Raw genomic sequence first — 66,724 nt, forward strand, 5'->3', positions numbered from 1 at the left:
CAACTGAAAAACAAATTAGCACAAAATCTTGTGGTTAGTCATCTGTCTTCTTTTATTCTGTCTTCAACCTGTTCCATTGAAAGAGGCTATCATGCTATTTTGTACTGATTAGATCAACCATAAAGTGCGTAAACTGCAGAACAATTAGAACAATTGGCCCTTCAGCCCAACAAGCCCACACTGACCATCTGAAGAGCAACCCACCCAGACCCATTCGCCTACATTATTTTCCTTTATTTACTCCTGACTAACGCACCTAACCTACACATCCCTGAACACTATGGGCAATTTAAACACAGCCAAATCACCTAGTCTGCACATCTTTGTATTGTGGGAGGAAACCGGAGCAAACCCACGCAGACACAGGGAGAATGTACATACGCCACACTGACAGTCACCTGAGGGTGGAATTGAAGCCAGGTCCTTGGCACTGTGAGGCGGCAGTGCTAACCGCTGAACCACTGCATCACCTCATTTTTAGTCAATTAATTATCTGTAAGAATAATATGATGGTAATGGTAGGGGATTTTAACTTTCTGAGCATAGACTGGGACTGCCGTAGTGTTAAGGGATGGGATGGAGAAGAATTTGTTAAGTGTGTACAGAAAATGTTTTTGTTCAGAACGTGGCTATACCTACTAGCAAAGGAGCAAAACTTCACCTATTCCTGGGAAATAAGGCAGGACAAGTGACTGAGGTATCAGTCGGGGAGTACTTTGGGATCAATGATCATAAGTCTATTAGTTTTAAATAGTTTTAAAATTAGTTTTAAAATTGTTTTTGTGATGAGAAAGAAAATGGGGGATGTGGAGGCAGCAATTTGTAGAAGCTGTCAAATAATGAGATTGTGATCTATGATGGTGTCACAGTGACATCAGCTAAAGTCCAAAAAGAACTGAAAATGTGTTGCTGGTTAAAGCGCAGCAGGTCAGGCAGCATCCAAGGAACAGGAAATTCAACGTTTCGGGCATAAACCCTTCTTCAGGAATGAGGAAAGTGTGTCCAGCAGGCTAAGATAAAAGGTAGGGAGGAGGGACTTGGGGGAGGGGCGATGGAGATGTGATAGGTGGAAGGAGGTCAAGGTGAGGGTGATAGGCCAGAGTGGGGTGGGGGCGGAGAGGTCAGGAAGAAGATTGCAGGTTAGGAGGGCGGTGCTGAGTTCGAGGGAATCGACTGAGACAAGGTGGGGGGAGGGGAAATGAGGAAACTGGAGAAATCTGAGTTCATCCCTTGTGGTTGGAGGGTTCCCAGGCGGAAGATGAGGCGCTCTTCCTCCAACCGTCATGTTGTTATATTCTGGCGATGGAGGAGCCACCTGCATGTCCTTGGTGGAGTGGGAGGGGGAGTTAAAGTGTTGAGCCACGGGGTGGTTGGGTTGGTTGGTCCGGGCGTCCCAGAGGTGTTCCCTGAAGCATTCCGCAAGTAGGCGGCCCGTCTCCCCAATATAGAGGAGGCCACATCGGGTGCAGCGGATGCAATAGATGATGTGTGTGGAGGTGCAAGTGAATTTGTGGCGGATATGGAAGGATCCCTTGGGGCCTTGGAGAGAAGTAAGGGAGGAGGTGTGGGCGCAAGTTTTGCATTTCCTGCTGTTGCAGGGGAAGGTGCCGGGAGTGGAGGTTGGGTTGGTGGGGGGTGTGGACCTGCCGAGGGAGTCACGGAGGGAGTAGTCTTTTCGGAACGCTGATAGGGGAGGGGAGGGAAATATATCCCTGGTGGTGGGGTCCGTTTGGAGGTGGCGGAAATGACGGCGGATGATACGCTGTATACGGAGGTTGGTGGGGTGGTAGGTGAGCACCAGTGGGGTTCTGTCCTGGTGGCGGTTGGAGGGGCGGGGCTCAAGGGCAGAGGAGCGTGAAGTGGAGGAGATGTGGTGGAAGGCATCGTCAATCACGTCTGGGGGGAATCTGCGGTCTTGAAGAAGGAGGCTATCTGCAGACCTCACTTTTTACTCGAAAGTCCAAAAAGAGACAAGATCAGTCTGTACAAGAGAGAGATATGCCAGCCTTATGGCATAGCATTAGAGAGTTTGTTAGTTCAATTAGCAGAGTGACACCAAAAGCATGGACTCAATTCCCACATTGCACTGGAGAGGATGCAAGCCTGAATTAGAGCGTTTTAGCTATGAGAAATGATTGGCTAGACTGTGGGGTTGTTTTCCTTTGAACATAGGAAACTGAGAGGGTCATGATTGAGGTGTATAACATTATGAAGGGCATAGACTGGGTGGGGAGTAACTTTTCCCCTCAGTGGAGGGATCAATGACCAGTGAGCACTTTTTAAAATCATTTGTGGGATGAGAGTGCCACTGGCTAGGCTAGCATTTATTGCCCATCCCAGGGAGTGTTAAGAGTCCACATTGTAGTTGTCTGGACTCACATGTAGACAAGACCAGGTAAGGATGGGAGTTTCTTTCCCTGAAGGACTTTAGTGAACCAGATGGGGTTTTCCAAATAATCAACAATGGTTATCATTAGACTTTTAATTACAGATTTTTTTTAACTGAATTCAAGTTCCATCATCTGCTATGGCATGGTTTGAGCCAGGTGTCCAGAATGTTACCTGTGTCCCTGAATTAACAGTCTAGCGATAATATCACTAGATCATCGCCTCCCCATTACATTTAAGGGAAGGGGCTAGAGGCTTAGTGGGGATGTGAAGACATTTTTTCTCCCAGAGGGTGGTACGATTACGGAAGTTACTGCCTGTAAGAGTGGTAGAGGCAGAAACTCTCATAATATTTAGTAAATATTTCAATGTGCATTTGTAATACAAAGATATAAGCGAAATGTTGGGAAATGCAATAGTTAGATGGCTGTTTCTGACTGGTACAGACTTGATGGACTAAATCGTCTTTTTCTATACTGTGGACCTCTATGATTCTATAAATATCACTGACAGGTCTATAAATTCTCCAGGGCCAGTAACTAAAGTAGGCACCAGGATGGCCATTTCCTTCCCTAAAGGACATTAGTGAACCAGATGGGCTTTTCCAAACAATCGAAAATGGACTTGTGGTTGTCATTAGACTCTTAATTACAGACCTCTTTTTGCTGAATTCAAGTTCCACCATCCCCCATGGCATGATTTGAACCCGTGTCACCAGAATATTAAGTGTATCCCTGGGTAACAGTCTAGCAATAATATCTAATAGAGCTAATGTAACCAACTGGAGGCTTAATGAGAGATGCGAGGAAATATGTTCACTCAGAGGGTGGTACGAATCCGGAAGTCATTGCTTGTAAGAATGGTTGAGGCAGAAACGTCCTAGTAACGTTGAGGAAGTATTTAAATATGCATTAGTGATACAAGGCTATGGGCCAAGTGCTGGATAGTATAATAGTTAGGTGGCTATTTCTGACTGGTGCAAACTTGATGGGCTTAATGGTCTTTTTATGTATTGTAGACCTCTATGATACAATAAATATCACTGAAGGGTCTATAAATTCTCCAGGGTGGATAACTAAAGTAAGCACTGGGACATATAGGCGATAAGATAACAAAGTTTCACATAAAGATTGCAAAGGGCGTGAGACAAAGTCAAAACATACTAGGGCATGTAAAGAAATTAAATGTAAACAAAGAAAGGTAGATTAGAAAAAAGAAATTGATAAAATGATTGGACAGCAGTGAGTCATTTAAAAGGCACAGTTCTGCAGAAATATATTCTGCTTTAATAAAGAGCAAGCTATCTACCAATGAAACACCTCAGATAGGGAAAGCAATGAGAAATAATAAAACAAATAAAAAAGCCACAAACTAATCAAAATGTCAACGTCAAAGAGGGTGACAAAACAGAGTAACAATATCCATGAAAAGATTCAATTTAATAGTTAGAAAAATAAAGAGAAAGTTCAAAATTAAATCATCAGAAATCATAAGCAGAATTAAAGAAGAACTTTACAAATACTGAAGTAAAAAATTCAGATTCAGGATAGAATCAGGTCTCTATGGAATGCGCTTAGAGTCATATACAGCCCAGACACAGGATTGTTGATCCAACTTGTCTGTGCCGACCAGATATCCTAAAGTTATCTAGTCCCATTTGCCAGCATTTGGCCCATATTGCCTCTAAAGCTTCCTATTTCTACACCTATTCTGAATCCTTTTAAATATTGTAATTGTACCAACATCCATCACTTCCTCTGGCAGTTTTTTCCACATATGCACCACCCTCTACATGACAAAGTTACCCCTTAGGTCCCTTTTAAATCTTTCCCATCTCACTTTAAACCTATGCCCTCTAGTTTTGGACTCCCCCACCCCAAGAAAAAGACCTTGTGTATTCACCCTATGCATATCACTCTTGATTTTATAAACCTTTATAAGATCACCCCTCAGCCTCTGATGCTCCAGGGAAAACAACACCAGCCTGTTCAGCCTCTCTCAATAGCACAAACCCTCCCACCCTGGCACCTGCTTGCAAATCTTTTCTGAATCCTTTCAAGTTTCACAACATCCTTCCTCTAGCAGAAGGACCAGAATTGCAGCAGTATTCCAAACATGGCCTAACCAATGTCCTGTACAGCTGCAACATGACCTCCCAACTCCGATACTCAATGCATTGACCAATAAAGGAATGCATGCCAGACTTGTTCTTCACTATCCTAGCCACCTCTGACTCCACTTTCAAGGAGCTATGAACCTGCACTCCAAGGTCTCTTTGTTCAGCAACACTCCCCAGGACCTCACCATTCCATGTATATCTCCTGCCCTGGTTTGCCTTCCAAAATGCAGCACCTCACATTTATCTGCCATTCCTTGGCTTATTGGCCCATCTAATCAAGATCCTATTGTACTCTGAGGTAACCCCCTTCACTGACAACTACACCTCCAATTTTGGTGTCATCTGCAAACTTACTAACCATACCTCTTATGCTCACATCCAAATCATTTATATAAATGATGAAAAGTAGTGGACCCAGCACTGATCCTTGTGGCATTCTACTAGTCCACAGATATGACATCCACAGCCCTTCCCTCATCAGTCAACTTTGTCACTTGCTCAAAGAATTCTATTAAATTGGCATGACATGACCTTCCCTGCATGAAACCATGTTGTCTATCACTGATAAGCTCATTTTCCTCCAGATGTAAATAGATCCTATCCCTCAGTATATTCTCCAACAGCTTCCCTACCACTGATGTCAGGCTTACCGCTCTATAGAGTCATAGAGATGTACAGCGTGGAAACAGACCCTTTGATCCAACTCATCCATGCCGACCAAATATCACAACCTAATCTAATCCAATTTGGCAGCATTTGGCCCATACCCCTCTAACCCCTTTCTATACAGATCCAGATGCCTTTTAAATGCTGCAATTGTACCAGCCTCCACCACTTCCTCTGGCAGCTCATTCCATACACACACTACCCTCTGCATGAAAAAGTTGCCCCTTAGGTCTCTTTTATATCTTTCTCCTCACACTCTAAACCTATGCCCTCTTGTTCTGAACTCCCCCACTTCAGGGAAAAGACTTTGTCTATTTATCCTATCCATTCCCTGATGATTTTATAAACTTCTATAAGGTCACCCCTCAGCCTCCAACACTCCAGGGAAAACAGCCCCAGCCTATTCAGCCTCTCCCTATAGCTCAAATCCTCCAACCCTGGTAACATCCTTGTAAATCTTTTCTGAACCCTTTCAAGTTTCTCAACATCCTTCCAATAGGAAGACCAGGATTGCATGCAAAATTCCAAAAGTGACCTAACCAATATCCTGTACAGCCACAACATGACCTCCCAACTCCCATAATTAGTGCTCTGACCAATAAAGGAATGCACACCAAACGCCTTCTTCACTATCCTATCTACCTGCAACTCTATTCTATAATTACCTGGCTTATCCCTGCTACCCTTCTTAAACAAGGGGACAACATTAACAATTCTCCAGTCCTCCGGGACCTCACCCCTGTGTTCGAGGATGCTCAAAGATATCTGTTAAACCCCAGCTATTTCCTCTCTCACTCCTCTCAGTAACTTGGGATAGATCCCATCCGGATGGGGGAATGTCCACCTTAATGCCTTTTAAAGTACCCAACACTTCCTCCCTCTTTATGCTGGCTAGACCTAGAGTAATCAAACTTCTATCCCTAACCTCCATAGCTATCAATGATATAAATATCTCAGCAAGGGGCCCAGCAATCACTTCCCTAGCTTCCCACAGAATTCTCAATTACACCTGATCAGGTCCTGGGGATTTATCCACCTTTATACATTTTAAGATATGCAGCACCTTTAGATTAGATTACTTACAGTGTGGAAACAGGCCCTTCGGCCCAACAAGTCCACACCGACCCGCCGAAGCGCAACCCACCCATACCCCTACATTTACCCCTTACCTAACACTACGGGCAATTTAGCATGGCCAATTCACCTGACCCGCACATCTTTGGACTGTGGGAGGAAACCGGAGCACCCGGTGGAAACCCACGCAGACACGGGGAGAACGTGCAAACTCCACACAGTCTGTCGCCTGAGGCGGGAATTGAACCCGGGTCTCAGGCGCTGTGAGGCAGCAGTGCTCACCACTGTGCCACCGTGCCGCCCATAACTATAATTCAGCAAACATTGGTCCAAGGGCAGAAATGTTAAGGCAGATCGAATGGCAGGTTTAAATAGGCCACCTCCTCCTCTGTAAGCTGTCACTATTTAGTCCCCCACATTCTCTACCTTCCATATCCTTCTCCATAGTAAACACTGAGGCAAAATACTTGTTTATTATCTCCCCCCTTCCTGAGCTTATACAAAAGTGGCCTTGCTGATCTTTAAGGTGCCTTATTGTCTCCCTAGTTACTCTTTTGTCCTTAATATATTTGTAGAATCTCTTTGGATTCTCCTTTACCCTATTTGTCAAAGCTATCTCAAGTCCTCTTGATTTCCCTCTAATGAATACTCCCACTGCCTTACACTCTTCTAGGGATCCACTCGATGCCTGTACTTGACAAATGCTTCCTTCTTTTTTTTTAACCAAGACCTCAATTTTTCTACGCATCCAGGATTCCCTACACTTGACTAACTTTGCCCTTTACCCTAACAGAAATGTACTGTCTCTGGACTCTTGAAACCACCAAGGTAGTCAGTACATTAGTGAAGGCCATTTAAGAGTTCTTGATCCTAAATTCAAATCACTATATGGTCTCTTTCTTCACTATCTCTGTGGGTCTGCCAGCCCTTCAGATGCCTCAGAACTTTGTACTCCTCCAGCTCAGGGATCTTATTCCTCCTTAGCTTCCTTCAACCTGCAATTATAGTCAACACCTTCAGTTTCCTGGACCTCAGCCTCTGGTGTTGCACTCCCTCATCAGCCTCGTCTCCTTCTCCCTATTTACAGTCCTATTTAAACCTGCCATTCGATCTGCCTTAACATTTCTGCCCTTGGACCAATGTTTGCTGAATTATAGTTATGGTATGCCTAGGTATTAGTGATTTTTGAGAAGATTTGTAGCTCAGATTGATGATAAATCTGTAAGTTAACTCGCTGAGCTGGAAGGTTTGCTTTCAGATGTTTCGTCACTATGACTAGGTAACATCATCAGTGAGAGTCTCTGGTGAAGCGTTGATGGTACTTCAAGATAAGTTAGATAAACTCACACAAAAATACATTTCACACAACATTGATGCTTGGATATAAAAAAAATCTTTCAGACTGTCCACTTACCAATATAGAAAAAGCAGTCCTAGCCAGAAGGTTAAACTACAATTACAAAGATGCGGATAAAAAAGGATTATCTCACAGCATTTGAACCCACATTAAAAAATAACAGTCTGACAGAGGAAACATAGCAGACCATAAGACAAGCTACTGCACTTACATTAGGCCGAAAAAAGGAAGGAAACACACTTAATGCTCAAGAAAATAAAGCCTTAGAAAGACTTAAAAAAGACAAAAACATTGTAATAATTCCTGCAGACAAGGGACACATGACCATTATTTTAAACAAATAAAAAGGCAAATGCTCCACTTTCAGATACTGACACATGCCAGCAGGTGGCGATAGACCTGACCCTGCAACTACTGAACAGAATCGCACCTTTTCTAACAGCACTTAAAAAATCAGGAGAATTAAATAGGACAGACTTCCAAAATATGAAACCAGATGGATCCAACACACCATGTTGCTACAGATTAACAAAAATACAGAAACCTGGGGCACCTTTCAGACCCATAGTCTCACAACCTGGTACACCAACATACAGATTAGCCAAGGAACTCTACCAAGAACTAAAACACCTAACTGAAGATTCACGCCACTCCATTAACTCCACCCAAGAATTCCTGAACACCACCAAAGACGCCAAGATAGAAGAGGATGAAATAATGGTCTCCTTTGATGCTACAGCCCATTTCACATCAATTAACATCGACCTGACCAAAGAAACACTGGCATCACTACTAGGAAAACCAGGATCACAAACACCAGACAGCACCAACTTTACCAGCAAAGGCAACATCCTCAAGCTAATGGATCTGTGCCTCACCACTCATTTCACATTCAATAACAAAACCTACAAACAAGTCAATGTAACACCCATGGGATCACTAACATCAGAGCCCATAGCGGAAGCAGTAATGCAGAGACTTGAGCAAGTTGCCTTCCCATTTATCCAATCCAAACTTCAGGTCCACACTTCGGGTCACAAAATGTAACAAATTAGAGGAAACATACAACACCATCAACAATATCCTGACAGGCATAAAATTCACAAAAGAGGAGGATGACAGCAGACTCCCATTCCTAGATGTGACAGTTGAACGTACAGTTAACGGAGAGCTTCAAACCAGCGTCTACAGAAAAACAACAAACACAGACCAAATAATTAACTTCAGAAGCAATCATCCCAAGCCCCCCCAAATGGAGCCACATCAAGACATTATTTCAACGAGCTACATCACACTGCAGTACCCAAGAACTAAAAGCAGAAAAACAATACAACGCTTTCAAGAAAAACGGGTACCGAATAAACATAATTTGCCAATTCCTCAGAAACAAACCCAAACAAGCAGACACAACCAAAAACTATAGCCACATTACTTTACATCAAAGACATATCAGAAATTTGACTTCCAGACTACTCAGACCCCTTGGCATCATGGTAGCCCACAAACCTACCAACACACTTAAACAGCGACTAATGAACCTAAAGGATCCATTAGGTACTACCAGCAAAACTAATACCTTTTACAAGATATCATGCAAGAACCCCAAAAAAACACTACATCGGACAAACAAGCAGGAAACTTGCCACTAGTATACATAAACACCAACTAGTCACAAAAGACACGCCCCACGATCACTAGTTTCCATACATACAGGCAAAGAAGGACACCATTTTGACTGGATCAACAAGCACATCTTAGAACAGTGAAACAAGACACGCACAGGAATTCTCAGAGGCATAGCATTCTAACTGGAACTCCATCAATAAGCACATTAGACCCCATCCACCTTCCCTTGAACAAAAGAACTGGAAATGATATCACCTTAAGAAACCAAGAGCTATAAATAGAGATGTGGGACATACCACCAGCGCTTCACTTGAGATTCTCACTGATGATGTTATGTAGTGATGGTGATGAAATGTCTGAAAACAAACCTTCCAGCTCATTGAGCTAACTTACATAGTTATGCCTTGGTATGTTTTGTTACATTTGGTGCCACATAAAGGCAAATTGCTGTTGCCATGTACACCTTCCCATTAACCATGACAGAAACATTAGCCAATATTTATTTTCTTAATGGTCTGGTGGTTATCATGTGCCATTTGTGTGAATTCAATCATAGAATACCTATAGTGTGGAAACAGGCCATTTGGCCCATCATGTACACACCAACTCCCTGACGAACATCCCATCCAGATTCAGCCCCCGACTATCCCTGTAACCCTGCATTTCCCACATCTAAACCACACATCCCTGAACCCTATGCACAATCTAGCATGCTAATCCACTTAACCTGCACATTTTAGCATTCAGACAAAATCCAACATAGACAGGGGAGAATGTGCAAACCCCACTCAAGGCTGGATTTGAACCCAGGTCCCTAATGCTGTGAGGTAGCAGTGCTGACCACTAAGCCACCATACTGTTGTCTTAGAGTTGGCTGTCTTAGAGTTGGCTGTCTGAGAAGCCATGTCCCTACATTAGAATAGTGGTAACAATGCACAAGTATTTAATAAGTTTCATAGGTCTTTGAAATGTGCTAATATTGTCAAAGACACTCTGTGAATATAAAATATTTTGTTTTCAACGAGCTTTATTAAAACAGGTTTCAGGTGGTACAGCAAAGTGCAGTAACATTCCCAACTTCCATCGCAGAGTGCTGTTTGAAATATGTACTTTACAGTTCTTCACAGACATAAGCAAGTGCAAAATGTGAAAAGCTTCTTTTGCCATCAACAAATTCTTAAAGAGAGAGAAAAGAGAATGTTCTGAAGAAAAGTCACACTGGACGTGAAATGTTAACTCTGTTTCTCTTGTAACAGATGATGTGTTGGGTTCTGATTTCAGCATGTGCAGTATTTTGCCTTCATTCAAGGATAGAAACAGGACGCAGCCTTGGGTTAGCAGGGAGATAACTGGAAGGAGAAGGGGTAAATCATCAAGGAATATAGCTGACTGATGCAAATCATTACATCTTTATTTGATCATCTAAAGCTTTGAGAACACTCAGAGCAGCAAAGATGGAACAAAACATATCTTCATTTCTGTCCTTCATTTCACATGAGATTGAAGCGTTTTCTCTCTTCAGGTGAAACCCAAATTCTTCCAGGATCCCCTGAGTTATTTCAAACTCGCTCTCTGTGAACTGAAGGGCCAGGCTCTCGAGAGTCTCCTCAGCTGGATCGATTTGCATTTCAGGTGTGGAACATTTGAAATTTCTTTCCTCAATCTTTTCCACCTGAAAAACAAATCAGAACAAAATCTTTTAGTTTATCTTCTTTTATTCTGTCTTCAAAAAGACTGTCACAGTATTTTGATCATATCAATCATACAGTATATAAACTGCAGAGCAATTAACTAAAGACAAGGAATGGGTAACACAGCATATAACTTTTGTTCTCCTTAGAAGCTTAAAGGTTAACAATGGGACGTTCCAATGATCTGTGCAATTAATCATATCCTTGTGAAATGCCATCCCTGCTGTGATAGTTTGCTCCTTCCCTGTTGTGCACTGTTGCAAGATAATTATATTGCTTTTGCCAGTAGCTTTTGAGTGTCTCCCTTAAAAGCAGATTCTTCATAATTTGGATGTTATTGAGCTTTAAAGGGTGCAAAGAAGATATACAAGGATGTCACCAAGGCTGGAAAGTTTGAGTTATAAAGGAGAAGCTGGATTGACTGAGACTTTATTCCCTGGAGCTTGGAGGCTGACATTATAGAGGTTTATCAAATCTTGAGGGGCACAGATAAAGGGAATAGCCAAGGACTTTTCCCCACGGCAGGCGAGTCCAAAACTAGAGGGCTTTGGTTTAATTTGAGAGGGAAAAGTTTTAAAGGGACTTGAGGGGCAACGTCTTCACTCAGAGGGTGTTGTGAAAATGGAACGAGCTGCCAAAGGAAGTGGTAGAGGCAGGTACAATTTCAACATTTAAAAGACATTTGGACAGGTACATAGATAAGCAAGTTAAAAATCACACAACACCAGGTTATAGTCCAACAGGTTTAATTGGAAGCACTAGCTTTCGGAGCGACGCTCCTTCATCGGGTGGTAGTGGAGGGCTCAATCCTAACACACAGAATTTATAGCAAAAATTTACAGTGTGATGTAACTGAAATTATACATTGAAAAATTGATTGTCTGTTAGGCCTTTTATCTGTTAGAATACCATGACAGTTTCACTTCTTTCATGTGTAAATGTGCTTCCAATTAAACCTGTTGGACTATAACCTGGTGTTGTGTGATTTTTAACTTTGTACACCCCAGTCCAACACCAGCATCTCCAAATCATAGGTAAGAAAGGTCTAGAAGGATATGGGCCAATCACAGTCAAATAGGACTACTTCAGGAATCCTGATCGGTATGAACAAGTTGGGCCAAAGGGTCAGTTTCCGTACTGTGTGACTCAATGACTCTAATTCTCCGTGGAAGTTGTGACTGAATCTATATCACAAAATGTCTAAACGCATGCACACATGTGCACGCTCCTGCATTTACCATCCGGGAGGTCCAGCAATTCAGAACAAGAATTCTGATTGATTGAATTTCATTGTCTCTTGCTTGGGACACACACAAACCAAGTCTGAATGGTGTATCACAGTTTTGCTGAGATGTGGGCAGTTGCAGCCTTTGCACAGGACCTTATACTGGAGTAGAGTGGTGCTGGAAAAGCATCCGAGGAGCCGGAAAATTCAGGACCTTATACTCAGAGTTGGGTGTTTCAGTTCCGTGAAGAATGGAGAATAACATGGTAAAGCAACAAGCATTGCTCAGACAAAACAAAAAGTGGGTCTGGAAATCAGAAACAAAAACAGGAATTCCTGGGAAAACTCAGCATGTTAGGTAGCATCTGTGGAGAGAAAGTAAAATTGACATTTTGGATACAGTTCCCCTTCTTCAGAACTGACTGTAGCTAGGAAAAGGTTCATATATCATAAAAATGGAGTGGGATGGGTTGTGGGGTAGCGGAAGGTGTACATGATATTTGGAAATGGAGCCCAGAGAGAGAGAAAAATGCAGCAGAGAAAGACATGTCTAAAGGTCAGCCTGGGAGAATGAATAGCTGCTAATGAGGACCATTAGGGCTGATGATGGGTTGTTGGTGGGAACAGTTCATGTGATGACAGGACCCGGACTGTGGGGTTTGGGGTGAGGGCATGCGAGAAGGTGACAATCTCTATAACTGGTGAACATGATACTTATTCCAGAAGGCTACAGGGTCCCCAAACAGAAAATGCCCAGATTGTACTGAGTTTCACTGGAGCACTGCAGCAACCCTGAGCCAGAGATGTTGGCCAGGGAACACAGTGGTGTGTTGAAATGGCAGAACTACTCCTTCACAGAACACCTACATTCTGACTGCAGAAATGATCCTGAGTTTCTGGTTCCTTGCTACGTACTAAGAGAAAAATATCCTCTTCATTTTTGTACTTAAGGAGAACTCCTCACTCTAAGCTAATGCATTCTGGTCCGATATCCATCTATGAGGGGAAACAACCTCACTGCATCTACCTTGTCAAGCTGCCTAATAATTTTATATGTTTTAATAAGATGTCCTCTCTACTTCTAAATTCCGATGAGTACAGGCCCCACAGTCTGGGCCCTGTCATCACATGAACTGTTCCCACCAACAACCCATCATCAGCCCTTATGGTCCTCATTAGCAGCTATTCATTCTCCCAGGTTGACCTTTAGACATGTCTTTCTCTGCCTAAGTATTTTTCTCTCTCTCTGGGCTCCATTTCCAAATATCATGTACATCTTCCGCTACCCCACAACCCATCCCACCCCATTTTCATGATATACGAACCTTTTCCTAGCTACAATCTGTTCTGAAGAAGGGGAACTTACTCAGCATCTCCTCATTAAAAAAGTACTTTGTTACTCAGAATGAATCAAGTGAACCTTTTCTGGCCTTTTCCAATTCCAGCATCTCCTTCCTTAGATAAGGGAACCAAAGATATTCACAGTACTCCTGGTGTGGTCTGATTACTACCTTGTGTAGCTTTTGCAAAACCTTACTTTTAGGTCACTTTGAAATAAAGGCTAATGGTCCATTTCCTTTCCTGTTAACTGCTGAACTTTATGCTAGCTTTTTGTAATTCATTCAAAAAGATACAGAAATCTCTCTTCATGCAGTCTTTCCCCATTTATATAATATTCAAAGTGCATGACCTCATTTTTTCACATTTTATTCCATATAAGTCTTTGCCTGCTCACAATCTGTCTCTATCCTTCTGTAGACTCCTCTGTCATCCTCACAACTTGCCTTACGACCTATTATTGAGTCATCTTCAATCTTGGCTATAGTACCTTCCCTTTCCTTATCCAAGTCATTAATATGTATTGTCAAAAACTGTAGTCCACCACTGGTACTAGCGACACTCCACTCGTTACAGCCTTCCTGAAAATCCTTCCTTTACCCCAACTCTCTGCTTTCTATTAGTTAGCCAATTCTCTATCAATGCTAATATACTACCACTAACACCATGGGCTCTTGACTTATTAAGCAGCTTTATGACTGGTATCTTATTCAACTCCTTATGGAATTTCAGATATATTATACCTACTGGTTTCCTTTTATCTACCCTGCTTGTTATCTCATCATATGATCTTCAGGCATAACTTTCCCTTTATGAATCCATGCTGACTTTTATTATATCCTTTGTAATAGACGCTAACATTTCCCAATGACAGATGCTAAACTCCCTCATTTATAAGTACCTGCTTTTTGTCTCTCTTCTTTTTTTTTAATAAGAGTGTTGCATTGCCAGCTTTCCAATCATTTGGGACTTTTCCTGAGCCAAAGGATTCTTGAAAGCTTACAACCAGTGCATCCGCTATCAATGCGGGTTTTTTCTTTAAAATCCTAGACTGAATCCAATCAAGCTGAGGAGACATATTGGTGTTTATTCCCAATACGTTCCCTAGTTATTCTTATTTTCATCCACCTTGGCTTTTGATGAATTATTATTCTTGGAATGCTGCATTGACTCTGAAGTCTGATTTAGTGCATTTAACAACTCTTCTATTGTTTCTGAGCTCTTCATTATTATTTCCTCAACTTCATTCTCTCAGGTGATGTGTTCACTCTGACCCCATTTTTCCTTTTTATATATTTCCAGAAGCTCTTGCTGTCTCATTCTATATTACTTGATAGTTTGTCTCATACTTTCCCCCTTTTGATTTTTGGGTGATCTTACCATTCCTCAAATATCAAAAGTATATCTTTGTTATGAGTTGTGAACTATTTTCTTAAACATCTCCCATTGTTCCTCAACTGTCTTTTTTGCTTCACTCCTTTTTAGACCTTGTAATGAACTCCATCCCTGACGTTTGGGTCCCCAAAACATTTCTGGCCCTGGTGAACTTCCAGAAATCAAATTCATCTGTGTCTCTCTGTTCTCTCCTTGCACATTCACCTGAGATGAAATAACACAAAAATGTATTTCTTACCAGCTTTAGTTGTCTGGATATAATCTTCATCTCAACACTAGTAGCCAGTAGGGGTAAAGTGTCAGGATTCAGTTCTGAAAGGAAACAGAATAATTCAGAGCACTTTACTATGATGGATCCATTGCATTGTACATTGAAGATCTTTAATAAAGTAAATTGATCAAAAGCACTTCAGAGAGTTGATGGATGAACAGCAAATTAGCACAAGCCGTAGAAAAGGCAGAAGAGTTTTACTTGAGGTTAAGTTGCAGTTAGTTTATGCTGTTTTAATCCTATTTGTTTTCATAGAGCTAAGGGGGAGTTTGTGTATCATTCAAGGTCAGTTTGATAGTAGTCGCTGCATTTTGTGTGTGCTAGCTAACTGATATCATTGCTAGACTCCTGTATAATTGGCTAAATGTCCCATTTCAGGAAGAATTTCACATAAATGTGGATATATGTACGTGTCTCTCCTGCTGTTTCTATGATTAAGCATTTAAAAGTTTAGGGATCAAGTTGGGTAAGATTATTGCTCTCTGCTTATTTAAAATGGGGCCAGATAATTAGAAAAGGTTTAAAGAAGTGGTCAGCATATTCTAAGCCATTTTCTATTCCTGATCAGGAGGGGAATCAAGGGTTATGGGGAAAGAGTAAGAAAGAGTTTAGCCATGATCCTATTAAATGTTAGGGCTGGGTGGAGGGGCCGAATGGTCTAATTCAATTCCTGTTTATTAGGATTCTTAAGGTTAAACTATAATTTAGGCTCCATGACATTTCATATTGATCATTGTCAGTCATCGTCCTGCATCACATCTTGTCTCAGTTCACTCCAGAGACAGGTCAAACTGGATACTCTGAGACTGTCAGTACAAACTAGCAATGCTTTCATGCCAAAGCAAAGTATTAATGCACAATGAGAGTCCATACATATTTAATGCTGTAACCAGGTTATAATGGCATCATTCATTCAATAATAACAACTAGGCCAGTGAGAATAGATTCTTAAACAGAAATCAACTTACTGATGTTCACACCAGGATTCTGCAGTCTGTCCTGTATGCTTCTACTTCCCCTGAATTACCAACATGGTCAATGGTTGACGTTGAATTCAAACACTAGCCCTCTCAGCATTCAACAAGAGAATTTAATTACAAGTCTCCATTTAAATACTCATGATATATGCTGGTTAGCTTGAAATGTTAGGTTATGGCACAGATTGCAGTATTATCCAGCAGCATTAACAATCCCTCAACTGGATCATAAATTTTTCTGTCAGTCATTCATGAAACGCGGCCGTTTCTGGCTGAGCCAGAATTTATTGTCCATCCTTATCAGCCCTTCAAAAGGTGGTGGTGAACTGCCTTCTTGACTTGCTGCAGTCCATATGGTTGACCCACAATGCCCTTAGGGAGGGAACTCTCATGATTTTGACACAGGGACAATGAAGGAATGAGTAATACATTTCCAATCACAATGATGAATGGCCCGGAGATGAAATGGTTACTATCAGCTATTTAGGAGTAATGAGTACAATGGGCATTTATGTAATGCACATTAGAAGAAGGAGAGATCATCTAAAGTTGGTCAAAGAGGTAGTTCCTAGCAAAGTCTAAAGGAAAGACAGGGAGGAGGAGTAATGAGTACAATGGGCATTTATGTAATGCACATTAGAAGAAGGAGAGATCATCTAAAGTTGGTCAAAGAGGTAGTTCCTAGCAAAGTCTAAAGGAAAGACAGGGAGGAGGAGAGGTCTAGAGAGGGAATGCCAGAGGACCTAGAAGGTTGAATGCAGAAGACAGTATGTGTACAAGCAATATACCATTGAGTGACTGGATGAAAATGTTTACAGTCTTTATGACTTCATTCTGATGGGGTGTCAAGGTGAGGGGCTGTCCCGGTGGATCAACATTCCGAATTCCCAACAGATCCAACAGTTTCTCCACACAGGCTCTATTCTCATCTTCCATCAGACCCAGGACTTGGAGGTCAGGCTGGAAACCTTCACATATCTGGTCAAGCTGAAAATGTTGAGACATGGACGAGGTAACATCAGAAATAGTACACAGTGACAAGGGACAATATGTCAGGAATTGGCATGCTTTCCAAATTCAGACTTGAAATGCTGGCATCCTGCATTCTCTAATGAGATACTGTACTGACTGATGCAGAATCAAACATCCCCAGTTTTGCTGAACTATTGTAATTTAGTCCTACTGCTGTCATCCGTAATGAACAATTACCTCCTTTATCAGAATGTTAAAGGTATCTGTGTAAAATTAATTTGACAGTGGCAACTGACAAAAATCCCACATGCTGGAATTGATCAGAATTTGTCATTAATCTCAGGCAATGAGCCCTGAGAATGTTCCGAGTGATAAATGAGAATGGAAAATCTTCTAGGGACAATAGGAGAATCTTCCAAAACTCTGGTTGAAACACAAAACTAAGGACAGAGTGAAGGAAGCATTACTCAATTAGGTATTAAATTCCCACAGTTGTGAATCTGTAACTAGCAGTTACACAGCTCATCAACACTGGCACAGACAGAAACTGAGATCCTTCGGTATTGCATCTGAACTCACAAAAAGAAAAGCCCAGAAATAAATTACTGTCATCTGCTTTGCTTCAAAATCACACTGTAAGGAATTAAATGGGTCAAATGGGAGACAGGGGATGGTCACAAAAGCCAATTACTATTTCCGTGACGGAACCTAATGGCTTTTTAAACACAAACCAGAGCTTTCTCAGCGTAGTGACCACGAGTAGTTTAGGAAGTTGCCAGGAATGGGAGTAGAATTCAGGTCTTGGCCAGAATTGGGTATGAGGAGTGAATGGTGTATGTTTTGAATAAATGGAGAGTAATTGTCTAAACTGGGTGATCACAATTTACCGCAACGAATCTCTTGCCATGATCAACCTAAAGAAGGGAAGTGATAACCCACAGAAATATGGTTTGCCAGCACCATCAGTAAATCTACAATTGAGAAGATACAAACCATTGTGTCAAGAACAGGAAGGTTATCGTTGTTGCCAAGAATCTGAAGGAATGTGTTGAGGAATAGTTGACTCATGTCCTTCGACAGTTTGGTCAGTTCTGTGAAGGGAATCTCAGGTTTCCGGTAACACGAGGCTGCTAAAAGGGAAAAGAAATTGCGATTGATATTTCAAAAGACAAATTGTTCATAAAATCCAAATAATACTCCAGTGACATCCTGTCCTATTCACCCAAAGGAAAAAAGTAATTTTTGGTTTTGCAGCTATCACAAGTTACGAATTGAGGCTTTGAATAATAATAATAACATGAGTGAAAGAGCAAAGATTAGATGTAATGAGTAATGCTCTGCTCCTGGATGGGTATTTACTCACTTTCCTTCATTCTGATTCATCCCAAAATATAGAATGGCTGCACACATCATTCATGTGAGTGAAAGTGTTCACATTGCATGGGAGCATATCAATTTCAGAGCAACATTTTGAGAATTGTTTGGACAATTGTTTGGAAATGTGACCTTTGAAATGTGATAGGCAAACAAGAATCTTCTTGGTGGGAGAGTGGGAATTGCATGAACTCCCAGTGTGACTCCAGAGGAAACTGGAGTCCCGTAGAAGCAATGGAAACTCCACCCAATGTGCATTGGACACTGCATTTTTATTGTATTATAGAGTTAATTATTTATAGTAAAACATTTATGTGGTGAAGCAAAATTATATAATAACACTGCTAATATTTTTGGTTAAAAATGCCACTTTCTGAATTTGCGAACATGAAGATTGTATTACAAGGTAAAGGAAATCAGTAAATGTTACATTACCTTCACTGGCCACCATCTTTTTCATTTGTTATTGCACAATTCCTTAATGTCAAGATATTGTTTTGATACGTGACATATTTACAATCACAAAACTGAAGCGTTAAGAAATAGAAAACAAGTTTACCTAACAAGCATCTCAAAGACGCACGCGTGGGAGCTAAACCTGAAAGAACAAAGATAAACAAGTTTCAGATTTTTAAAACTTGTTAATTGGGTAACTGGTGATTTACGAGTAAAAAATGAGGTCTGCAGATGCTGGAGATCACAGCTGCAAATGTGTTGCTGGTCAAAGCACAGCAGGTTAGGCAGCATCTCAGGAATAGAGAATTCGACGTTTCGAGCATAAGCCCTTCATCAGGAATAAGAGAGAGAGAGCCAAGCAGGCTGAGATAAAAGGTAGGGAGGAGGGACTAGGGGGAGGGGCGATGGAGGTGGGATAGGTGGAAGGAGGTCAAGGTGAGGGTGATAGGCCGGAGTGGGGTGGGGGCGGAGAGGTCAGGAAGAGGATTGCAGGTTAGGAGGGCGGTGCTGAGTTGAGGGAACCGACTGAGACAAGGTGGGGGGAGGGGAAATGAGGAAGCTGGAGAAATCTGAATTCATACCTTGTGGTTGGAGGGTTCCCAGGCGGAAGATGAGGCGCTCCTCCTCCAGCCGTCGTGTAGTTGTGTTCTGCCGGTGGAGGAGTCCAAGGACCTGCATGTCCTCGGTGGAGTGGGAGGGGGAGTTAAAGTGTTGAGCCACGGGGTGATTGGGTTGGTTGGTTCGGGCGGCCCAGAGGTGTTCTCTGAAGCGTTCCGCAAGTAAGCGGCCTGTCTCACCAATATAGAGGAGGCCACATCGGGTGCAGCGGATGCAATAGATGATGTGTGTGGAGGTACAGGTGAACTTGTGGCGGATATGGAAGGATCCCTTGGGGCCTTGGAGGGAAGTGAGTGTGGAGGTGTGGGCGCAAGTTTTACATTTCCTGCGGTTGCAGGGGAAGGTGCCGGGGGTGGAGGTTGGGTTGGTGGGGGGTGTGGATCTGACAAGGGAGTCACGAAGGGAGTGGTCCTTGCGGAACGCTGATAGGGGAGGGGAGGGAAATATATCCTTGGTGGTGGGGTCCGTTTGGAGGTGGCGGAAATGGCGGCGGATAATACGTTGTATGCGCAGGTTGGTGGGGTGGTAGGTGAGAACCAGTGGGGTTCTGTCTTGGTGGCGGTTGGAGGAGCGGGGCTCAAGGGCGGAGGAGCGGGAAGTGGAGGAGATGCGGTGGAGGGCATCGTCGATCATGTCTGGGGGGAATCTGCGGTCCTTGAAGAAGGAGGCCATCTGGGTTGTGCGGTGTTGGAATTGGTCCTACTGGGAGCAGATGCGGCGGAGACGAAGGAATTGGGAATATGGGATGGCGTTTTTACAGGGGGCAGGGTGGGAGGAGGTGTAGTCCAGGTAGCTGTGGGAGTCAGTCGGTTTATAATAGATGTCTGTGTTGAGTCGGTTGCCCGAGATAGAAATGGAAAGGTCTAGGAAGGGGAGGGAGGAGTCTGAGACAGTCCAGGTGAATTTCAGGTCGGGATGGAAGGTGTTAGTAAAGTTGATGAACTGTTCAACCTCCTCGTGGGAGCACGAGGCAGCGCCGATACAGTCATCGATGTAGCGGAGGAAAAGGTGGGGGGTGGTGCCAGTGTAGTTGCGGAAGATGGACTGTTCCACATATCCTACAAAGAGGCAGGCATAGCTGGGGCCCATGCGGGTGCCCATGGCAACTCCTTTAGTTTGGAGGAAGTGGGAGGATTGAAAAGAGAAGTTATTCAGGGTGAGGACCAGTTCAGTCAGTCGAAGGAGGGTGTCAGTGGAAGGGTACTGGTTAGTGCGGCGGGAAAGGAAGAAGCGGAGGGCTTTGAGTCCTTCGTGATGGGGGATGGAGGTGTACAGGGACTGGATGTCCATAGTGAAAATAAGGCGTTGGGGACCGGGGAAGCGAAAATCCTGGAGGAGGTGGAGGGCGTGGGTGGTGTCCCGAACGTAGGTGGGGAGTTCTTGGACTAAAGGGGACAGGACCGTGTCGAGGTATTGGGAGATGAGTTCGGTGGGGCAGGAGCAGGCTGAGACAATGGGTCGGCCGGGGCAGGCAGGTTTGTGGATTTTGGGCAGGAGGTAGAAACGGGCGGTGCGGGGTTGTGGGACTATGAGGTTGGAGGCGGTGGATGGGAGATCCCCTGAGGTGATGAGGTCCTGGATGGTCTGTGAGATGATGGTTTGGTGGTGGGAGGTGGGGTCGTGGTCAAGGGGGCGATAAGAGGAGGCGTCCGCGAGCTGGCGTTTGGCTTCAGCGGTGTACAGGTCAGTGCGCCAAACTACCACCGCGCCTCCCTTGTCTGCGGGTTTGATGGTGAGGTTGGGATTGGAGCGGAGGGAGTGGAGGGCTGCACGTTCTGAGGGTGAGAGGTTGGAGTGGGTGAGAGGGGTGGACAGGTTGAGTCGGTTGATGTCACGGCGGCAGTTGGCTATAAAGAGGTCGAGGGCGGGTAGGAGGCCTGCACGGGGTGTCCAGGTGGATGGGGTGTGTTGGAGGCGGGAGAAGGGGTCGTCAGAGGGTGGGCGGGAGTCTTGGTTGTGAAAGTAGGCACGGAGGCGAAGGCGGCGGAAGAATTGTTCAATATCTCGCCGCGTGTTGAACTCATTAATCCGAGGGCGTAGGGGAACGAAGGTGAGGCCCCTGCTGAGGACTGATCTTTCATCCTCAGAGAGGGGGAGATCTGGAGGGATGGTGAAAATCCGGCAAGGCTGGGAGCTAGGACCTGGTGTGGGACTGGAGCTGGAGCTGGAGCTGGGGGCGGGGACAGAGATCGAAGTAGGGGCGGAGTTAGACGTGGTGACGTTGCTCGACGTGGGGGCGGGGTCATGCGTCGTGACGGAAATAAGCGTGGGGGCGGGGTTACGTGAAGCGACGGGAGATGGCGTGGGGGCGGGGTTATGGGCGGGGTTATGCGTAGTGACGAAAGACGGCGTGGGGGCGGGGAAACCTGAGGATTTGTGCTCCTGCAGGTTAGTGATGTCAGTGGGGGCGGAAGTGGCTGCGGCGACGGAGGAGTGGTGGTCATTCCCGGTGGCCGCGTGGGTCGCGGGTCCGTCGGCGATTGTGGAAGCGGTTGTGTGTGTGGTGGTCACCGGGGCAGTTGTAGGGGCGGCGATCGCGGGGGCTCCGAGGTCGGTGGGGGCGGAAGTGACGTCACGGTCGGCGGCGGCCTTTGGTGCCAGAAGGATTGGCAGAAAATAGGCACATGACCAATTTAGTTCTCCACTTTTCTTGTTATCCTACACTGGATAGCCAGAAAAGAAAATAAAAGTGACAATTATCTTTACATACTCATAATACTAACTTATACATTGTTTTGAGACATACTTGTCAGGCTGTATTGGTAAGCCTCGCATTTATTGCCCATCCCATGACACCCAAAGAAAGCGGTGTTGAGCTTTCTTGTTGAACTATTTCATTTTGTTGGCCGGAAGGTGCTCTCACAATGAAGGTGGATAAGGAGTTGCAGGACAGCTGGAATCTATCCAAATCAAGACCGTCTGTGACTTGGAGGTGATGTTCCTTCCTGCTGTCCTTGTCCTTGGCAGAGGATGTAGTGTTTAGAGTTGCTGCTGAAGAAACCAGGCTGAGTTGCAGATAGTGTATACAGGAGCTGGGGTCCACAATTGGTGGAAGAGGTGCATGTACGAGGTGATGGACAAGATCCCAGTCCCTCCTGGCGGGTGTTGAAGCTCATATGGAACATTGGAGGTGCACCAAGTTAGACAAGTGGAGAGTATTCCATATCACCTTTTACTTGTCTTGTCAATAGTTGATAAACCTTAGTAGAATGAAGAGGTGCACAGAATAACCCAGATGTTTGGCTTGTCTGAATTGATCTAACATTCATCCCAATGTTGTCTTACTGGAGGTTTTAGAAGACTTATTTTAAAAGAGTGCCAAACACAAAATGTAGTGATGGAGGGAGAACCAATTTCAGAAAAGCTTCTAAATGGGGCTAGATATTGTTTGTGGTTCTGTTCGCCGAGCTGAGAATTTGTGTTGCAGACGTTTCGTCCCCTGTCTAGGTGATATCCTCAGTGCTTGGGAGCCTCCTGTGAAGCGCTTCTGTGATTTTTCCTCCACCATTTATGCTCCCAGGAGGCTCCCAAGCACTAAGGATGTCACTTAGACAGGGGACAAAACGTCTGCAACACAAATTCCCAGCTCGGCGAACAGAACCACAACAATGAGCACCCGAGTTACAAATCTGCTCACAAACTTTGTGGCTAGATATAAGTTGACATGTTTATAGAATATTGAATACATATCGATGGGACAAATGGCTGAAGAATGTATAATTAGCCATTGATAAGGCAATTTACTCCTGGAAAAGTTTATACCCAGCTCTCTGTTTTCCTTTCTCCCCTTTTACATACCCACTGTGTCATCCTCTGTTATCCTCAGTTTTGAGACTTTGAATGCAATGGTAGTTCCAGCGCAGAAGGATAAATTCTGTTTCAAAAATGCATCAACATTTCCTTTAGCCTAACGCAAGAAGGAAAATGGTAATACTTAATATTGCAAATCAATCATTGTGAGGTCCCAGGAAAATCAACATTATTAGACAGGGTTTAGAAAAGACTTACTAAAATGTAACCAGGAATAAGAAACTTCATTTATCTGACAAACAAGAGAAACTGGGAATGTTATAATGAATCATTCTGAAATGAAACATAAAGGGGAATGGTTGCTACGGTGTGGAATGCAGCATTCCAGCAGGAACAGCAGCCAGATAAAGAACTGGCAGAACCAATCACTGGGAAAAATATCAGAGAAAATCTGTCATTTCAGTGATGCATTGTTTTTCACAACTAACAATAATAATGGACATAAACCGTCAAAGAACAGAACAAAAAAGACTTAACTCGAAACTTACAGTTTTGTAAGATCGAAAATGAACAAACTTTGAGCCATTTCTCTAGAGAAACCCAACTATAGATGCTCAGGAATGAACAAGTTAACAGAAAACTGTCAGCCTCTTTCTAGCTAACTTCAATTTCAGCCGGTTCAGCACAAATGATGAGTAAATTTTCCTTGTCATTCATAGCCCAAGCTCTCTCTAACCCAGCTTTCCACAGGTACTCACAATTTCTTGAAATTTATGTCAAGTGGGACATCAGTCGAATTTGATACATTGATAGTTTTAAGGTTGTGTTACTTTATAGCTTCTTGATCCCACTGCCATCTGAAGAGGGCTCTTGTAATGCAGTGGTAGGGTTCCTACATCTGATCCAGAAGACGTGGGTTCAAGACCTGCTTCAGAAGTGTGTAGCAACATCCCTGAACAGGTCAGTGAGAAAATATTCTTGACTGCTCTGCCTTGCTCTCCTCTTTGGCGATTTTATTTCAGTACCTTTTCTCAGTCCAAAAATGTTATTGAGTGAGCAGTGAGATGTTGAAATTTATTTTTGGCCTGATGCTCTTTGTTTTTTGGGTTTTGCCAGATTGCACTGTGCATTCAGAGGAGGTGGGCATCACTGTCAAGATCAGAATTTATCGTCCTTCCCTAATCACTGACTGGTTTGTTAGGCCATCTTAGAGGACAATTAGAAGTCAATGACACTGCTATGGATCTACAGAAATCTACAGCCGTGGTTTACTAAGGAAGTTGAATCTCTTGTCAAGAAGAATAAGAAGGCTTATGCTAGGATGAGATGTAATGGCTCAGTTAGAGCACTTGAGAGTTACAAGTTAGCCAGGAAAGACCTAAAGAGAGAGCAAAGGAGAGCCAGGAGGGGTCATGAGAAGTCATTGGCAGATAGGGTCAAGGAAAACCCTAAGGCTTTCTGTAGGTATATATCATGAATAAAAGAATGACTAGATTAAGAATAGGGTCAATCAAGGATAGTAGTGGGAAGTTGTGCACAGAGTCTGAGGAGATATGGGAAGCACTAAACGTATATTTCTCAGCAATATTCACATGGGAAAAAGACAATGTTGTCAAGGAGAATACTGAGATACAGGCCACTAGACTAGATGGGATTGAGGTTTAGAAGGAAGAGGTGTTAACAATTCTGGAGAGTGTGAAAATAGATATGTCCCCTGGGCCGGGTGGGATTTAGCCTAGGATGCTCTGGGAAGCCAGGGAGGAGATTGTAGAGCCTTTGGCTTTGATCTTTATATCGTCATTGTCTACAGGAATAGATTAGATGAGATTACGTATAGTATGGAAACAGGCCCTTCGGCCCAACAAGTCCACACCGATCCTCCAAAGAGCAACCCACCTAGACCCATTCCCCTACATTTACCCATTCACCTAACACTATGGGCAATTTAACATGGCCAATTCACCTAACCTGCACATTTTTGGACTGTGGGAGGAAACCCACACAGACATGGGGAGAATGTGCAAACTCCACACAGACAGTTGCCTGAGGCGGGAATTGAACCTGGATCTCTGGTGCTGTGAGGTAGCAGTGCTAACCACTGAGCCACTGTACCACCAGAATAGTGCCAGCAGAATGGAGAAAGGGAGTAGAGACAACCCTGGTAATTATTGACCAGTGAGCCTTACTTTGGTTATGGGTAAATTTTTGGAAAAGTTAATAAGAGATAGGATTTATAATCATCTAGAAATGAATAAGTTGATTAGAGATAGGCAAAATGGTTTTGTGAAGGGTAGGTCGCCTCACAAACCTTATTGAGTTCTTGGAGAAGGTGATCAAACAGGTTGATGAGGGTAAAGCAGTTGATATGGTGTATATGGATTTCAGTGAGGCATTTGATAAAGTTCCCCATGGTAGACTATTGCACAAAATATGGAGGCATGGGACTGAGTGTGATTTAGCGGTTTGGATCAGAAATTGGCTAGCTGAAAGAAGACAGAAGGTGGTGGCTGATGGGAAATGTTCATCCTGAAGTTCAGTTACTGGTGATATACCACAAGAATCTGTTTTGGGGCCACTGCTGTTTGTCATTTTTGTAAATGACCTGGATGAGGGTGTAGAAGGATGGGTTAGTAAGTGATGACACTAAGGTTGGTGGAGTTGTGGACAGTGCCAAAGGATGTCGTAGGTTACAGAGCGACATAGATAAGCTGGAGAGCTGGGCTGAGAGGTGACAAATGGAGTTTAATGCGGAAAAGTGGAAGGTGATTCACTTTGGAAGGAGCAACAGGAATAAATAGTACTGGATTAATGGTAAGATTCTTGGTAGTGTAGATAAACAGAGAGATTAGATTAGATTAGATTAGATTAGACTTACAGTGTGGAAACAGTGTAGATCTCAGTATCCATGTACATAGATCCCTCAAAGTTGCCACCCAGGTTGATAGGGTTGTTAAGAAGGCATAAGGTGGGCTACCTTTTATTGGTAGAAGGGATTGAGTTTCAGAGCCGTGAGGTCACGCTGCAGCCATACAAAACTCTGGTGTGGCCGCACTGGAGTATTGTGTACAATGCTGGTCACTGCATTATAGAAGAGATGTAGCTGTTTAGGAAAGAGTTCCCAGGAGATTTACTGGGATGATGCCTGGTATGGAGGAAAGGTCTTATGAGGAAAGGCTGAGGAATTGTTTTCATTAGAGAAAAGAAAATTGAGTGGTGACTTAATTGAGACATATAAGATAACAAGAGGGTTAGATGGGGTGGACAGTGAGAGCATTTTTCCTCAGATGGATAATGGCTAGCACAAGGGGACATACCTTTAAATTCTGAGATGATACATATAGGAATTGAATTAAATTGAATGGAATTGAATTTATTGTCATGCGTACTGAGGCACAGTGGAAAGCTTTGTCTTGCGAGCAATTAAGGCAGATCACAGAGTTAAGTAGCATAGATAAGTAAATAATAGGTTAACAGTGGCAAAAACAAAAATACAGGTACAGGTGAATGTTAAGAGTTTGGGAGTCCATTCAATATTCTAACAACAATAGGGTAGAAACTGTTTCGAAACTGGCTGGTACATGTGTTCAGGCTGCTGTACCTTCTCCCCAATGGTGGAAGTTGGAGAAAAACATTGCCAGGGTGGGATGGATCTTTGAGAATGCTGGCGGCCTTTCCTTGACAGCGGGCCTGGTAGATGGATTCTATAGATGGGAGGTTGGCTTTGTGATTGTCCGGGCCGAGTTCACCGCTCTCTGTAACCGTCTACAATCTTGAATGGTACAGTTGCCGTACCAGGTAGTGATGAACAGGATGGATGCCAGAGTTAGTTTCTTTACTCAGAGTTGTAGGGAGCATATAATGGCCTGCGAAGGGCTTATACCCAAAACGTCGAATTTCCTATTCCTTGGATGCTGCCTAACCTGCTGTGCTTTAACCAGCAACACATTTTCAACAGTTGTAGACTGACCAACTTTAAAGGGCATTTAAATGGTCATTAGATAGACATATGGATGAGAATGGAATAGCGTAGGTTGGATGGGCTTCCACAAGTCAGTGCATCATCTAGGGCCAAAGGGCTTGTACTGTGCTGTAATGTTCTATGTTTAATATTCTACAGTCACATACAAGCTAAATCAGCCAGGTACAGCAGGTAATTGTTCCGAAAAATCCTTTGGGAATCGAATACATTCTTATAGAAATTCAGCGACAACCTAATCTGGCACAAGCCTATTTTCCTTCAGTATTGAATGAACAGAAGTTAAATTCTTCAGTTGCAATGATAAGATTTGTAGTCATGGCTTCAGATCACGTTGACCTAATGTTCAACAATAATGAATTCAAAATCACAACAACATTATGTTCACATATGAACTATCATTGCAAACATGTTAGTTATGACTAAGCGATAAGGTTAAATCATACTCGCCTTCATTATGTTAGTTGGGACTTCCACCCCAGCTTGTGCCGTGAAAAGGCTATTTAGGTCACATGGTCTATCTGTTTCCACCACTTCTAATATGATGTGAAAAATATTGTTACGCAGTTGTTTCACAAAATGGTGTCCTCTGTCAATCTTCCTGAAAAGATAAAGGAAAACAAAGGAGGATTTATATACTTCAGAAAAGATACATTCATAAAGGAGATGATTTTACTTAACCTTAGAAAACCTGTGAAAACCATGACAGTTATGTTAACATTGCCAGGTATGTTGCAACATGCTGAAACAGGTTGATTAAAAATATCTACTATGAACACTTTATGGAAAATAACAGGAAAATTTGTATCTACATGAAATGCTCAGAACTATATTGCAGTATGGCCCCTTATAAAGATTCAGAAACGCAAAGGCTACTTTAATATAAATCAACAAATTAAGGTTAAGGTTAAAGTTTAAGGTTATTACAATAATAGTCAGCATAACAGAAACATAGTTTACAAAGTTGAACACATTCCAATGATGATTACAAGACTTCCTGATATTGGTGATGATAATGTAGATTGATGGCAAATTCAAAACTAAATCCATTATTTGAGTCTGTAAAAGGCTGTCATTGTACATTGCTCCCTGATACGCAGCAGAGTTTGAAGTTGAGACAAACTGGAAAAATTCCCCATTACAAAATCCTCTTTGTCTCCATGTGCCAGTTAGTTCACTTGGATTTGATATAAAAGTACCTGTCCTTAGTAGCCTCAAGCAGCATCATTTCAGAGATTACTCGCTTCTTCATTTCCACAGTAGATATGATGTCAGCCACACCACCTGATGCATGCACTCCTGCATCGACAGTACACACACTGGCATCCACACTTCCAGAAATGGACATGCTAGCTCCATAGTTGCAAAACTTTGAGCTTTGCAATCCTAGAAAAAAAATCGAGCTTGAATATTCTGTTTCTCTCTCTCATTCCCCTGATATTGTGCACTTATGGATGTTCACATAATGGTTATCTGGGAATGTCTCTTTTGATGTTGACCCCACTCTCCTGCATACTCCGATCAAATGTCTAGGCTATCAACAGCAAAATGGATGAACTCAGAACCAGACGTACCTGCCAGAGGGAATTGAGAGACTGTCGTGTGCTTTGCTTCATGGAGAGTTGGCTCACCCCTGCCATTCCCAAGTTGATGGGTTCTCCATACATCACATGCATTGGACAAGGCAAAGAGTGGTGGGGTATGTTTCCTGATCAATACTTGATGGTATGCGGATGTAACAACCCTGGCAAGCCATTGCTCTCTGGACCAACAATACCTTACAGTAAAATGCTGTCCCTACTACCTACCACGAGAGTTCACCTCCACCATCCTGACAGCAGCTTACATACCACCCTATGTGGATGCGAAGAGTGCCCTAGACATGATTTACACCATCACAAACACTACAGAGATGAAATTTCCCAAGGCCGTATTCATTGTGGCTGGCAACTTCACTCCCGATTGAAATCCACTCCCAGTTGAAGACCAGGCATGCAGCATACAAGTCAGATGATCCAGACCACAATAGGAAGTTCAGATATGACCTCTACAAAGCCATCAGAGATGCCAAGAAACAGCACCATACCAAGATGGAGATCCAAACCTACCAAACAGACCCACTATCTGTGGCAAGGCCTAAACAACATCACAGGATACAAAATGGAATACAGCATGACAGTGGACAAAGATTATTCCCTCCCTGACAAGCTCAATGCTTTCTGTGCTCAGTTTGAGCAGAATGCCAGTGGCGAGGTGATGCCTGCCCTGACAGCCCCCAGACACGCCTTCCCCTTTGGTCAGTGATGCATATGTAGGAGGGAGAGGTTGAAGATGTTGGTGAATACCTTCACCAGTTGGTCCACACAGGATCTGAGTGCTCTGCTGGGGACACTGTCCAGGCCCATCGCTTTCATTGGGTTGACTCCCAGGATCTTGTCTCGTGCATGCTTTGTGCAATGTAACCTGTATGCCTCTGTCTACATCGTTTCATCTGTACATCCTTGCTTGCTCTGACCTTCTTATTCTGCTCATTGACAAAGTTTTTCACTGTACTTCAGTACATGTGACAATAAGTTAATCAATCAATTATACATGGAGATGGCCCTGAGTGAAGGATTGAGGAACCCCAGCAACTGTCGTGCATCACAGAGTTAAACACCCTCAGAAGGACAGAGATTGATGGAACACATTTAATGGAAACAAATTTGATGAAGAATTTTGACTTCATACTGCTGTGTAAAAATCAGCTCACCGCCCATTACCTGATTTTAATCTCCATTTAATGAACAGAAATGGAACTGGAAGGGATGACATGCATTTTATTGTGTGTTCTAAACTGTTGTCTAAAATCAAAATGACTTTTGGCATGTTCAATAAATCCATGTAAACTCTAATGAATAACAAAACAAACTAAATATGGTATAAGTACTTCTATTGGCACTATCACTGATCATATTGATTAGTAATGATATTGTGTTGGATGCTCAGTGATGAGAAATTAAAAGGAATTCTCTTCATAGTTAGATCCAGTCACATTTCACTACAGCAGCAGATCGGAGGAAACACGGAGAGTGCTGTCATAGAATCATGAAATGGTTAGAATCAGAAAAAGGAAGAAAGGAGCTATTTGGCCCATCTTGTTCGTGCCGACTCAAAGACACCCAGATGCCCTCTCTAATCCCATTGTCCTGCACACGGCCAATAGCAGATGCAGATCCACGGACTTTTTGAAAGAATTTAGGATCTCTGCCTCAACCTCCAAAAGTGAATTCCAGACACCCATCATCCTCAGCAAAAACAAATTCCTCACATTCCCCTCTAATCCTCTGCCACTTAGTTTGAATTGATAACCCCTGGCTTTTGAACTCTCTACCAAGGGAAAGAGGTTCTTCCTGTCTACTTTATCTCTCCCCTGCACACTCTGTATATCTCAATCATGTCACCCCTCAACCTCCTCTGTTCCGAGGAAAACAATCAACTAGGAGAAAGTGGGTGAAGAAGGGCTTATGCCCAAAACGTCGATTCTCCTGCTCCTTTGATGCTGCCCGACATGCTGCGCTTTTCCAGCAACGCATTTTTCAGCTCCGAAGAAAACAATCCCAACCTCCCAAATCTCTCCTCATAGCGACATTTCTCTAGCCCTGGCAACATTCTAACAAATGTTTAGATTAGATTCTCTACAGTGTGGAAACAGGCCCTTTGGCCCAACAAGTCCACATCGCCCCTCCAAAGAGAAGCCCATTCCCCACCTCTATATTGACCACTGAGTAACGCACCTAACACTGTGGGCAATTTAGCATGGCCAATTCACCTAACCTGCACATCTTTGCACTGAGAGAGGAAACCGGAGCATGCGGAGGAAACCCACATAGACACAGGGAGAATGTACAAACTCCACACAGACAGGTGGGAATCAAACCAAGGACCCTGATGCTGTGCGGCAGCAATGCTAACCACTGAGCCACCGTGCCACCCATTTACTTCACTCTCTCCAGAGCAATTACATCCTTCCTGTAATGTGATAACCAGAACTGCATAATATTCCAGTTGTGGTCTCACTGGTGTCGTATACTGATTCATCATTACATCCTTATTTTTGTATTGTATGCCTCTTCCAATAAGGGATAGTATTCCATATGCCTTATTTACAACTTTATCCACCTGTCCTGCTACCTTTAGGGAGCTGTGCACTTGCATGTCAAGATCTCTCACTTTATCTACCCCTCTCATTCTATTCCTGTTTACAGAGGAACCTCGATTATCCAAATATCGATTATACAAATATCAACTATCCAAATATCGGATTATCTGAAGGAGGTCCTGAGGTCCCAATAGAAACATTACGTCAAAGAGCTGTCTCAACCCTGATCGTGTCTTTTGTTAACAGGTACAAAAATTAAAAATGAACTCGGCTCATTGAAATGCTGCCGAGAACAGTCCTGGACAGTCTAGGCACCGTCTCCAAATTACTGACCTCCCGCCCTCTCTCTCTCTCTCTTCACCCACACTTTCCCTGGAGTTCTACACAGAGGTGTACCCTGAACCCCCCCCTTCAGCAGATAATCTCTCCAACATTGTCGTGTGCAAGGCAAAGTTGGAACCTGTCAAAATGTGTGTGTGTGTGTGCGTGTGTGTGTGTGCGCGTGTGCGCACTATTTAGAGACTTGCCCCACAAAGGCAGCAGCAGTCTGATTGTTAATGTCCAGTCCGGCTGCCCCAGTTGGGGGTGGGGTGGGAGGTGTGGATGGGGGTTGGACGGTGGGTGGAGGTGGACGGGGGGGTGTGTGGTTGGGGGCGGACAGGGTTGAACATGGTTGGGGGCGTGAGTGGATGGCATTGGGGGGGTGGGCGGAGTGTGGGTGGACAGGTTTGGAGGGTGGGGTCAGAGTGGACGGCGTTTGGGGGGGCGGGGTGAGAGCTGATGAAGTTTGGGGGGGCAGGGTGGGACCAGATGGGATTGGGGGTTTGTGGTGGGCAGGGGACAGGGGCTTGTGCACAGTGTGCTGCTGCCTAGTCTCCTGAACGGGGAGCAGAGTCTGAGATCCAGAGGAAATCAATTAACCGAATAATCAATTATCCGAACGAAATAGTGCCCTCCCATCTTGTTCGGATAATCGAGGTTCCTCTGTATTGTGTACTCCCTTTTACTGTTTTGATCTTGGTAAATGCATTACCTCACACTTACCAGAACTGAACTCCAAATGCCATTCTCTACCCACTCCACCATCCAACTATATCATTTTGGAGATTATCCTCTACACTGTCCACTACATAGCAATTTTTTGTGCCATCTACAAATTTCCCAATTCTCTACATTCAAGTCCAAATCATTACTGTATAAAACATACAGCAGGGGTCCCAACATCACTTGAAACAGCTTTTCATTCCATTGACCATTATGCTTTGTTTCCTGTCACTTGCAATTAAGGAATACTCTATTCTATTCTATTCCAAGCTGACTTTGGATCCAATTCAATGCATTACCCTATATCCAATGGGCTTTTACATTTTTGGACTAGTCTGCTATATGGGGTCTTGTCAAATATCTCACTAAAGTCCAATAGATAACATTCACTGCACAACCCTCAATGATCATCCTTGTCACTTCCTCAAAGAATTCAATCAACTTTGTAAGGCATGACCTCCCCTTAACAAAGCCATGCAGTGGCATTGTTGCTTTACCATTTTTATACAATAGATCCAAGTTTGCATTCCTCCAGACTTTTAGCTGTGTCTAGTGAAGATTTGAAAATAATTCTCAGAACATTGCTATTCCCTCCCCCACCACCTTCAATATCCATGGGAACAATCCACGTGATCCTGGCAACTTATCCACTTGTGAGGAATCCAGTGATGGAGGTGGGTACAAGTGCAACATCTAAAAGGCATCTGGATGGGTATATGAATAGGAAGGGTGTAGAGGGATATGAGCCAGAGGCTGTCAAATGGGACTAGATCAGATTGGGATGTCTGGTCGACATGGAGAAGAAGGGCCTGTTTCTATGCTGTATGACCCTATGACTTCCTCTCTCGTTATGATTATTTTGTCCAATATTTCACACTGTTCCTCTTGCATTACTGTATCCACATCATCCTTTTCCTTTGAAAATATAGAGAGAAAGCATAATTTAAAATTATTCCCATATCTTCTATATCTTCATACATTTCCTTCTTCATCCCTGATAGGTCCCATTCTTTTCCTTAACTATCCTTTTGCTCTTTATCTACTGATAAAACATCTTTTGATTTTCCTTTATCTTGCTTTGTAATAAATTTTCACTTCCTCTCTTTGATTTCCTTAATTCTTTTTTAACTTGATCCCTGTACTTCCTCGAGAGTAAATGAAGTGTTGTGTTGAGTTTGTGTGCACAGAAGGCCATTAGACCCTGTTCCATCTTTCCCGCTGTGGCCCTACACCTCAACTTCTTCAGTCTTCTGTCTCAAGACATTGATAGTTTGACGGAGTGATATAAATTCTTCACAAAACAAAATTCTTGAATTCACATCACTGGCTCATTTTTCTCTCATATTTGTGTGTCTGTGTTATCAACAGTCCCCTCGTCAGGAGTTTTGGGGAAAGAGCTATTTCGCAGCATCATGATGATAACTCAGAACAGTGATACTGCAACACTGGTTAAATAGCTTATCCCAAATTGAATGGTAAAGATAGAGAGAAAGAAAGATTGATTCCAATGTGTTCATTTGTAGAATGTGCTAATGTGGGCATCACTGGCTAGGATAGCATTTAGTGCCCAGAAGATAGTTATGAATCACGAGAAACCTAACTCTAATTCTAAAGGGCATAAGTGAATTGAATGGGCTTTTACAACAATCAGCGGTTACATGGTCATCACTAAGCTAACTATGTTTTAAATCCAAATTTTAAACCAAAACTAGAGGGTATTAATTTAAGTTGAGGGGAGAAGGATTTAAAAGGATGTAAGGGGCAACTTTTTCATGCAGAGGGTGGTGTGTATATGGAATGAGCTGCCAGAGGGGGTGGAGGAGGCTGGTACATTTACAACATTTAAAAGTCATCTGGATGGACACATGAATAGAAAGGGTTTAGAGGGATATGGGAGTGAAAAAATGTGTTGCTGGAAAAGTGCAGCAGGTCAGGCAGCATCCAAAGAGCAGGAGAATCGACGTTTTGGGCATGAGCCCTTCCTGAAGAAACGTTGATTCTCCTGCTCTTTGGATGCTGCCTGACCTGCTGCGCTTTTCCAGCAACACATTTTTCAGCTCTGATCTCCAGCATCTGCAGTCCTCACTTTCTCTTAGAAGAATATGGGCCATGTGCTGGTAAATGGGGCTGGATTAATTTCGGAGATCTGGTCTGCACGGATGAGTGGAACTGAAGGGTCTCTTTCCGTACTATACAATTCTATGACTATCACTCTAAATTCCACAATTTACCATCCACCGTGATGAGATTTGAAGCATGTTCTGTGAACATTAACTTGGGGTTGTTGATTACTGGTCCAATGACATCACCAGCTCCCTTTATGATGGAGAGCCCAACATTCTGCAACACCGTTCTACTGGGGACAAGCTAGAGTTCTCTGAGAAAGTAAAATTAAAATAAACAGTAAAATATTACAGCAAGGCACCAATGTAAAAGCACAGCTTTGCTTGATCAAATTAACCAGCATACAGAAGGGGTAATTAAACTTTAAAACAGCAGCTTATGTAGATGGTAACTGGAAAACATATAAAAGAGGGAGGAAATAACATTGTGAAACCAGTAAACTGGGAACTACTATCCGGTTTGTGACTGTCGGTCATGAACCTAGAGAACAGAAATGATCTTCAGATCAGAGCCTGACCATCTCTTTATACTGCTAGTATTCTGTACAAGGAGTCAGGCATGTGAACCCAATAAATAGTGTGATTTAATTCATATTTCTTCTGAGTATCTATCTGATTACTGCTGTTTCACTTTATGCAGAGAAATACAAGTCAAAAGCAAATCAGTTACCAATGTCTAAGTCTTTGCCATCCTTCAATATGTCAGCCAGTGTGATGGATGTTGGGATGTATTTATCTTTTGTGAAAAATAAAGTTCTCTTCTTTCTCTTGATGATGTACAGGGGCTTGAAGTCGTTGGAAAAATAGGGACTTACGGCAGGAATCAGTGTGCTACCATAAGGGTCAATTTCTTTCACGATTTTCTGAGTTGCTTTGTGAAACATGAGGTAAAGATCTACAAACATAAAATATGAATTGATTTATAATTATACATTGAAACTGAAACAATAAACTGGGTTAGAATGACATCGTTGTGAGAGCATTAGATATCAGTGCAGAAGTTGGCCATTGAGTTTGCTCCACAGTTCAATTAAATCATGACTGATCCAATAAATCTCAAATGCACTTTCCTGTTTTTCCCCAAAACCCTTGGTTCCCTTAAATTAATAAAAATACTAATATTAACTTATTAATTTAATATTAACATCCCAACCTCAACATGTCTCTGCGGTAAAGAACTCCACAGATTCACAACCCTTTGAGAGAAGAAATTCTCTTCATAATGATCCTAACTGGATGATCCCTTATACCTTTGTGTCCTGGACTCTCCTATAAGGGAAAACAACCTTTCCACATTTACTCTGTCAAGTTCCCTAAGAATCTTATATGTTTCAATAAGCACGGACATATGCAACATTTATGGTGTACCTCAATAGACACATAAATGGGAGGTGAACAGACAGATAGAAACCATATATGGGCAATAAGTAGTGGATCTAAATAAGGATTAGGAATTGGTGCAAGCTTGTGGGGGCGGGGGGTGGTGGTGCGAGAGGCAGCGAAGGGCCTGTTACTGTGCTGTATTGTAAAATCCAAACTTTTTACATCCATTGACTCTCCTTTAAAAAATTCTGATAAGTGTGTCAGAGTATAACAATTACATTCACAGAAATCACAACAGTGTGGAAACAGGCCATTTGGCCCAACAAGTACATACCAATCCTCCAGTGTCCCACCCAGACCCATTCCCAATTACTTTACATTTACCCCTGACTAATGCACCTAACCTACACGTGCTTGAACACCATCAGCAATTTAGCATGGCTGATTCACCTAACCTGCACATCTTTGGATTGTGGGAGGAAACTGGAGCACCCGGAGGAAACCTGCACAGACAGGGAGAAGGTGCAAACTCCACACAGACAGTTGTCCAAGGGTGGAATCGAACCCAGGTACCTGTGAGGCAGCAGTGCTAACCACTGAGCCACTGCCTAATCTATTAATTCTTATTCCTTAATTTATACAATCATGAGTGGCAACTGTTCGTCTTGCGAGAGCATGGATCTGTGCCTGGGAAGTCTTGCTTCAGTCTTTGTTCGTAGAGCAGCATCTACTGTGGCTGCAGAGGCCCACACGAGATTGGCAGTCTTGGCTGCAGTGACTACACTTGACGGCACTGTCCTCCGGTGTTGTCTTGGTGCTGTTTGATCGATGGGTGCGCTTGTCTTCAGTAGCAAGCGGGAGAAAGCGAGGACTGCAGATGCTGGAGGTCAGAGCTGAAAAATGTGTTGCTGGAAAAGCGCAGCAGGTCAGGCAGCATCCAAGGAGCAGGAGAATCGACGTTTCAGGCATAAGCCCTTCTTCAGCAGCAAGCCTCAGCTTCTCCTCTCCTCTTTTTAGAGCTCTGTGTAATGCCAGCCTCCAGCGAAAGCGATCGCTTGCAATGTCTTCCCGCCTCTCGACATTCATGCCCAGTGACTTCATATCTCTCTTGCAGACATCTTTGAAACAAAGATAAGACCATCCTTATACTCTCTGAGGCCAGTTCCCTATACAGCACGTCATTTGGGATCCTCCCATCAGAGATGCGGTGTACTTGGCCCAGCCAGCGGAGACAGTGTTGTTGGAGCAGGATGAAGAGGCTGGCTGTCTGAGTACAGGCCAGGCCCAGCCAGCGGAGACACTTGTTGGAGCAGGATGAAGACTCTGGGTGTCTGGATGCGGGCCAGGCCCAGCCAGCGGAGACACTTGTTGGAGCAGGATGAAGAGTCTGGCGGGCCAAGACCACATTAGTGGCGACCTGGTCAGTCCACTTGATGTCCAAGATGCGTCTCAGGCTATGAAGGTGGAAGGCGTTGCGATGTCGCTTTTGTCTGGAGTAGAGGTTCCAGGTCTTGCTGCCGTAAAGCAGCATGTTGAGAACGCAGGCCCTGTAGACTGCAACCTTGGTGTGCGTCATCAGCTTTCTGTTCTCCCAGACTCTCTTTGTCAGCCTAGCTAATGATGAAGCTGCTCGTCTGGTCCATCAATTGATCTCAGAGTATTGGGAGAGACTGTCCATGATGGTGGAGCTAAGGTATGTAAACTCATGGACTACATCCAGCTTGTAGTTGTTGATGGTAATGGCTGGGGGGGTGCTCAACACCTTGACCCAACACAGTTTTCTTCAGGCTAATGATCAAGCTGAAGTCCTGGCAGGCTCTTCAGAAACTGTCCATGAGGTTTAGATTAGATTAGATTAAATTCCCTACAGTGTGGAAACAGGCCCTTCGGCCCAACAAGTCCGCACTGATCCTCCGAAGAGCAACCCACCTAGACCTATCTCCCTCTGATTAATGCACCTAATTCTATGGACAATTTAGCGCAGCCAATTCACCAAACCTGCACATCTTTGGAGGAAACTGGAGCACCCGGAGGAAACCCATACAGACACAAGGATAATGTGCAAACTCCACGCAAACAGTCTGTCCAAGCTGGAATTGAACCGGGTCCCTGGCGCTGTGAGGCTGCAATGCTAACCACTGTGCCACCCTGTGTTGCAGTTGCTGTAGCAAGTGTGTTGCCAATGCCGTCTGCAAACAACATGCTTCTGATAAATACTTCACAAACCTTGGTTTTCGTTCTTAGCCGGGACAGATTGAACATCCTCCCGTCCAATGTGGTGTGGAGGTAGACACCATTAGTTGACATTCCAAAGGCGTGCTTCAGCATGACTGCGAAGAAGATATCGAATAGGGTGGGGCAAGCACACAGCCCTGTTTCACGCTGCTGCGAACGCTGAAGGCCTCCGAAGAAGAGCGGTCAAACTGAACAACACCCTTCATGTCTATGAGCAATGACAGAACTATCCTGAGGAGCCTTGGGGGACAACCAGTCCTGGCGAGGATTTTGAACAGATCGTCTCTGTTCACAATGTCGAAGCCAAACGCTAACTCAAGGACACCTCTTCCTACCTCTCCCTCGACCATGACCCCACCCCCCATCACCAAACCATCATCTCCCATACTATACAGAACCTCATCAGCTCAGGAGATCTCCCACCCGCAGCTTCCAACCTCATAGTCCGGGAACCCTGCACTGCCCAGTTCTACCGCCTTCCCAAGATCCACAAGCCTGACCACCCTGGCCGACCCATTTTCTCAGCATGCTCCTGCCCCACTGAACTCATTTCTACCTACCTCGACACTGTCCTAACCCCCCTAGTCCAGGAACTCCCCACACACGTTTGAGACACCACCCACGCCCTCCATCTCCTCCAAGACTTCCATTTCCCCGGCCCCAATGCCTCATCTTCACCAGGGATATCCAATCCCTCTACACCTCCATTCGCCATGACCAGGGCCTCCAAGCCCTCCATTTCTTCCTCTCACGACGTCTCCAACAGTACCCCTCCACCGTCACTCTCATTCGTTTGGCCAAACTGGTCCTCACCCTTAACAATTTCTCCTTCGAATCCTCCCACTTCCTCCAGACCAAAGGGGTAGCCATGGGCACACGTATGGGCCCCAGCTATGCCTGTCTCTTTGTTGGCTACGTAGGACAGTCGATCTTCTGTAATTACACCAGCACCACTCCCCAAGTCTTCCTCCGCTACATTGATGACTGCACCTCATGCTTTCGTGAAGAGGTTGAGCAATTCATCAACTTCACCAACACATTCCACCCTGACCTTAAATTTACCTGGACCATCTCTGACACCTCCCTCCCCTTCCTGAACTTCTCCATCTCCATTAATTACGACCAACTTGATACTGACATTTTTTACAAACCCACCGACTCCCACAGCTACCTGGATTACACCTCTTCTCATCCTACCTCTTGCAAAAATGCCATCCCGTATTCCCAATTCCTCCGCCTCCGCCGTATCTGCTCCCAGGAGGACCAGTTCCACCACAGAACACACCAGATGGCCTCCTTCTTTAGAGATTGCAATTTCTAAATGGTGTTAAAAATGCCCTTCAATGCATCTCGTCCACATCCCGCACCTCCGCCCTCAGACCCCACCCCTCCAATCGTAAAAAGGACAGAACACCCCTGGTGCTCACCTTCCATCCCACCAACCTTCACAACAACCAAATCATCCGCCGACATTTCCGCCACCTCCAAACAGACCCCACCACCAGGGATATAGTTCCCTCCCCACCCCTTTCCGCCTTCCGCAAAGACCATTCCCTCCGTGATTACCTGGTCAGGTCCACGTCCCCCTACAACCCACCCTCCCATCTTGGCACCTTCCCCTGCCACTGCAGGAATTGCAAAACCTGCGCCCACACCTCCTCCCTCACCTCCATCCAAGGCCAGAAAGGAGCCTTCCACATCCAAAGTTTTACCTGCACATCCACCAATATCATTTATTGTATCCGTTGCTCCTGATGCGGTCTCCTCTACATTGTGGAGACTGGGTGCCTCCTAGCAGAGCGCTTTAGGGAACATCTCCGGGACACCCACACCAATCAACCCGACCGCCCTGTGGCCCAACATTTCAATTCTCCCTCCCACTCTGCCGAGGACATGGAGGTCCTGGGCCTCCTTCACTGCCGCTCCCTCACCACCAGACGCCTGGAGGAAGAATGCCTCATCTTCCGCCTTGGAACAACACTTCAACCCCAGGTATTCAATGTGGACTTCAACAGTTCCCTCATTTCCCCTTCCCCCACCTCACCCCAGTTCCAAACTTCCAGCTCAGCACTGTCCCCATGACGTGTCCTGACTTGTCCTACCTGCCTATCTTCTTTTCCACCTATACAATCCACCCCCTTCCCCCCAACCTATCACCTTCATCCCCTCCTCCACTCACCTATTGTACTCTATGCTACTTTCTACCCACCCCCACCCTCCTCTCACTTATCTCTCTACCCTTCAGGCTCTCTGCCTGTATTCCTGATGAAGGGCTTTTGCCCGAAACGTCGATTTCACCGCTCCTCGGATGCTGCCTGAACTGCTGTGCTCTTCCAGCACCACTAATCCAGAATCTGGTTTCCAGCATCTGCAGTCATTGTATTTACCTCCCTGCCAGAGTCCCATCTCTGCTGAGCATCTCCTACAGATTCCCTAACCAGCCCCACCAGTAAAAACACATCCCTCCCTCACCAGCCCACTAAGTAAAAACATCCCCCTCCATCACCCCCACCCCCCCCAGTAAACCCCCTGCCTGTCAGCCATGCCCCCATAACATACACCCCTCACCCCTGTCCTGTGTCGGTACGGTGGGTGGGGGTTGGGGAGTGTCAGTTCGCCTCCAGCCTCGGGGAGCTGTGGATCCTGAGCCGCCAGCCCAAATGCAAGTGTGAGCTGTGCCGGCCCTTCTGCCCATCCGATTCTTGCTATCACGGCATCCACCGGCCAGGCGAGGACAGGCACAGCCAGCCCCCCCCCCCTCACACATATTTACATAATAGAGAAAACACTCAAGATGAGAATGATGCTGGAAATGCAGAAGTACTCCAATAGGAATGCTGTGAAATAACAGCAGAGGGGAAATTATTCCACATCAGTGACCCCTCCCCACTGCCCAGTGAGACAGCCCAGGACCATGGCACTCACTCACCCCTTTGATTTTATCCAGTATGCAGTCGGGAGTTTGTGCTGGGAAGTTGAGGTTTGGGGTTAATCATGTAAAAACATAAAGAAAAAGTGTGTTTGTGGATTTTCCTCAAGTCCCTCTAAGATTGGGAATCGATTGTGAGGACAGAGCTGGGATGGGGAGGGAGAATGGTGAAAGAGGGTGGTGTGAGTGAGGGGTTGCATACCAGTGGAGGGACTCTGTTGTGAAGCAGGGGTAGTGTCCCCAACACTGAGGCAGGAGGTCCCGGTTCAAATCTGCACATGTTCCATCTCTGAACAAACTGATTAGAAAACAATATCTACAATGGTAGATTGCCCCGTGTTCAGTGATTTAATCAGGAGCTGGGACTGGGGGGTTGGGGGGAAAGGGGGAGTTTTTCTGGGGGTGGAGGAGCTGGGAAGGTCCTGTTTCACTCCCTCCCTCCCGGTGAGTGACAGGATCCATCCCCCGCGGGGACCCTGAAGGAAATTCCATCGGGAGGCAGCTCAGGGCGGCTCCGGGATCGGGATTGGGATCAACTTTCACAAACTTCACAACTTTCATAAACTTCCCAAACTTTCCCAAACTTTCAAGACCCGTTCCTGACTGGAGCCGGGGGAGGGGAGCTCGGGTGGATCTCCCGGTGGTGGGGGGGTCGCGGTGGGATCTGGTTGATTCGGGTGGGCGGGACCAGATCCCTGGGATCCAGAGGCGAGATCCAGGGACATTGGATGTCCCCCGCACGGACACAAAAACCTCTCCCACTGCCTCTGAAAGTGACCCCCACCCAGAGGAGGGGCTGCACCTCCCCTCCCCCGGGGGAAGGGGGTACTGGGGGAAAGTCTGCAACCCCAGGGTGGTGGGGGGTGAGGGGGTGGGGAGTGTTGTTGGGTGGGTGATGGACTGTTATGGGGGTAAGGGAGAGGGCTCCCTGGATGAACACCCACCTCCTCATAACCACAGCCACAGTGAGTCTTACCTTTGGGTCCAGTCCTTCTGTCTCCCTCCCTCTGCCTCACGCTGGCTCTATTTAAAGGTTCTTTCACCCACCCTCCTCTCAGAGAGTCCCACCCCCTCAACCTCCGCCGCCTTGAGATACAAGAAGTTGTCCCATTCCTGTCTGAATTGTGAAAGATGGGGGTGGGCGTTTCTCTGCGTTACAAATGTGACTACAACTCAAAAATGCCTAAATAATGTTTTCTTTAATTTCAAAAATACACTTTGACTTTGACTCTCACTGAAAATCCCAAGAGCTCTTTTCCACGTGCGATGCTAATACATACATATGTTGGGTAAAGTGGCTAAGCACCTTTAAGATGTCCTGGGGCTCAGCAAGTCTGGCAGCATTAGTGAAGAGTAAGTCAAAGTAGCTTTGAGTCCAAAGACCCTCCTTCAAAACACTGGACTCCAAACGTTAACTCTGCTTTCCAGCAATTTCTGTTTTTGTTTCAGCTTCTGCAGTTTTCTTAATATATATTAGAATGCTTTGGTATCTCCTCATACTGTGAAACAATTTAAATGCAAATTTCCCTTTTCACTTCAAAAATGTCCAGGAGCGGGGTTGGTGGCTGAGTTTTGTTTTCTTACTCCTTTGACTATGTCCTTCCTACAGTGTTTAGACATCAATGTGAAACTTTCAGTGCAGAGCAACATTTGGGCTTTCCAGTCTGAAAATAGCAGAGTTCAGAAGTAATTTCAAATTTACCTCCTAGAAATATAGAATATCAGGGCAGGCCATTTGGCCTTTGAAGCTTGCTCTGCTGTTCAATATCATTATGCCTGATCAAGCAGAATTAGTGCCCTGTTCCTGATTTCTTCACATATCAGAGTCATAGGGTGAAAGAGCTATACACCAAAAAAGCAGATCCTTCAGTTCACGCTGACCACAATCCGAAATTAAACTAGTCCCAACTGCCTGCATTTGACTCATACCCTTCCAAACATTTCTTAATTCTGTACTTATCCAAATGTCTTTAAAATTTTGTAACAATCCTTTGTCATTTACATAAATGATTTGAATGCGAGCATAAGAGGTACAGTTAGTAAGTTTGCAGATGACACCAAAATTGGAGGTGTCGTGGACAGCAAAACGGGTTACCTTGGATTACAACAGGATCTGGTCCAGATGGGCCAATGGGCTAAAAAGTGGCAGATGGAGTTTAATTCAGATAAATGCGAGTTGCTGCATTTTAGGAAAGCAAATCTTAGCAGGACTTATACACTTAATGGTAAGGTCCTAGGGAGTGTTGCTGAACAAAGAGACCTTGGAGTGCAGGTTCATAGCTCCTTGAAAGTGGAGTCATAGGTGGATAGGATAGTGAAGGCAGCGTTTGGTATGCTTTCCTTTATTGGTCAGAGCATTGAGTACAGAAGTTGGGAGGTCATTTTGCGGCTGTACAGGACATTGGTTAGGCCACTGTTGGAATATTGCGTGCAATTCTGGTCTCCTTCCTATCAGAAAGATGTTGTGAAACTTGAAAGGGTTCAGAAAAGATTTACAAGGATGTTGCCAGGGTTGGAGGATCTGAGCTACAGGGAGAGGCTGAACAGACAGGGGCTGTTTTCCCTGGAGCGTCGGAGGCTGAGGGGTGACCTTATAAAGGTTTACAAAATTATGAGGAGCATGGATAGGGTAATTAGACAAAGTCTTTTCCGTGGGGTCGGGGAGTCCAGAACTGGAGGGCATAGGTTTAGGGTGAGAGGGGAAATTTATAAAAGAGACTTAAGGGGCAACTTTTTCATGCAGAGGGGGATACGTGTATGGAATGAGCTGCCAGAGGATGTGGTGGAGGTTGGTACAATTGCAACAATTAAGAGGCATTTGGATGGGTATATGAATGGGTGCTGGCAGGTGGGACTAGATTGGGTTGGAATATCTGGTCGGCATGAACGAGTTGGACCGAAGGGTTTGTTTCCATGCTGTACATCTCTATGACTCTCCATCCACTCCTTAAAACTCAAACCCTTCATTCCGGTCAATATTTTGGTAAATCATTTCTGAACCCCCCTCCAGCTTAATGGCATCTTCCCTCTACCAGGGTGAACAGAACTGGACACAGTATTATAGAAGAGGGCTCACTATGACCTGCACAACTTCAACATGATGTCCCAACTGTTATACCCAGAGATCTTAGCAATGATGGCAAGTGTGCTAAGCATCTTCTTAACACCCTGTGTGCATGTGGCACAAATGTCAAAAAAATATGTACACAAACCCCTAGGTTTTTTAGATTAGACTTACAGTGTGGAAACAGGCCCTTCGGCCCAACAAGTCCACACCGACCCGCCACCCACCCATACATTTACCCCTTACCTAACACTATGGGCAATTTAGCATGGCCAATTCACCTGACCCGCACATCTTTGGACTGTGGGAGGAAACCGGAGCACCTGGAGGAAACCCACGCAGACACGGGGAGAACGTGCAAACTCTACACAGTCAGTCGCCTGAGTCGGGATCTGAACCCGGGTCTCAGGTGCTGTGAGGCAGCAGTGCTAACCACTGTGCCACCGTGCCGCCCACGGTCTCTCTGTTCAACCAAACTATCCAGGCCTCTACATGACAAACATATCTATCTCCTTCTTAAAAATATTACAATTTTGGCTTCACCACTCTCTGGATGAAGGAATTCTTCTTTCTCAATACTGAACGGACTACCCAATATCCTTAGCATAATTCTGGACTCTACAGCTGTAGACCACATCCTTTCTGCATTTACTCCATTGTGTCCTGTGAGAATTTTATAGGTTTCTATGGGATCATTCCTCTTCTAAACCTCATGAATACATTACCAACTGATCCAGCCTCTCTTCATACATCAGAAATCAGTCCTGATTAAGTATTAAATATTCACAGGTCCTACATGTCATCATTTCTGGGTTTCTACGATGCAACACCCTCACTTATTCCCTGCCAACGTTAGGGTACAGAATGCAGGCCAAGATGCACCACCAGTCCATGGTCTCTGACCTGAGAAATGAAACAAACACAGACAATTCTGGAGAAACTCAACAGATCTGGCAGCATTTGTGGAGAGAGAAGCAGAGTTAATGTTTTGAGTCCAGTGAAGCTTTTGCAGAAGACTTAGGAATGGATGTCTGAATGTGGATTCATAATTTTTGGAGGAGAATGCTGGTGAATGTTTTAAAAAATCAGCTGATTTGGATGAGTCACAACCCACCTTCTGCACATGAGCTCCCTCTTTATTGAATTCACATTCCACCACCTTCCATGTGGAATTTGATCCCCGTCATGACCCAGAGCCTCTGGATTATCAGACCAGTAATAATTCCATTACCTTCACCCAACTCCCAAATGATTTCTAATGGACTTGTTTGGACACCACCATTGTAGGCTGAATCTCAAACAATGACAAGACAGAATACAAGAAAGACGCAGAGTACTTGGTGGCATAGTGTAAAGATTTTTATAGATACACCATAGAAAGCGTTCTATCCTGATGCTTCACGGCTTGGTATAATAACTGTTTTACACAGAACTGTAAGAAACTACAGAGATTCGTGAACACAGCCGAGTCCATCACACAAGCCAGCCTTCCATCCAATGGCTCCATCCACACATCTCATCACCTCTTCTTCCACCATGTTCTGTTGGGCAGAAGATATGAAAACTTACATACATGCACCAACAGATACAAGAACAGCTTTTTCCTCGCTGTGATTAGAATTCAGAATTCAATTTTGAAATTTAATGTTGATCTCTGTCTTGGTGCACCGTCACTGCAGCTGTAACATTGTATCTCTTGTTCTGTTCTATTATCCTATTAATGCACTTTATATGGTATCATCTGCTTGTACTGCACACAAAACAGAAGTTTCAATTGTACCTAGGTCCATGTGACAATAATAAATCAAATCCAAACACACCTCTGTGGCAGGTAGGGATTTGTATCCAGACCTTCTGACCCAGAGACAGGGACAATATCACTAAACAACAGGACTCTCTTGAAATAGCTTTCTTTTTGTCTTAGATTCCAGTTCACACACCCAGTGGGCTCACATTACACCATTCGTTTCAAGGCATGATATTTGTGGTCATGTGGTACAAGTGACTGGTCCACTTGGCATGGCATTATTTGAGAACTCATCTGAGCAAGCTGATTAAAATTACATATGAAGGACTTGGTGCTGTATCTTCAACTGGGGTGGGTGGGTGAGGGGGGAGTGTGGGGTGGTCACTAGGAGATGATATTCAGCTTTGCCTGGTGTTGTGTAATGCTGAAACTGGGTACTTTGAAGACAGCGTATTCTTAACAAGAAAAAGTTCCAAAAGAAGAAGAAACACACTTGGGCGGAAGCAGCCTTGAGGAAACTCGAGTGAAACAAAAACTTTCACAACAGGAATCATCTCAAAGCAAAACTGCCCCTTCCCTGGATGCTGTCTGAGACATTGCATTTGACACTTTGGCTCAGTTCATGGCAAATTGTAAATGAGGAGATTCAATTTTCATTTTACACTAGTGTTTCTGACAGAAAATGCTATAAACACACACACGCGCAAATTAGTCAAACGTAGCAGCAGATTACAGCAAAATGTCGCTTTCCGGCTGAGGTGAGATGAGGGGTGACCAAATGTCAAAGGTGGTGAATAATGACAGTGACAAAAGTTAATGAGGAGACGATTGAGGTGGGGAAGGTCAGAGAGCATTTAGCAGCACTGGTAGGAGCCATGGACCATCCAGGAACAGAATCTCTCCAGGGAGTGGGAAAACAAACAATGAAAGAAAATGGAAACACTGGGATATGGACCTTTCATTATTTGTATCTGTAGTGATTGGAACCAGGTGGGTCTAGTTGAATATGAGATCCATGATTCTGTTATTAACTTGGACCAATCAGGAACTCCGAGCTGATCAAAACAAATAGCTCTCTGAAGAAAGGGAAAAAAAAACAAATAGCTCTCTGGCAAGGGGTGGACTGAGAACCGGAAGGTGGGTAGGGGCAGGCTGCCTTAGAGTGGTCGAAAGGTGGGAGCTTGCTGGGTCTGTATTGTCTGCACTTCTGTATGTAACCGTATTGTTTAATGTACAAATGTCATTGTCACTGTCTTATGTGGAACTGGGATTTGAGGGTTGTCCTCATCTCCCTGTAAAATGGTCAAACGGTAGGGTTTGGGGCCTAGCTTTGCTGCTCCTCTCCCTCGTAAAATTGCTGTCTCTTGTGTACAGCTGTAAATGTTAACTTTTTTTTGTAAACTGTTTTGTAATTTGTTTGATTAAAATAAAAAAAAACAAACAGGGAATTTGACCACTTGGGTATTTCTTTTCTTCCTGGTGGTGGAAATTTGAATAAAGATTCATGCACCTTGTGTCTTTCACTGTGTCTCACACCTGCACACACAAAAAAAAATGATGTCTGGCACCCTGCTTAATCTGAGAGCTGCCTCTTGAGGGAGCTGGATCAGAGTGTGTGTGTGTGTGTGTGTGTGTGTGTGTGTGCGCGCGCGCGCGCACACATGCAAAGACACTCCTCCTTGACTGTGTCTGAGAGGAAGGGGACTGTCCCTGGACCAGCTGCCCCACATCGAGAGAGCTTCAGGAAGGAAGAGGAGGCAGAAGCAGAAGGTGGTGAGAGTTCTGAGTCCTGGGCCTGCTTTTGGAGCTGCAGCCTGGGCCTAACCCAGGTCAAGGGAGTGTTGCTGCTGACCTGGGGTCCACTCCCACTGCTGGTCTCTGGGACCCTGCCCAGACCTACTCCAGCTGTTACTGCTTGGGGCCTGCCTCACTGCTGCTGCCTGGGACTCGCCTTGGGGCCCCTCCCAGGATGTCCACCACTGCTGCTGCCTGGGACGTGTCGTGGGGACCCTCCCCAACAGGTCTGCCCCTACCGCTGCAACCAAGGGCCAGCCTAGGACTTGCCTGAGGCCTGCCTCCACTCCTGCTGCCTGGGACTCGCATTGGGCCCCTCCCCACTGCTGCGACCTGAGGCCCACCTTCACCGCTGCTGCCCGGGACTAAAAGTTTGTGGCTGCCTGGGACTTGCCTTGGGGACCCCCCTCCAACAGGCCTGCCCCCACTGCTGTGACCAAGGGCCTACCTGGGACTCACTCTGGTACTGCCTGGAACTTGCCTGAAGCCTGCCTCCACCGCTGCTGCTGCCTGGGGACCTGACTGGACTCGTCAAGCCTGTGGAAGACAGCAAGGCATAGTGAACACAAAGGTCGCAGGGCCCAGCTGAACCTATGCCGGGGTAGCAACTGCCTTAGCTGTCCCAAATCCAGCTGCAACTGCGACCCTCTTCAGGCACCTGACTAAACATCTGGGGGTCAAGGCCTATCCACACCCCAATATGACCATCGAGGCCTGCAACAAGGCCATGGCTAGTGTGGTCGGCTCACTAGCCATCAGGACTGCGTCCTGGATGTATGGGAAGGCCATCTTCTTCCTGAAGACCGAGCAGGCGGCCTACCTGGCTGTGGAGAGGGGGCTCACTGTGGGTGGGACACATCTGCCTGTCGACCCTTTTGGAGGTTACGGTCCAGAGGGTCGTGATCTCCAACGTGCCAGTGAGCTCCATCTTCCCCACATAACATCTTGGGGGAGATCCGGTCAGGTGTCCAAGCGCTCCTGCTCAGTCTTAAGGACCCTGCCCTGCGGCACGTATACTCCTTCCGACGACAGATGTTTATTTGCCTGGCCCGAGAGGAGGTCACCGAGGGCTCCTTTACCCTCCTCCACGAGGGCGCGGCCTACCGCGTCTTCTGGATGGCAGACAGTGTGTGGTGCCACCTGTGCCATGAGGTGGGGCACATAAAAAACTGCCCCACCCAGAAGGCTGGCCAGCCCACGCCAACGGCTGAGGGTGGTGCCGCCGCCCCCACTCCCCCTCCCCCGAAAACAACACCACAAGCCCCAGCAGCGGGGCTAAGCCAGAGGCTTCCAATGCCTCAGCCTCTGGTGGGGACAGGGGTGAGCGTCCAAACGGCCAGAAGGCGCTCAGGAAGACGCAACGCGTCAGGCCCGCCCATGGGGAGACCACCCTATCCCCTTCCCCTGCACCTAGCCCATGACCTGCCCCGCCCCAGCACAACAATGCCCCAGCACGGGAACCCTGACCCCCAAACCTGTACCTGTACCTGATCCTGACCCCACACCCAACCCCTGCCCTGTTACAGAAACCACGGGGACTTCAACGCCTGGCCCGGGGGCCCCCGAGCCTGAGCCTGGCACTAACCTGGGGGGAACCACCCTGCCTCACCTCCTGCAGTGACCATATCTCTAGGTACCTGCCCACATCACCATCACCTGATAAACCAGGGGTGAGGCAGGAAGTGACATGGCTAACCCTCCCCACCCTGGCCATGCCCCCTATCCTCCCCCAGCCAATCGTATTCCGGGAAAGGCTGCGGGGGGGGAGGGACCTCGGGCCCCATGACCACCAAGGAGGGCGGGGAGGGGAAGGCCCATAAATTCCCCCCTGTCTCTCTGGGGAAGAGGTGTCGCCCTTTGGAGGGGAAAGATAGCCCAGCAGTGTGTTGGTGGTGCTGCCCCTGTCCAGGGGGCAAGCCAATGGTGTCTCCTGCATGTCCTATACCACAGCCTGACCTGCCCAAACCCCCAGGGGCTACAGCGGGACCTTCTGCTGCCATAACTCCTCCAGCCCCTGGGAAGGACTGTAATAACTATATGGGCTGTGGTGTGGGTGACAATGGTGAATTCTCTGCTGGGTCGTCGAGCAGTGGAGGGGAGGAAGGTGTTATTCTCGCTCTTCCCTTCCAGGCTGTTTTTCTGGTGGCCCTGGCCCTGGGGGGACCTTTTTCACGAGAAGTCGGGTGCCCTGGTGTCGGGAGAGGATTTGGGCCCCGAGCCTTTGCTGCCTGGTGACCCGAACTCAGGGTGTTCCAGGAAGGGGTGTGCTGAGGAAGGTACTGCCAGTGACCCTGGGGGTGGGGTCGCCGGGGGTTTAAGGCCAGTTGGCGGTGCCGGACCAGCCCCCTTTCTCTCGGTGGGGGAGGGGTCGGTGACCGAGGGTGACCTCCCGGAGGAGAGTTCGGGATTGGTGGCAGACACTAGGGATGACGTGGAGTCTATCTCCAGCGACATCTTTGAGTCCCAGGTGCCCCCTCCCAACGATCTTCCCCACCCCCCCCCCCAAAGAACTCCGGAAGTTTGTCGAGGAAACTCGGAGTCGCCGGGATAGACACCAACTGGCACTCGACCACTGGAGCTCCTTCGGGAGAGTTTACTGGTCAGCGCATGCTGCGCACCAGGCGTCTGGGCTCGATGTGAACGAGCGAAAGCGAGTCAGGACCTTCCTGGGGACACTCCTGGTGAGGGTGAGGGACTTCTGTGCCCCTCTCTCGTCCTCCCAGTAAATGTATATATAGTTTTTGGTTAACTGTGTGTACTGGTGGTGGTTGCACAATGCTTCCGACCATGGAGACAACTATAGCCAACCTCAACATCAACGGCAGCAGGGAGTCACAGCGCAGATTCCAGACCCTCTTGATCCTTCGGGATGGGAGGTATGTGGTGTGCTTCCTGCAAGAAACCCACATTACCCTGGGAGACGAAGTCACCTGGCTCCTGGAGTGGTGAGGGGTGGGGGTGGGGGGAGGCGGGTGTGTCTACATGAGTCACCTCACCCGCAGATTGGCAGGCTAGCCATCTTGTTGGCCCCGCATTTTCAGCCGGATATCTTGGGGATCAGGGAGCCAGTGCCAGGCCGTTTGCTTCACTTGACTGGGGGGCGCGGTGCTTCACTTGGTGAATGTCTACGCTCCCCTGGCCAGGCCGAGGCAAGCGAGCTTCTTCGAAGAAGTGTCCACTCATCTCACTTCCATCGACGAGAACCAGTTCGTCGTCCTCGGGAGATTTTAACTGTGTCCTCGAGGACAGGGACCACGGCGGTGCCCGCACAGGTTGGGCATTGGGGAGGAGGTTGGGGGCCTTGGTCAAGTCCTTTGACCTGGTGGACATCTGGCGGAATCTCCATCCTGACTCCATCGCCTACACCTTCGTGAGGCCTGGGGTCGGAGCGTCCAGAATCGACCGCCTGTACGTTTCGCGGGCGTACGCCTCCTGTTTTCTGAAGGCCTCCACGCGGCAGGTGTCATGCACGGACCATCACCTGGTGTGGGCGGAACTCCTTCTGTTCGGCGCCGGGCTCGGCTCCGCGTACTGGCACTCTAACAATCTGCTGCTGGAGGACGAGTGGTTCTGGGACTCGTTTTGTCATTTCTGGGCCGGCTGGAGAAGGAAGCGGGGAAGCTTCCCCTCCCTGAGGGGATGGTGGGACGTGGGCAAGGCTCACGTCTGCATCCTCTGTCAGGAGTATGTGAGAGGGTCGACAAAGAGGCAGAAATCCAGGATCGGGGAGTTGGAGAGGGAGATGCTCGACCTGGAGTCACGCCTCGGTCAGCCCGACGCGGACCCGGCCCTGCACAGGGTGTACGAAGAGAAGAAGGCCGCGCTCCGGGACCTGCAGCTCATCGGGGCTCGGGGCGCGTACGTGAGGTCGCGGATCCAGCTCCTCCAGGACCTGGACCGCGGCTCCCCCTTCTTCTACTTGCTGGAAAAAAGGCGTGGCACCTGTCAGCAGCTCCTTGTGCTGCTGGCCAACAACGGGTCCCTCGTCTCGGATCCGGAGGGTATCAGGGCCCACGTCCGATCCTATTACACAGCCCTGTTCTCTCTGGATCAGTCCAGCGAGGATGCTCGCAGAGTTCTGTGAGAGGACCTGCCGCAGCTCGGCCCGGAGGTTGCCGGAAGCCTCGACGCTCCCGTCACTTTAGAGGAGCTGACCGGCACCCTCGACCGGCTCTCGAGGGGCAAATCCCTGGGGCTGGACAGGCTGACTGTGAGTTCTTCGGGGCATTCTGGGACGTCTTGGGGAGCGACTACGCACAGATCCTGGGGGAGAGTCTAAATGCCGGAGAGCTGCCCCTTTCTTGGTGCAGGGCGGTCATCGTCCTGCTGCCAAAGAAGGGGACCTTCGTTCTTTGAAGAACTGGCGTCCGGTCTCCCTCAGCACGGACTACAAAATCTTCGCCAGGGTGTTGTCTTCTCGCCTGGCTTCCGTGCTGGCCCACATGATTCACCCGGACCAGTCCTACACGGTCCCGGGCCGGAGGATACATGACAACGTCCATCTGGTCCAGGACCTGATCCATTTCTGTCGACGGGCTGGTCTGCCGAGCGCCTTCCTGTCTCTGGAGCAGGAGAAGGCGTTCGATAGGGTCGATCACGAGTGCCTGCTCGGGATTCTGCGGGCATTCGGGTTCGGGACGCAGTTCGTCGCCCGGATCCGACTTTTGTACGCCGCCGCAGAGTGTCTGGTTAAAGTTAACGGGTCCCTGACGGCGCCCCTTCGCTTCGGGAGAGGAGTGCGTCAAGGCTGCCCCCTGTCCGGCCAGCTGTATTCCCTGTGCGTGGAGCCTTTCCTGCGCCTCTTGCGGAGGAGGTTGTCGGGGCTGGTTCTGCGCGGCGCGGGCGCGGGGGTGGTCCCCTCGGCCTACGCCGATGACGTGCTCCTCACTTTCACCGACCCGGCTGACCTGGGGAGGATGCGCGACTGCCAGGCCGTGTACTCGGTGGCGTCTTCCGCCAGGATCAACTGGGCCAAATGTTCCGGGCTACTGGTGGGTCCGTGGCGGGTGGACTCCCTGCCGGAGGAGTTTCGGGGGTTCAGCTGGAGTACCACCCATCTCCTCTACCTGGGGGTCTACCTCAGCCCGACCGAGGAATCCTGGCCGGCCAACTGGCAGGAGCTGGAGGCCAAAGTCTCGGCTCGCCTAGGCCGCTGGACAGGACTGCTCCGAGTGCTATCTTACAGGAGCCGAGTGCTGGTCATAAACCAGCTGGTGGCCGCCATGCTGTGGTACCGGCTGGTCACTTTGGTCCCTCCTCCTGGCTTTGTCGCTGACATCCAGAGAACGTTGGTCGACTTCTTCTGGGACAAAAAGATGCACTGGGTCGCTGCGCAGGTTCTGAGTCTCCCCATTGAGGAGGGCGGTCAGTCGCTGGTGTGCGTCCGCACCCAGGTCGCGACCTTCCGCCTTCAGACCTTGCAGCGATACCTTTACGTCGAGCCTCCTCCTAGGTGGTGCGCCCTGGCGACGTATTTTTTCCGCCAGGTGCGTAACCTCAACTACGACACGCAGCTCCTGTTCGTCGACCGTGACGGTTTGGAGGTCGCCCTCAAGGTGCTGCCTGTCTTTTACCAGGACCTGATCACTGTCTGGAGCATGGTCGAATCGCGTCGCGCCTACCCTCCGGCAGGAGTAGCGGCTGTCGTCAGGGAGCCGTTGCTCAGGAATCCGCACCTCCGTGCTCGCGGGTTCGAGTGGCTGTCGGAGGGGAGGGCCGTGGCGGCGAGGGTGACCAGGGTCGGGGACGTGCTGGGTGCCGGGGGCCTGGGCTGGACGTTGCCGCAAGACATAGCGAGCAGGGCAGCGGTAGACGTCCGGTACGTGGCCACCGGCATCCGACGCCTTAAAACGGCGGTGCTCGGACCCGACGTAGTGCACCAGTTGGAGGACGCTCAGGTGTGCGGTGGGATCCCGTCCGCGCTCACCCCTGCCCGGACGGAATTTCACATTGGCCCCAAGGTCCCGTACTTCCCGCGGGAGCCTGTGCCCCACAACCTGAGCCGCCTCCGAAATTTTAACTTTGTCCCGTTCAAGGACGTTAAAAGGTGTGTCCTATATCGACTGCTGCTGCACACCGTCCACCTCTTCTCCCTCATCCACCGCCCGGACACGCCCTGGCGTGCCCATTTGCCACCGGGCGGTGGGGATCCCCAGTGGAGGGCTCTCTACGCAGGAGTCCTCCCCCTTTCTCTCGGGGATCTGGGGTGGAGGGTGCTGCACGCAGCAGTCCCCTGCAACCGCAGATTGCGGTGGTTCACGGACTCCCAGCCCATCTGCTTGTTCTGTGGCGCTGTGGAGTCCGTGGACCATGTGTATGTTGGGTGTGGGCGTTTGCACTCCCTTTTTGATCTTCTGAAAAACCTTCTCCTCTGCTTTTGGTTGCACTTCAGTCCCACGCTCCTGATCTTCGGGCACCCGGTGCGGAGGAGGGAGGGCAGGTCTGAAGACCTCCTCGTGGGTCTGCTCCTGGGCCTGGCCAAACTGGCCATAAACAGGTCCAGGCAGCGGGCCGTGGAGGGGGTCGTTAGGGCCGACTGCCTGCCCCTCTTCCGCGGTTACGTTAGGGCCCGGGTGTCCTTGGAGAAGGAGCACGCGGTGTCCACCAACACCCTGGAGTTGTTCAGGGAGAGGTGGGCGCCGCAGGGAGTGGAGTGCATCATTTCCCCCTCCAACTCTATTTTGATTTAGTCCCTGCCCTCCCCTTCACTGTTTTGATCACACAGCATTGCCCTTTGATGTGAAGGGCACTGCTCGTCACAGGCCACTCGGGTGTTTTCCTACTTTTCCTGGTGGTGGAAATTAAATAAAGATTTGTGCACTTTATGTCTCTCACTGTGTCTCACAGCTGCACACACACACACACACCATGGGTGCTGGGGTTAAAAATAATAAGCACTACCGCAGTTAGGCGGTAGTGTGGGGGGAAAAAAAAAAGAAAAGAAAAAAAAATATAACCAGGGGATCACAGCATTGCCCTTTGACACGAAGGACACTGCTTGTCACTGGACCACTCGGGTGTTTTGCCTGTTAAGAGTTGGGAAAAAAAAAAGAAAAAAGAAAAAAAAACAAATAGCTCTCTGAAGAAAGGGAAAAAAAAACAAATAGCTCTCTGGCAAGGGGTGGACTGAGAACCGGAAGGTGGGTAGGGGCAGGCTGCCTTAGAGTGGTCGAAAGGTGGGAGCTTGCTGGGTCTGTATTGTCTGCACTTCTGTATGTAACCGTATTGTTTAATGTACAAATGTCATTGTCACTGTCTTATGTGGAACTGGGATTTGAGGGTTGTCCTCATCTCCCTGTAAAATGGTCAAACGGTAGGGTTTGGGGCCTAGCTTTGCTGCTCCTCTCCCTCGTAAAATTGCTGTCTCTTGTGTACAGCTGTAAATGTTAACTTTTTTTTGTAAACTGTTTTGTAATTTGTTTGATTAAAATAAAAAAAAACAAACAGGGAATTTGACCACTTGGGTATTTCTTTTCTTCCTGGTGGTGGAAATTTGAATAAAGATTCATGCACCTTGTGTCTTTCACTGTGTCTCACACCTGCACACACAAAAAAAAATGATGTCTGGCACCCTGCTTAATCTGAGAGCTGCCTCTTGAGGGAGCTGGATCAGAGTGTGTGTGTGTGTGTGTGTGTGTGTGTGTGCGCGCGCGCACACATGCAAAGACACTCCTCCTTGACTGTGTCTGAGAGGAAGGGGACTGTCCCTGGACCAGCTGCCCCACATCGAGAGAGCTTCAGGAAGGAAGAGGAGGCAGAAGCAGAAGGTGGTGAGAGTTCTGAGTCCTGGGCCTGCTTTTGGAGCTGCAGCCTGGGCCTAACCCAGGTCAAGGGAGTGTTGCTGCTGACCTGGGGTCCACTCCCACTGCTGGTCTCTGGGACCCTGCCCAGACCTACTCCAGCTGTTACTGCTTGGGGCCTGCCTCACTGCTGCTGCCTGGGACTCGCCTTGGGGCCCCTCCCAGGATGTCCACCACTGCTGCTGCCTGGGACGTGTCGTGGGGACCCTCCCCAACAGGTCTGCCCCTACCGCTGCAACCAAGGGCCAGCCTAGGACTTGCCTGAGGCCTGCCTCCACTCCTGCTGCCTGGGACTCGCATTGGGCCCCTCCCCACTGCTGCGACCTGAGGCCCACCTTCACCGCTGCTGCCCGGGACTAAAAGTTTGTGGCTGCCTGGGACTTGCCTTGGGGACCCCCCTCCAACAGGCCTGCCCCCACTGCTGTGACCAAGGGCCTACCTGGGACTCACTCTGGTACTGCCTGGAACTTGCCTGAAGCCTGCCTCCACCGCTGCTGCTGCCTGGGGACCTGACTGGACTCGTCAAGCCTGTGGAAGACAGCAAGGCATAGTGAACACAAAGGTCGCAGGGCCCAGCTGAACCTATGCCGGGGTAGCAACTGCCTTAGCTGTCCCAAATCCAGCTGCAACTGCGACCCTCTTCAGGCACCTGACTAAACATCTGGGGGTCAAGGCCTATCCACACCCCAATATGACCATCGAGGCCTGCAACAAGGCCATGGCTAGTGTGGTCGGCTCACTAGCCATCAGGACTGCGTCCTGGATGTATGGGAAGGCCATCTTCTTCCTGAAGACCGAGCAGGCGGCCTACCTGGCTGTGGAGAGGGGGCTCACTGTGGGTGGGACACATCTGCCTGTCGACCCTTTTGGAGGTTACGGTCCAGAGGGTCGTGATCTCCAACGTGCCAGTGAGCTCCATCTTCCCCACATAACATCTTGGGGGAGATCCGGTCAGGTGTCCAAGCGCTCCTGCTCAGTCTTAAGGACCCTGCCCTGCGGCACGTATACTCCTTCCGACGACAGATGTTTATTTGCCTGGCCCGAGAGGAGGTCACCGAGGGCTCCTTTACCCTCCTCCACGAGGGCGCGGCCTACCGCGTCTTCTGGATGGCAGACAGTGTGTGGTGCCACCTGTGCCATGAGGTGGGGCACATAAAAAACTGCCCCACCCAGAAGGCTGGCCAGCCCACGCCAACGGCTGAGGGTGGTGCCGCCGCCCCCACTCCCCCTCCCCCGAAAACAACACCACAAGCCCCAGCAGCGGGGCTAAGCCAGAGGCTTCCAATGCCTCAGCCTCTGGTGGGGACAGGGGTGAGCGTCCAAACGGCCAGAAGGCGCTCAGGAAGACGCAACGCGTCAGGCCCGCCCATGGGGAGACCACCCTATCCCCTTCCCCTGCACCTAGCCCATGACCTGCCCCGCCCCAGCACAACAATGCCCCAGCACGGGAACCCTGACCCCCAAACCTGTACCTGTACCTGATCCTGACCCCACACCCAACCCCTGCCCTGTTACAGAAACCACGGGGACTTCAACGCCTGGCCCGGGGGCCCCCGAGCCTGAGCCTGGCACTAACCTGGGGGGAACCACCCTGCCTCACCTCCTGCAGTGACCATATCTCTAGGTACCTGCCCACATCACCATCACCTGATAAACCAGGGGTGAGGCAGGAAGTGACATGGCTAACCCTCCCCACCCTGGCCATGCCCCCTATCCTCCCCCAGCCAATCGTATTCCGGGAAAGGCTGCGGGGGGGGAGGGACCTCGGGCCCCATGACCACCAAGGAGGGCGGGGAGGGGAAGGCCCATAAATTCCCCCCTGTCTCTCTGGGGAAGAGGTGTCGCCCTTTGGAGGGGAAAGATAGCCCAGCAGTGTGTTGGTGGTGCTGCCCCTGTCCAGGGGGCAAGCCAATGGTGTCTCCTGCATGTCCTATACCACAGCCTGACCTGCCCAAACCCCCAGGGGCTACAGCGGGACCTTCTGCTGCCATAACTCCTCCAGCCCCTGGGAAGGACTGTAATAACTATATGGGCTGTGGTGTGGGTGACAATGGTGAATTCTCTGCTGGGTCGTCGAGCAGTGGGGGGGAGGAAGGTGTTATTCTCGCTCTTCCCTTCCAGGCTGTTTTTCTGGTGGCCCTGGCCCTGGGGGGACCTTTTTCACGAGAAGTCGGGTGCCCTGGTGTCGGGAGAGGATTTGGGCCCCGAGCCTTTGCTGCCTGGTGACCCGAACTCAGGGTGTTCCAGGAAGGGGTGTGCTGAGGAAGGTACTGCCAGTGACCCTGGGGGTGGGGTCGCCGGGGGTTTAAGGCCAGTTGGCGGTGCCGGACCAGCCCCCTTTCTCTCGGTGGGGGAGGGGTCGGTGACCGAGGGTGACCTCCCGGAGGAGAGTTCGGGATTGGTGGCAGACACTAGGGATGACGTGGAGTCTATCTCCAGCGACATCTTTGAGTCCCAGGTGCCCCCTCCCAACGATCTTCCCCCCCCCCCCCCCCCCAAAGAACTCCGGAAGTTTGTCGAGGAAACTCGGAGTCGCCGGGATAGACACCAACTGGCACTCGACCACTGGAGCTCCTTCGGGAGAGTTTACTGGTCAGCGCATGCTGCGCACCAGGCGTCTGGGCTCGATGTGAACGAGCGAAAGCGAGTCAGGACCTTCCTGGGGACACTCCTGGTGAGGGTGAGGGACTTCTGTGCCCCTCTCTCGTCCTCCCAGTAAATGTATATATAGTTTTTGGTTAACTGTGTGTACTGGTGGTGGTTGCACAATGCTTCCGACCATGGAGACAACTATAGCCAACCTCAACATCAACGGCAGCAGGGAGTCACAGCGCAGATTCCAGACCCTCTTGATCCTTCGGGATGGGAGGTATGTGGTGTGCTTCCTGCAAGAAACCCACATTACCCTGGGAGACGAAGTCACCTGGCTCCTGGAGTGGTGAGGGGTGGGGGTGGGGGGAGGCGGGTGTGTCTACATGAGTCACCTCACCCGCAGATTGGCAGGCTAGCCATCTTGTTGGCCCCGCATTTTCAGCCGGATATCTTGGGGATCAGGGAGCCAGTGCCAGGCCGTTTGCTTCACTTGACTGGGGGGCGCGGTGCTTCACTTGGTGAATGTCTACGCTCCCCTGGCCAGGCCGAGGCAAGCGAGCTTCTTCGAAGAAGTGTCCACTCATCTCACTTCCATCGACGAGAACCAGTTCGTCGTCCTCGGGAGATTTTAACTGTGTCCTCGAGGACAGGGACCACGGCGGTGCCCGCACAGGTTGGGCATTGGGGAGGAGGTTGGGGGCCTTGGTCAAGTCCTTTGACCTGGTGGACATCTGGCGGAATCTCCATCCTGACTCCATCGCCTACACCTTCGTGAGGCCTGGGGTCGGAGCGTCCAGAATCGACCGCCTGTACGTTTCGCGGGCGTACGCCTCCTGTTTTCTGAAGGCCTCCACGCGGCAGGTGTCATGCACGGACCATCACCTGGTGTGGGCGGAACTCCTTCTGTTCGGCGCCGGGCTCGGCTCCGCGTACTGGCACTCTAACAATCTGCTGCTGGAGGACGAGTGGTTCTGGGACTCGTTTTGTCATTTCTGGGCCGGCTGGAGAAGGAAGCGGGGAAGCTTCCCCTCCCTGAGGGGATGGTGGGACGTGGGCAAGGCTCACGTCTGCATCCTCTGTCAGGAGTATGTGAGAGGGTCGACAAAGAGGCAGAAATCCAGGATCGGGGAGTTGGAGAGGGAGATGCTCGACCTGGAGTCACGCCTCGGTCAGCCCGACGCGGACCCGGCCCTGCACAGGGTGTACGAAGAGAAGAAGGCCGCGCTCCGGGACCTGCAGCTCGTCGGGGCTCGGGGCGCGTACGTGAGGTCGCGGATCCAGCTCCTCCAGGACCTGGACCGCGGCTCCCCCTTCTTCTACTTGCTGGAAAAAAGGCATGGCACCTGTCAGCAGCTCCTTGTGCTGCTGGCCAACAACGGGTCCCTCGTCTCGGATCCGGAGGGTATCAGGGCCCACGTCCGATCCTATTACACAGCCCTGTTCTCTCTGGATCAGTCCAGCGAGGATGCTCGCAGAGTTCTGTGAGAGGACCTGCCGCAGCTCGGCCCGGAGGTTGCCGGAAGCCTCGACGCTCCCGTCACTTTAGAGGAGCTGACCGGCACCCTCGACCGGCTCTCGAGGGGCAAATCCCTGGGGCTGGACAGGCTGACTGTGAGTTCTTCGGGGCATTCTGGGACGTCTTGGGGAGCGACTACGCACAGGTCCTGGGGGAGAGTCTAAATGCCGGAGAGCTGCCCCTTTCTTGGCGCAGGGCGGTCATCGTCCTGCTGCCAAAGAAGGGGACCTTCGTTCTTTGAAGAACTGGCGTCCGGTCTCCCTCAGCACGGACTACAAAATCTTCGCCAGGGTGTTGTCTTCTCGCCTGGCTTCCGTGCTGGCCCACATGATTCACCCGGACCAGTCCTACACGGTCCTGGGCCGGAGGATACATGACAACGTCCATCTGGTCCAGGACCTGATCCATTTCTGTCGACGGGCTGGTCTGCCGAGCGCCTTCCTGTCTCTGGAGCAGGAGAAGGCGTTCGATAGGGTCGATCACGAGTGCCTGCTCGGGATTCTGCGGGCATTCGGGTTCGGGACGCAGTTCGTCGCCCGGATCCGACTTTTGTACGCCGCCGCAGAGTGTCTGGTTAAAGTTAACGGGTCCCTGACGGCGCCCCTTCGCTTTGGGAGAGGAGTGCGTCAAGGCTGCCCCCTGTCCGGCCAGCTGTATTCCCTGTGCGTGGAGCCTTTCCTGCGCCTCTTGCGGAGGAGGTTGTCGGGGCTGGTTCTGCGCTGCGCGGCGCGGGCACGGGGGTGGTCCCCTTGGCCTACGCCGATGACGTGCTCCTCACTTTCACCGACCCGGCTGACCTGGGGAGGATGCGCGACTGCCAGGCCGTGTACTCGGTGGTGTCTTCCGCCAGGATCAACTGGGCCAAATGTTCCGGGCTACTGTTGGGTCCATGGCGGGTGGACTCCCTGCCGGAGGTGTTTCGGGGGTTCAGCTGGAGTACCACCCATCTCCTCTACCTGGGGGTCTACCTCAGCCCGACCGAGGAATCCTGGCCGGCCAACTGGCAGGAGCTGGAGGCCAAAGTCTCGGCTCGCCTCGGCCGCTGGACAGGACTGCTCTGAGTGCTATCTTACAGGAGCCAAGTGCTGGTCATAAACCAGCTGGTGGCCGCCATGCTGTGGTACTGGCTGGTCACTTTGGTCCCTCCTCCTGGCTTTGTCGCTGACATCCAGAGAACGTTGGTCAACTTCTTCTGGGACAAAAAGATGCACTGGGTCGCTGCGCAGGTTCTGAGTCTCCCTATTGAGGAGGGCGGTCAGTCGCTGGTGTGTGTCCGCACCCAGGTCGCGACCTTCCGCCTTCAGACCTTGCAGCGATACCTTTACGTCGAGCCTCCTCCTAGGTGGTGCGCCCTGGCGACGTATTTTTTCTGCCAGGTGCGTAACCTCAACTACGACACGCAGCTCCTGTTCGTCGACCGTGACGGTTTGGAGGTCGCCCTCAAGGTGCTGCCTGTCTTTTACCAGGACCTGATCACTGTCTGGAACATGGTCGAATCACGTCGCGCCTACCCTCTGGCAGGAGTAGCGGCTGTCGTCAGGGAGCCATTGCTCAGGAATCCGCACCTCCGTGCTTGCGGGTTCGAGTGGCTGTCGGAGGGGAGGGCCATGGCGGCGATGGTGACCAGGGTCAGGGACGTGCTGGGTGCTGGGGGCCTGGGCTGGACGTTGCCGCAAGACATAGCGAGCAGGACAGCAGTAGACGTCCAGTACGTGGCCACCGCCATCCGACGCTTTAAAACGGCGGTGCTCGGACCCGACGTAGTGCACCAGTTGGAGGACGCTCAGGTGTGCGGTGGGATCCCGTCGGCGCTCACCCCAGCCCAGACGGAATTTCACATTGGCCCCAAGGTCCCGTACTTCCCGCGGGAGCCTGTGTCCCACAACCTGAGCCGCCTCCAAAATTTTAATTTTGTCCCGTTAAAAGGCGTGCCCTGTATCGACTGCTGCTGCACACCATCCACTTCTTTTCCCTCATCCACCGCCCGGACCCGCCCTGGCGTGCCCATTTGCCACCGGGCGGTGGGGATCCCCAGTGGAGGGCCCTCTACGCAGGAGTCCTCTCCCTTTCTCTCAGGGACCTGGGGTGGAGGGTGCTGCATGCAGCAGTCCCCTGCAACCGCAGATTGCAGTGGTTCACGGACTCCCAGCCCAACTGCTTGTTCTGTGGTGCTGTGGAGTCCGTGGACCATGTGTATATTGGGTGTGGGCGTTTGCACTCCCTCTTTGATTTCCTCAAAAACCTTCTCCTCTGTTTTTGGTTGCACTTCAGTCCCACGCTCCTGATCTTCGGGCACCCGGTGCAGAGGAGGGAGGGCAGGTCTGAAGACCTCCTTGTGGGTCTGCTCCTGGGCCTGGCCAAACTGGCCATAAACAGGTCCAGGCAGCGGGCCGTGGAGGGGGTCGTTAGGGCCGACTGCCTGCCCCTCTTCCGCGGTTACGTTAGGGCCCGGGTGTCCTTGGAGAAGGAGCACGCGGTGTCCACCAACAGCCTGGAGTTGTTCAGGGAGAGGTGGGCGCCGCAGGGAGTGGAGTGCATCATTTCCCCCTCCAATGCTATTTTAATTTAGTCCCTGCCCTCCCCTTCACTGTTTGATCACAGAGCATTGCCCTCTTTGATGTGAAGGGTACTGCTTGTCACTGGCAACTCGGGTGTTTTCCTAAAAAAGAAAAATAAATAAACAGAAGTTTCACATTAGGGACAGGGAGTCCTTGGAGAAGGAGCACGCGGTGTCCACCAACACCCTGGAGTTGTTCAGGTAGAGGTGGCCGCCGCAGGGAATGAAGTGCATCATTTCTCCCTCCAAAAATAAAAGTAAAACGGCGGTGCTCTGACCCAACGTAGTGCACCAGTTGGAGGATGCTCAGGTGTGCGGTGGGATCCCATCCGCGCTCACCCCAGCCTGGACGGAATTTCACATTGGCCCCAAGGTCCCATACTTCCCGCGGGAGCCTGTGCCCCACAACCTGAGCCGCCTCCGGAATTTTAATTTTGTTTCTTTTTCAGGGGGTGAAAAGGCGGGCCTTGTATCGACTGCTGCTGCACACTGTCCGCCTCTTCTCCCTCATCCACCGTCCGGACACACACTGGCCTGCTCATTTGCCAGCGGGTGGTGGAGGGCCCTCTACGTAGGAGTCCTCCCCCTTTCTCTCGGGGATCTGGGGTGGAGGGTGCTGCATGCAGCAGTCCCCTGCAACCGCAGATTGCGGTGGTTCACGGACTCCCAGCCCAACTGCTTGTTCTGTGGTGCTGTGGAGTCTGTGGACCATGTGTATATTGGGTGTGGGCGTTTGCACTCCCTCTTTGATTTTCTCAAAAATTTTTCTCCTCTGTTTCTGGTTGCACTTCAGTCCCACGCTCCTGATCTTCGGGCACCTGGTACGCAGGAGGGAGGGCAGGTCTGAAGACCTCCTCGTGGGTCTGCTCCTGGGCCTGGCCAAACTGGCCATAAACAGGTCCAGGCAGCAGGCCGTGGAGGGGGTCATTAGGGCCGACTGCCTGCCCCTCTTCCGCGGTTACGTTAGGGCCCAGTTGTCCTTGGAGAAGGAGCACGCGGTGTCCACCAACACCCTGGAGTTGTTCAGGGAGAGGTGGGCGCCAATGGGAGTGGAGTGCATCATTTTCCCCCTCCAACGCTATTTTGATTTAGTCCCTGCCCTCCCCTTCACTGTTTGATCACACTGCATTGTCCTTCGATGTGAAGGGCACTGCTTGTCACAGGCCACTCGGGTGTTTTCCTATCTTCCTGGTGGTGGAAATTGAATAAAGATTTGTGCACTTTTTGTCTCTCACTGTGTCTCACAAACACACCATGGGTGCTGGGGAAAAAAATAAGCACTACCGCAGTTAGGTGGTAGCGTGGAGGTTAATAAGAAAAATAAACAGCAGATCCTCCCCTTCATTGAAAAAAAAATTACATCACCAGTCCACCTGACCTACACAGCTTTGGATTGTGGGAGGAAACCTGCGTAGACATGGAGAGAATGTGCAAACTCCACATCTGGGTCCTTGGTATTATGAGACTGCAGTGCTAACCACTGAGCCACCGTACTGCTCTGTCCAAAAGTTGTAATTGTGTCCACATCTACCGCTTCTTCAGGAAGTTCATTCCACATGTGAACCACCCTCTGTGTAAAGAAATTGCCCCCATGTCATGTTTTAAATCTTTCTCCTCTCACCTTAAAAATGTACCCCCTAACCTAGGGAAAAGACAGCTACCATTAACCCTATCTGTATGCCTCATGATTTTATAAACCTCTGTAAAGTCATCTTTCAACTTCCTATGCTCTAGTGAGAAATGTCCCAGACTATCCAGCTTTTCTTTATAACTCAAACCATCCATACCCAGCAACATCCCGATAAATCTCTTCTGAACCTTCTCCAGCTTAATAATATCCTTCCAACAACTGGGCGACCAGAACTGGACAGGGTATTCCAGAAGAGATTTCACCAATGTCCTGTACAACCTCAACATGACTTCCCAACTCCTATACTCTAAGGACTGAGCAATGAAGGCAAGCCTGATAAATACTTTTTTTAAATCAATCTGTCTTTGTGAGACACATAATTATACACCTAATCTGCTAGATCTCTCTGTTCTAGAACACTATCCAAGGCTCTACCATTAATTGTATACTCTTGTTGGTTGTGCCAATATATAATACCTCACTTTTATCCAGGTTGAGTTCCATCTGGCATTTTTCAGCCCATTTATCCATTTGATCAAGAGCCCTTTGTAATCTTAGAAAACCTTCTTCACTGTCTATTGTGCCACCAACTTTGGTGCCATCTACAAATTCACTAACCAGGCATTCTGTTAGGGCTGCCTATCACTGAGCAGCACAAAATGGGTGATGGCTGCCCATGGCTACTGCAGCAGAAGATGGCTGAAAGTAGTGAGAGAGTTTAGGGCACAAATAGAGGAATAATAGCTTTGTAAACTCAAGATTAGCTGCAGTTAGACACATAAGACATAGATAAGAATGTTTCACACTCACCTTTGAATTATTTAATCAATCTGTTCACAACTTGTTAACTAAAGAATTCTGAAATTAGGTGTATCCACATTGTTGTAACTGATTTTATAACAATTAGGAAAAAAAAATCAGTTTTTCTTATGTTTCCTGCAATGAGGTTAATAAGAAATTTAAAAGGTCCTTCAGTGATTGACAGGTATCCAATTAATTGGCAGTTAACTTTTCAATTCTGATCTCCAGCATCTGCAGTCCTCACTTTCTCCTAGTTAACATTTTGGAGCTGGTAAATGCTTGGAAAGGAACTAACTTGAATACAGTGTATACATTGAAATTGCGGAGTGTGGCAGGACCTCCTTCAGGTTAAGGACAAAACAGTCCAGTTACAAAGGAACAACTCAGTGCTGCTGACTGTGTAGTCTTAGAGATGTTTGGCTTGGAAACACATCCTTCCGCCCAACTCGTCCATGCTGACCAGATATCCTAACCTAATCTCGTCCCATTTGCCAGCACTTGGCCCATATCCTTCTAAACCCTTCCTATTCATATACGTTATTCAGGTGCTTTTTAAATACTGTAATTGTATCAACCTCCACCACTTCCTCTGGCACCTCATTCCAAACACTCCCTCCCCCACCCCCCACCCTCTGCATGAAACAGTTGCCCCTTAGGCCTCTCACCCTGAACCTAAGTCCTCTAGTTCTGTACTCCCCCACACCAGGGAAAAGACCTTGTCTATTGATCCTCTCCATGCCCCTCATGATCTTATAAACCTCATAGAGGAGTGACCTATAGAGGGGTTACCAATAGTAAACAAAGTGGGGGGTTGCACTTTGAGCTTATGCTGCATCCAATCAGCTACTTAGAAACATTTTATGCACCTTTTTGCTATGCTATACTATTGAGTAAATCACAATAAAGGTCGCCTGAACCTACCACCAGACCTGGACTCTCATTGGAAACTATGAATCTAACAATTTGGCATTGTTGAACAGGATCGCTGAGGGAACTCAGAGTCCTCCGTAGACAACAGACCCATCCTAGCACCTATAAAAGAAAAGTTGGAGTCTGAAAATAAGGAACTTAAGGAACAACAGTGTAAAGAACTGGAAAAACAGCCAGACACCAAGGGAAGATATAACTGATCAATTGGCCAAGGACCAACGATGCGCACGAAGGAGGGGGGCCAGTTTAGATACAGATTCAGACCTCTCTGGTAACTCTGACGAAGAGACCGAGTTAAGGCTGGTTCCCCTGAAAAGTCAAGTGATGATGGAGGCACTACCACCAGTTATGCTTATAAAAGGTATTACTACCATAAGCCTGAGGGATCCATTGCCCGATTTTAGCAGACAGAAATAAGAAGTCACTTGACCAAATGTTAAAAGCTAATTGGAACCATACAAAGCTATCTTGCTCACAAAGACAGTGGTAAAAAGAAATGAGAAATAAAGAAGATTGAGCCTTAAAAAAATGAACTTTCGATTAGCACTTTGAGCTCGTGTAGAATTCAGAGAGAAGGTCTTTGGTTGCAGTTATATATCACCATTGAGATTTGTGGAGGTAAACTCCCTGATTGTGACTGTGTGTTATATAACTGCTGGGTCTGGATAGTGGAACTATTGTACGTCTCATTCTCTTTACCAGCAAGGAATAAACAAAAAACTAAGATAGGAAACAAATTAGAAAATGTTCATAAATGAGTGGGAGAGAGAAAGAGAGAGAGAACAGCTTTTGGTACTGCCTCCCCTAAATTAAATGATAACTTTTTGTGGTCTGGAACGAATGCACCTTTGTTCATTGATTGTTAAATGTTGTCTTGAGTAATGTTTGTGTTTTGTTCCCTGGAGGTTGAGATCTGCAAATGCTTTGAATTTAGTTTGCATTTTGGGAATATATGGTGATTTGAAAGTATGGTGACTACCTGTATCAGTGTGGAACATATTTGGTTAATATAATATCCTTTAAAGGAACTGTCAGTGGTTGCATAAGGCAAAAATTTGCGACGGAATATTGATTTAAAAAATTGTTTTTTAAAGCTTGGGAAAACTTTACCTCTTGGAATTGGCTACAGTTGATTAAAGTTAGCTGAATAACTAAAAACTAAGTCAAAAGACACAACTTATTCACTTGGATTCAACACTATGAGAACTAACACCTTCTATATTCTC

At 47.9% G+C, this 66,724-nt stretch overlaps 1 protein-coding gene and 1 long non-coding RNA gene across 2 annotated transcripts; one reads left to right on the forward strand and one right to left on the reverse strand.

The window, feature by feature from the left end:
* Positions 1-8,764: 8,764 nt before the first annotated feature.
* On the reverse strand, positions 8,765-22,333 carry LOC132830948 (uncharacterized). The gene is made up of 7 exons (XM_060848911.1): positions 22,294-22,333; positions 19,033-19,071; positions 18,093-18,229; positions 16,916-17,114; positions 15,118-15,191; positions 10,637-10,902; positions 8,765-8,789 (listed from the first exon to the last, which is right to left on the reverse strand). The coding sequence occupies exons 1-7, from the start codon at positions 22,331-22,333 to the stop codon at positions 8,765-8,767; spliced, it is 780 nt and encodes a 259-aa protein (XP_060704894.1).
* A 9,242-nt stretch (positions 22,334-31,575) lies between these two features.
* LOC132830816 (uncharacterized) lies at positions 31,576-45,702 on the forward strand. The gene is made up of 3 exons (XR_009646442.1): positions 31,576-31,660; positions 35,364-35,468; positions 45,563-45,702. It is a non-coding gene; the product is annotated as an uncharacterized LOC132830816 (long non-coding RNA).
* Positions 45,703-66,724: the final 21,022 nt, after the last annotated feature.

The sequence above is a fragment of the Hemiscyllium ocellatum genome, chromosome 32 (assembly GCF_020745735.1).
Source record: "Hemiscyllium ocellatum isolate sHemOce1 chromosome 32, sHemOce1.pat.X.cur, whole genome shotgun sequence".
In the NCBI taxonomy this organism is placed as follows: domain Eukaryota; kingdom Metazoa; phylum Chordata; class Chondrichthyes; order Orectolobiformes; family Hemiscylliidae; genus Hemiscyllium; species Hemiscyllium ocellatum.

What these genes read in the sequence shown, in the direction of transcription:
- LOC132830948 (XM_060848911.1), bottom strand. Translation starts at nt 22,333, where the DNA reads ATGGGCAATAAATGCGAGGCTTACCAATACAGCCTGACAA. An exon ending in GTCTTTGAGATGCTTGTTAG is followed by an intron (nt 18,230 to 19,032) that starts GTAAACTTGTTT and finishes TTTCCCTTTTAG; the next exon opens with CAGCCTCGTGTTACCGGAAA. An exon ending in TATCCAGACAACTAAAGCTG is followed by an intron (nt 10,903 to 15,117) that starts GTAAGAAATACA and finishes TTTGTTTTTCAG; the next exon opens with GTGGAAAAGATTGAGGAAAG.